Below are 63,428 nucleotides of genomic sequence, written 5' to 3'. Positions count from 1 at the left end.
ATCGAGATCCAGCATGATCTCTGCAGACTCCTTCATGTATTTCTCGAATGACAGTTTCCGCCTATGTGGGTGTAAGGCATCTTAGGTATGGTAGGTTAAAACCCCGCTTGTAGAGTTGGTCATTAATGATCAAGTAACAGGTAGCCTTATATCGAATCTGCTTAGCTTGGACTTTGTCATTTGGAAGGGTGCCATGAGCAATGAATCTATAAATTGGGGTAATCCAACTATCCCCTTATTGTAAGTTGCACACTTCCGCAGCCATGGTGCTTGGTGCTGCCAACAATTCGACCTGAATTTTTTTCCCAATCTTGTCTTCCACCGTGAGGCGAGGCGAGCCAAAGCATCTGCATGACTGTTTGCCGCTTGAGGAATTTGGGTGATCTGGTAGTGGAAGTGCTTGAGCAACAATTGTGTTTGTGCCAAATATGCTGCCATGGAGCTATCCTTAGCCTTAAAGTTGTTGGTGACCTGGTTAACCACCAATTGGGAGTCACTGAAGATATCAATTGGGAGTCACTAAAGTTGTTGGTGACCAAGGTGTTTGGCCAAACGTAAGCCTGCTAGGAGGGCTTCATATTCTGCCTCATTGTTCGACGCCTTGAATTTGAAACGAAGAGCATACTCCATCGCCACTTTGTCAGGGGTTGTAAAGACTAGTCCTGCTCCACAACCCTGTTGGTTGGACGAGCCATCAACATATAGACTTCATGCTGGGGCTGTTGGTTCTATTTTCTGAGCTTCCGAGGGTAATGAAACCACTTCTTTAGGCGTATAAACAATGTCAACAGGATATGTGAAGTCGGCGATGAAGTCTGCCACTGCTTGGCCCTTCTTAGTTGGCTTGGGTTGGTAGGAGATGTCAAACTCACCCAATGCTATCGCCCATTTGATCATTCGCCCGAAAGTGTCAGGACTTTAGAGTATCTGTAAAAAAGGATGATTGGTAAGCACGATGATGGAGTGTGCTTAGAAGTAAGGGCGAAGTTTTCGAGTAGACATAATCAATGCTAGAGCCAATTTCTCAATGTTGGAGTATCGTGTCTCCGCATCTTGTAAGGCTTTGCTAGCGTAGTAGACAGGCCGTTCGACATTACCATCCTTTCGAATGAGAACGAAACTTACTACTGAAGCCGATACCGACAGATAGATAATGAGAGTGTCACCAACCTTAGGTTTGGAGAGCGGAGATCTTTGAGGTTCTTGAATGCCTCAGCATATTCATCAATCCATGTAATGTACTTCTTACTTCCCTTAAGTGCTTTGAAGAAATGAGCACATATGTCTGTAGCCTTAGAGATGAACCTAGTTAAGGCTGCCACCTTGCCAGTAAGGCTTTGGATATCTTTTGAAGTTACCGATTCCTTCATGTTGATGATTGCTTTGATCTTCTCGAGATTAGCCTCAATGCTTCGTTGGCTTATCATGAAGCCTAAGAATTTGCCAGAGCCTACGCTGAAGGCACATTTGTTGGGGTTCAACCTTATTCGATACCTCTTCAGAATGGTGAAAGTTTCAGATAGGTTGGTGATGTGTTGGTCAGCATGTTTGCTTTTGACTAGCATATCATCAACGTAAACTTCCATGCTCTTCCCAATCTGTTCGGCGAATATTAAATTGACCAGTCTCTGATAAGTCGCTCCTGGATTCTTTAGGCCGAAGGGCATGACTTTATAGCAATATAGTCATCTGTCAGTAGTGAAGGCTGTGTGTTCTTGGTCCGGAGGGTTCATGAGGATTTGGATGTATCCTGAGTAATCATCCATGAAGCTCAGAAGTTCACACCCTACCGTAGAGTCTATAAGTCTGTCTATGAGAGGAATAGGAAAGCTATCTTTCGGGCATCCTTTGTTTAGGTCGGTGTAATCGACACACACTCTCCACAAGACCTTTTGGAGCAGGAGACTTTCCTTAGTTGGATTCTTCTTAACAAGGACAACATTTGCTACCCAAGTTGGATAATTGACTTCGCGGACGATGCCTATGCCTTTGAGTTTTTCAACTTCTGCCTTCATTGCCTCGTACCGTTCAGCGTCATAGGATCTTCGTTTGTCTTACTGGCTTGGTCTTGGGGTCAATACTTAAGCGATGACAGATGATATCGGGAGAGATGCCTGGCATGTCCTCGTATGACAAAGCAAAGACCTCAGTGTTCTCTTGCAAAAAAGAGATCAATGTCAATTGAATGTGTGGTGACAATGTGGTGCCAATCTTCACCATGCGATCTGGATAATCTTTTGAGATAGAGACCTTCTCCAACTCTTCAGCAGGTTGTGCTTACTGGGTGAAAGAGTCATCTAGAGGATCGTCAGGTTGACTGTTGCCACCATGAAGATCCAAGTTGGCCTCGTCTAGGCTGGTCTTTATGACTTGATTATGTATAGAAAGGGTTTCCTTGGGCACATGCAGGTGCTGTTGCTTGACCGAAGTGTTGTAACATGATCGTGCACTAAGTTGATCTCTTCTGATGTAACCATTGCCATAAGGGGTTGGAATTTTCATCAACAACATACGTGTGGATACCATGGCCTTGAGATCATTGATGCATGTCCGTCCCAAGATGACATTGTATGTCGTTAGGCAATTAACCACCAGGAAGTTAGTGGTAATGATAGTTGTGTAAGGGCATGTACCAATGGTGAACGGTAAGTGTATGCTCCCTAAAGGTTGCACGATATCACCGGATAGGATTATCAAAGGAGAAATAGAGCGATCGAGCAAGTGTTCAGCTACATTAAGTGTCATGAAAGCTTCAGTAAACATGATATTAACCGAAGCCCCCGTGTCTACCAGGATTCGTCGTACTTCAAAGTTGGCAATGTGAGCTTCCACGATCAATAGATCGTTGTGAGGGTAGATGATACCTCTTTCTTCCTCAGGGTTGAAACATATTGGATCCCAGTTAGGCTTTTAATACTTACCTCCCCTGATGTCTTCCATGTGAAACACTTGGTGGCTAGACCTTAAAGCTCGTTCACTATTTTTCATGGCCCTATTGGAATATTTAGATATGGGTGTGCCATCACTTATGGAATATATCACATTCACCTAGTGTTGGTTACGGTTACCCCTTAGAGGGTGAATGAGGAATTGATCAATTTTTCCTTCACGTGCCAAAGCTTCAATATGATCATGAAGGTTGATACACTTCTCGTCGTCATGGTCGTTATGCTCGTGGTAGCAGCAAAACGTGCCCGTGTTTCTCGACTTTGGCTTCGGTATCAGGTGTGCTATACTGGGGTAAATGGCCACGCATATGGCGTTCAAAGGTGTGTATGCCTCATACCTCGGGGTATGGGCTGTCCTGACACTTGCTTGACCCACTGTGTTGATTACCTGGGGTCGGGGATTATCATGGCGATACCCTTGGTTATTGCGGTAGTGTTCATTACTCCTTTTACTAAAATGAGACTGATGAGGATGGAAATCTTTCCTTTTGCCCTGAGATTGATATGTCTGTTGACTTGGCAAAGTATTAAGTAAGGCAGGGGGAGGTACCGCTACCGTTTGGAAGATCGAGGTCTTCTCATTTGGTTGGATCTAGCTTCCACTCCCTACTTGCTGATAAGGGGTAGCTGTAGGGGGTTTGTCTTGATATGTCTTTGCCTCGGCGGAGGCATGGTTGTAAGCATGTGCCATCACCTCAGAGTAAGTATTCCAAGTGTTGGCATTGATCATGTACTTGAAGAAACAATCACGTAGGCCTGCCGTGAAGGCCTTGAGGGCGGTCTTGTCATCTGCCTCAGCGCAGCAAGAATACTCATAGCTGAAACAACTGACATACTCTCGTAGTGACTCGTCCGGCTTCTGGCGAATAGTGTACAAGTCATCTGCAGAATGCAAGCGATCGGTCTGGAGATGTGTCGAGAGACAAACAGTTTCCTCAGTTCCTCAAATGAGTCTACTGTCTCAGGTGGAAGACAGCAATACTAGTTTAGAGCTCCGCCAGAGAGGGTGGAGGGGAAGAGAAGACATCGTTCTTCGTTGGTGTGCATCCGATATGCCATGGTAGACTTAAAGAGGTTAAGGTGTTCAATTGGGTCCTCCCTTCCAGTATAGAGTTGTAAACCAAGCTTTTGTTTTGTCTTCCCTTGAAGGGGGTGTCGAGGATCCTCCTTGTGAGAGGGTCAGGCCTGGGTTGGTTCCAGTCAGGTATCTCTGCTTGACGATCGGCTTTCAACTTGTTTACTTCCTCAATGAGCTGTAGGACAAGAGGGTCCTGAATTGAGTCATGTACCACTGGGATTTTCTTTCGTAAGTCTCCATCGCCTTTTGGAAGTAGGAAAGTTTGAGCAAGGGCATGTGATTTTTCCTTGGACTCGCCGTACTGACTTCTAGGGCGAGTCTGTCGAAATACCTCAAAGTCTCATGTACGTTCATGTTCCTCTAGGACCTGTCGTTCCTTCCGTAGATTGGCAGCTGGCCTGGGTCGTGGGAGGGGACCGAGTCTTTCAGAAACCCTTGGATCATTGATCTTCGAGCATATATGGAGAGGATTTTCTCGATGTTGCTTTAGAAAGTCTCAACAGTCACGATAAACGGCTTTCGATCCTTCCAACCCTTCTGCAAAGAGGTGTCTTCCTCCACTTCTCCTGCTTCGGGCCGAAGTAGCTGGGTTGAGAGAAGTCTCATGTTGATCAATATTTTGATGATTAGCTCGCTCCTCATCAAGGATACCCATATCGAAGGAAGGCGACCCTCCATGTTGGGGGGCACCCAGATAATGGTTGATGTCTACAGGGGCAACGAGCTCGAGTGTTTGAGTACGCTTAGTTTCGTGGAGCGTTTCAAAGAGCTTCTCATACTGCTCCTGGAGGACCTCATTCTTCATTGCTATCTTGTTGTTCTAAAATTCTAGCTCATCCACTTTAGCTTGAAGAGCAGCCTTATTTCCTTCATTCTTTTGTTGCTTCACACTAGGTGCAAGAGGGATGTCATTTTGTGTGATGTGGTTTCATTTGCTCCCCATGTTGGAGAGGGATGCCTGGTCAAAAGAGAGTGTACGAATGGTGGAAACCAGCTTGACAAAGCTGAAGAAAGTGGGAATAAGTGTCGTTCCCACAGACGGCGCCAAATGTTGATGCACAAAATCAATGAGGACTTTGGTACAATAGAAAGTGTTAAGTTTGTGACCTTCGCTAGATTGCTTCGGTCACTAGTCTGGATAAGTATGTAAATGGATAGAGACAGGGAAGCAAACACAAGATGTACGTGGTTCACCCAGATTGGCTATGTCCATGGAGTAGAGGAGTTCTCATTAATTGTGAAGGGTTTACACAAGTACATAGATTCAAGCTCTCCTTTAGTGAGTACTAGTGAATGATTTAGTACAAATGACATTAGGAAATATTGTGAGAGAATGATCTCTATTTATAGAAGAGAGTTTATAGTTTCATTCTGACATTGACACGTGTCGCACTATGATTGGTTTCTGATGTCGACACGTGTCGCGCTGTGATTAGCCTCCTGGTTTAAGGGAAACTCTTTTGGGTCCTTGACGATATAACGTTCACCGGTGCTCAGTAGTTTCGGGATTGGTCAAGTATGGTACAAACAAAATTAATATTAAAACTCAAATTTATCAATAAACCCAAACACTATAATTAAACCATAAGATCACTCTTTGTTTATCCTACGTTCATTCTGGCTAAAACCCTAATAGCTCTCATAGAGAAAAACAAGTTTTTTTTTATTGATGGATGGTGATTTTGAAGTTTTGAATCCTCCAATTTATCCTATGTTTATCAAAATACCAATGCACCAATATTAGTTCCAGCTTTACTAGCTAAAGAACAGCCAATGGCATCGAACGGTCGAAGCTCCCACGAAGAGCCCTAACTCAACTCAATTTCTTCTTTTTCATTCCTCCTTTGATGATCTCCTCCTCTAGTCCCATAGATTTTTTCCCAAATGAAACTGAGGCTTGGGTCAAGATATGTGCCATATTACTATTGTCTTTTGTTGCACCTCTATGAATAAATATCCTAGTAATCCCAACGTAGTGCAAAGACTCAACAATCTGCACTGCAGTCACACCTTTGTTAGTTGGAGCTTCAACATCACCTCCTTTCTTTACCAACATCTTAATCACATCCGCATGTCCCGACTCCGCTGCACAGTGCAACATGGTGTATCCATCCTCATCTTTAACATCCATATCCACACCATTTTCAAGCAGTGTTCGAATGACTTCTATCTTCCCTTTGAAACATGCTTTATGGAGAACAGTCCACCCAAGTAGGTCTCTTCCATTGATTGCCGCATCTGACATTGAAGAAGTCACCAGTTTTTCTCCAGATACTTGTGCAAACCACGTGTTCAAAGAGCCATAAGGTTTATTTTATTAAAGCTATTCATATCTCATGTATGCATACACGATTGAAGACTAGTGACATATGCATACATGGTCTGCAAGAAATCGTCTAAGATGCATGTGGGAATGGTTTATGACAGACATTGATGTTGAAGTTTGGTTTTTATGGCAGGTATGAGTCACCTTACTGGAGAGGCCTTGCAGAAAGATGCATTCAAGTAAGCATGGAGATACAGGAAAAAACGCCTACAGCAAGCTGACACCTCTCAGTCTCAATCTCATTCTCAACCACAATCTTGATCCCAATCCAATCATACATTGTTATAAGCTAATTAGCATATGGGTGTAAAGATAATTTTACATTTTGAATTGGGTTTGAGATGGTAGTTTAGGTAACAAATTTGGGTTTAAAGAGATATTAATTCTTTAATAAAAAACAATATGGGTGAATAGAGTAAGTTGGGTGTAGAAAGAGGTTAGATGGGTTCAAATAAAATTTCCCTATTTTTTATATCAGATGTGTTTAACCCTGTACCACTACTATTTATATTAAGAAACAAAATATTATTTTACCGTATTTTTTATACTAAATATGTACCATCTTGCTAATAAATATGTGACCCATATGTTTATTGTCCTACTTCTATTAAAAAGTGGTCCAATATCGTATAAAAAATATTGTAAAGATATCATTACTCATTTCCTGTTTCAAAAAGTAACGAATAATTAATAATTATTGTCTCTATGAAAAACTTTTCTACCTCAAAGTACCGAGTCATGTGTTAGATCTTAACTTCCACAAAAGCAAACAAAAACTTTGGTCCAAAAGACGCAGCACATCAATTTGCCTATTTCAGTAAAAAACACTGAGCTGGCTTCTCTGCCCTCCCACTTTCCATACAATCTCGTCTCCTCTTATTTGTGCGGTCACGGTTAAGCCACGTTAACATTTTATATCATATTATTTTTTTGTCTTATTATCTCTATAAAAAAATCAATATAAAATATTGACGTGGTTTAACCGTGACCGCACAAAATATGAGGGGATAGAAGTGTATGGGAAGGGGGAGAGCAGAAAAGCTGGGTCCAAAAAACACACCAACACCCATACGCGTCCATTTAAGTTTTCGAGGCAATGACCATAACACCCTTTGTTTTTTGTTTATTTTTTTTCATAAGATCTCAAACAGCAATTATAAAAGAAGATGAATCCCACTCTAAGATAGTCCTATCGCATTTTCTCTAAAATCGCTTTCAATTATTTTGAAAACATTTCCAAACGACCCTTAGTTAAGCTTTAGAGGAAGAGTATCCAAACTTACCGATTACAAGGTGAATGAGAATGACCCTAACACCCTTTTATTTATTGCAAACAAAACAATCTCATTTTTTTAGGACTTACAAAGCTAGGTGGAGCAACGTATTCTTGCTCTGTTACTTTGCACTCAAGTCCAAAAGTCCTTCTTTTTCATTCTAGCTTCTTGTTGACGTGACCATTGATGAGGTTTATTTTTGTGAGTGAGGATCCTTGCCGGATCCTCTTTGTGAAGATTTCGAAGATTCTCAAATCACATATGTTCATCGTATATTGTGTGAACAATTTTTGTCAAGTACTGTTTATATTTAATTTTAAATAAAAGAATTTACAATGATTTTTTACCGTACGATATACGATAAATAGATGTGATTTGAAAATATCTAAGAATCCGGCTTTGGATTGATGTCACATGTGCCCTTTTTCATCAATTGATATATCTATATATAGGAATTTCCTATTTAGTGTCTCGACTCTCGAGGGCATTCATGTGTCCACATGACACCAATGTAGTGTTCATACGAAATGAGTTCACCATTTGCCACATCTGAAATAATAGTTAACTATCAACTCAGGGTGGATATTTTGCTAATTTTCAAAAGACAGAAGCCAAACTCTTAATGATCCCAAACCACATAGTGCAAAATGCAATTAAGGGTTTTAACCCCAAGAAAAAATGTAAGCACTTTTTGGTCAAATTCAAAGAAAAAAACAATTTTTTTTTCAAAAGAAAGAAATTTTATTATATTCAAATGAAAATGTTTATATTCGAAGCTAAAATATTAAATAGTCATTTTGACTCAAGACCATCCCAATTATGAAAGTTCCCTTCTCAAGTAACAAAAAAAACCACTAGATGCGTTGCCTTGTTGCAAACATGAGGAGCGGAGATAAATTCTATTGACCTCAAATGTACCTCAACTACTGTTTCAACTACTGAACATCAAAAAGGATGCTTTCTATCACATCCGGCCCGGGCCCCACCACATCCTAGGCTCCGCTCCGCCGTAGCACAATATTGTCCGCTTTGGGCCCCAATCACGCCCTCACGGTTTTGTTTCTGGGAACTCACACGAGAACTTCTCAATGGATCATTCATCATGAGATTGTTCTTGCGCGAACTTGCTTAACTTCGGAGTTCCTATGGAACCCGAAGCCAGTGAGCTCCCAAAAGGCCTATTGTTAGGAAGAGATGAGAATATACATATAAGTAGGGGTGGGCAAATGGGTCTTGGACCCAGGGGTAGGGGCGGGTACTAGCAGTTCGGGGCGGGTTCGGGACGGGTTCATATTTTTTATATACAGAACGAGGCGGGGCGGGTCGGTTCCAAGTAAATAGCGGGGCGGGGCGGGTTCAAAGTTCTAAAGACACGGGCCCCCGGCCCGGACCGTATCCATTGAGCTGTATGCTGAAATCACGCAAACACACGGGTCTCACCAAGCATAACCTAACCTCAATCAGTTTACTTTCTCAAATACTCCCAAACTCAAACCGAATCTTCTCTCATCCCTCTTGATTCTTAATATCTCTCTCTGTCGAACTCGAAGGCTGTGTCAAACTCGAAGGGATGAACGATGAAGTCGAACAACGAATCAATCATCTTCTCCGTCTGAGAAGACGAAGATTGTGAGGGGCCGTCCTTTTTTATTTCTTCGATTTTGAATCGTTGTCCAATATGAGAATACCCATATCCAAATTAAACTTATCCTTGCTTATTCTTTCACCTATTCATTCTTGTTAAGTTCTCCCTCAGAATCTCAGCCATCAGGTATTTTTAATTTTTTATATTGTCTCTTTGATTGCTGAGAAAAAACAGAGGAAAATTTTCCAGGTCCCATCACCTTTGCCCAACGGAATTGTGGTGCTTTACCACCGCCTTGCAAACTTGCCGCTCGCGATACAGCTTGCATAACTGCTCCGGTGAAATCTCGTCAGGCGACGAAGTTTTTGTCGCAGCACCGGAACCGCTTCTCTTGCTGCTTCAACCTCAGTACGCCCAAAACCGAAAAAGGAAAAAAAAATGTAATTGGATTCGTGGACCCGTCCTGAATCGGCCCGTTTCAAACGGGTCGGGTTAGGTCCAGTTCTCAAACACAAAATCCCTCTACCCGATCCGGCCCGCCCCGTTAAATATTAAAACGGGTAGGGCCAGGTTCCTTCAAATTTGGGCCCGGCCCGGCCCGTGCCCAGCTTTACATATAAGGCTTACATGATCCACTCCCCTGTGCGATGTGAGATCTTACACCTTCAATCACCACATCAAGTTGAGTTTTCCCGTTAAACATTAGACATTTGGAGTCCGACTCTATCCAAACCACCTCAAAGCCCTTATCATTACAAAAACTTCGTAAAAATTTTATGGTGCTCTAGAGTACACAATATTTTAAAATTTTAAACTGTTAAACCTTAATTTTGTATTTATAACTTAAAATCTAGCGGTTGAAAAACACCAAGTATCAAATACTTTGAGTGGCGTAGAAAATCCCTTGACACTTGATGGGCATTTTGGTAAACAAAGTGCAAGGTAATTATCATAAAAAGATGGGTTGTGCTATCTGCACATCATTTTTTTTTCTTTCACACAACTCTTTAAATTTTCTACCGCTGGATCGAATAAATTAAAAAAGATTAATGCATAAAAATGAATAAAAATGTGTAAGAAGTAAAAAGAATGTATAAATACCATTAACATAAAAAGATGAAATGATTATTACCCCTTGTGGAAAAATAAACCATTTTACTCACTCCAAAACAAAGCTCAGGAGACAAAGCCTTTCTCCTTCAGAGAATCTCTGCAATCAGTGAGCGCGATTACCTCCCCACAATCTCTCTCTCTCTGTCTCTCTACAAAATCGAACTCAAAACTTCAATCCCCTCTCAAAACTCAACTCATGGAGATCCCAGAAAAGCTTGTCAAGTTCAAGTTCCACTTCCTCTTTGCCCTCCTTTTCTGCCTTGCCCTCTACTCCCTAACCCTAATAGCTCCCAGATTTCTGACCCTTTTGGCCTACTTCTGGCCCCTCTTTCTCTCCACCGCGCTCTTCCTCTTCGCCGTCGTCGTCTTCGGGAAGACCACGTTGCCGGGTTCCGAAGCTTCCGGTGACAAACCCGGTGAAGGGCTCCTGGATTATGTAGCCGGGCAACCGGACCATATCGTAGAAAGTTACAAATCCGAGACGCAGCAGAGCAGTAAAGTAGTCGAGGAAAAAGAACCAGAACTGTAATTTTTTTTGGTATTTTGTATTTTGTATTTTGTTATCTCTGTAATTTCTAACTCTTCCCCTTGGTTTGTGGATGACAAAACTGTCAACTGTAAAATTCTGGGAAGAATAATGCCATCAATGACGTATGTGTCCCTTTTAATTTTGTTTTCTTTTGATATTGTTAGCTTGATTTATTTTTTAGATCCAACTATTAATCTTATGAGTTCATGATTTTTCACTAGGAATTGGGTTTAATGTTGATAATATCGGATCAAGCAATTTCAAAGGGTTTAATCTTTCAATATTGGGTATAGTTGACAAGAAGATATTCTAAAATAGTTTAATTTGTTGTAAGAATGATTCGAATTTAGGTACAACAATGTCCAAGCCGATTGGTTTAAGAACACTGAGAAAATAATTTTTGTACACTCATTTATTTCTTAAGCACATTTCTTATTATTTTATAGCCTTTTGATTAAATAAATTAAAGAATAATCACTTAATATAAATAAATTGAAAAGTGCGGAATGAGGAAAAAGCAGTGATCAATAGTTGGAGATGAATTCTAGTTTCGTATTTCACATGGCACGTTTTTCGAATTATGGCGCTTGTGAATTACACAATGATGGTTAGGGAAGGTTAACATGTCTCTGTGAGTTTTTTCGATTCTCAAAGGTGTGGACTGCTGGAGTAAAGTCACCATCTCTTTTTTAAACTAAAAATAAAAATAAAAATAAATAAATTTACCCATTATCTGCCATTGTTATTCAAAATGAGAAGAGGCTTGGAATGTTTGGTCTGGTGGCAGTGTGGCATTGGTGAAGATTGAATTGGATCTGATGAGTGCGGGGCTACTCCAAAGTCACCCACGAGTCCACGACCGTGATCTACGTGAAAAGGCTTTAGTGGAAAAACAATTTATATGTCGACATATATCGCTAAATTTCTAAAATATTTGTTAAATATTAGAGAAATTTTATATTTCGTCCAAAATTTCATTATTTTTATCGAAAGCAATTGATACCGATATCAATATTTGGTATATCTGTGAATATTTTCACAAATTTGCATACCAATATTTCTTCCGATACCGATATTTTAATGATCACGGATACACAACTATATTTGCATATCGATATTTCCTCCAACACCGATATTTTAATAGTCACGGGTACACAACTATATTTACGTTTTTTTGCCAATAAATAAGAATCGTGAAATGAAAAAAAAAAACATTAATATACTATTGACGTAGTACGTCACTATAGTGTTCCACTTTTGCCATACAAGATTGTTTTCTTCTAGTGAACTTAATGCCATTTCATTTTTTTATAGTTTTTTTAATTTTATTTTATTTTTTTTATCTGGTGTGAGCATAATTTGAACTTTTATTTTGCAGTTACAGATAAGGCCTAAAGTGTACTATGCATAGATTCCTGAATACTCCAAACACATAAGCACCGACAACACGGTTTTGTTGCATTAATCTATTAGTGAGTGGTGACAATGTAGTACCATAGAGTTTCAATTCCAAGTTACAATATATTCATGTATAAGATTTCGAGTTTTTGAAACTCGGAAGTTGTATTAAGCACAACGACTTCACTCTTTTCTATGGTGCTACTTCACTCTAGTCTAAACTCTCGAGTATCAGTATCATTTGTTAGAATCAGTTGTTTACGTGTTATGACAAATATATAAAATAAAAAAATTAGGTGTAAATGCAAAATTATTTAAGGTCACATGCCATTTTTTCTGAGTTCATTCCTTGTCGTGCATCGGCCTCTTTAAGGTATTTTATCGGACATCTTGCTCCCGTGATAACGATGCTTGAGAAGAATACCAATGAAGATTAAACATTTCATGTGTAACAAATATTGGGGTTTGGACAATCGGATACACTAGCTCAAGGAACTATTCTTACAACAGTCATTACGTGAACAATTGTCACATTACTCAGTTGTAAATAAGTTTCGCTTATCGACGCGGATCTCTTTGGTAACTTTCACATCATTAGTTCGTGAAAATTCCACACCAAGCAATGGCTTATAGCATAGGACGACCGAAAGGAGAAAAAGGAATGGTTGACAGAACAACTTTCATACTAATCAATCACATACGTTAATTTCATACCAGAAAACAAAAATATGTGCTCACATTTTTCTCTTTCTATAGACTTTTTTTTTTAATCTTTTCAATTTTTTCACTTTATTTTATTCAGGGTCAAAAAAAAAGAAACAACCGTGTAAGGAAAAAAAAAAGTGCCTAAAGATCATTTTCCTTATGAACTCTATATTCTATCAAGTGTAATGTAGGGACATGTCAAACATTTTTAAGTGGGCATTAGATGCCTATGATGTGATGCTATCTAATTGTGGATCCATCCCTTGAATTATCTCCCCATCTGGCTGAACTGCAAGATTTCAAGAAAGAGTAGTGATATTCATATGCCTTATTTTTATTTTTTATACTCTTATTAATTTTTTTAATTTATTTGATTCGACGGTCAAAAGTTAACAAATATGTGAGGAATAAAAATAAATGGGCAGATAATATCATCCTTCAACAAATTGAATGATCATTCAAAAGGTGTAGGGATTACATGGTGGTGGCCCCACAATCATTTCAGTTTTTGACATTAGAAGCACTGCTTTTGCTGGGCTCAGATCTAATCCACAGAATCACAATGCAAACCTGGATTGCTTTCTTTCTAGGCCATGCTCAATCAATGACTTGAAAGGTCAGATCACAGAAAGGCTACCACCTGGCACAACTCAAAGAACCCTAAAAATGGAGGACGGACTTACACCCCCGGTACACCACCACCGTAATATTCTAAACGAATAACGGGATATCATACGTTTATTTGTTTGAGATTCCACACTGGCGTATGATTAAGTCTCTCTCCAAATAGTGTACACAAAAGAAGCGTCTTACTAAAGCAAAACAGAAGATAAATATGTCTACATGCTAACACACAAATGTACACATTCCCACTATGATCATTATACACTGCCTCAGTACATCAAACCTTGTGTGCTTTCACTGGCCCTCACCACACTGCACCCTCGTCGCATATGCACAACCTTCAAATCTGTCGTAATACAAAACAGACTGAACCACATCTGGCGAAATTCTTGAAGGAACTAAGCAGTCGCATTTGTCAATCTAACGAAGGACCAAAATTTGTTTGTACGCTATATCTCCATTTGAGTAAAGATTTTAGGAGTCATGAATCGTGACTTTCTTCCAAAATTCTTTTTGTCAGTGACTGTCATCGTGCAATTTAATTACACAAACTGTATTAGCCCAGTAAATGAGACAGACATCGGAGGTAGAACGGTACTGAACAATGATCTCTAAAATACATAGAAGCAATCCAAGCGTTTTAACCAAGTCTTTATAGGAAAAGATATACGGGGGTGTTTGTGATATGGCCTAGTAAAGAAATTTATACCACAGCAAGAATAAGTAATCATACATATCACGAACTTACAAAGCCACCAGCATAGTGCCAGAGTTACTTCTTGATTTGAGGTTGTTGCGCAAGCATTATATCTGATGTTGACAACGTTCCTGACTGATCAACATCAAGATCTTCAAACTCCTCCATTACAAGTCTAACATCTTCCTGGCTAATCTTCCCCATCTCTTTGAGCTTGTATATGACAAATTCAGCAGCCCTATGTAAAGAAAGGAGGAAGAGTGGAGAAATTTGTTAGTTAACCATCAGCAGATAAGAATTCAGAAATAATAAGCTCATACTACAGTAGCAATTGTGAAGAAAAGTTTAACATACCCAACAATGCCATCGTCATCCAGATCAGCTGCCTCTAAATCTACATTGGTCACCCTACGAGTGAGAACCAACTTTACTAACGCCCGTTGTCTGCTCTGGGCGTTTAGCTCGGCAACGTAGAGGAAAAACTGAGCTAAACAAATGGTACCTGTCAATATCCAGAATACTGCAAAAGCACGCCCTGCTTGAGACGAAAAGCTCTTATCTCCATAACCCAGGGTTGTGATGGTACAACAAACGCAATAGAATGAATCCACAAGGCTCAATTTCTCAACAGTAGCTAGGAAGATTGTGCCACCAATTATGAGTAGCAAAAGAAGGATAAAGACCACAATACATTTGTACCTCGGACTGTTTGTCTCAATATCTTTAAGAATTTCAATATGCCCAACTTTTTTACTCGTATGTAGGGCTTTAACGAGCAATAATTCCTGCTTCTCTACCAAATAGTCAGCTGCTTTGCCCAAGATCATTACGACGAGAGCCATTCCTGAGAAGACGAAAGCACAAGCCACTAGTTTTGAAAGAACGCTGTTTGGCACAAGGTCTCCATATCCGACAGTGGTCATTGTCACAATACAGAAATAAACAGCATCAAGAACTCCATTTGTCTTCTCTCCCTTTAGCTGGTTCCTGACTAGGTAGAAACATACAGTTCCTAAGCCTAGGTAGACAGTCAAGAATGCAGCTACAATGCGAAAACTCGGGTGTATATTTCTGAAAAAGGACTGATCGGTTTGTGGACCTGAGGGTAAGCCTGTCTCTAAGGCTACATAATCTGAAACAGGAGCACTTCTACAACGACGAATTCTCCTGCCCTTTGGAGCATTGTTTTTATTTGTTTGAGACAAAGGATCTGTTAGTCCTGAAAGTAAGGATCCCCTCTCATTCGATCCCATGAGGATGCTTCAGCAAACTAGATGACCTGCATAGGCATAAGCAGCTAGACACTTCAGCCAATTTGTTACAGATGTACCTCAATTCAACAACATTTTTTTGAGCTTCTAAGTTTCAATCTTCAATCAATTAGCTTACAAAATTATTTACCAAAGATTGGAATCATCAAGTGCCAGTAAACTTCATTTCTCATCTTCATAAAAGTTCTATAAATACCCAAATATAGATTCATCAAGTTATCAAAATAATCCTTTTCCAAACTCCATGGAAAGATCAAATCAAGAAATTTTGACAGAGTAACTTGATTGATTTCAATAACTAAATTTTAAATAACTACCAAGAAAAAGAAAAATGAAACCGATAAACCCAAATTCACCTTTAATTTTCTTTGATTATATTATTCAAATTAGATTTGAATGCACAATGAAGGATCAAGCTTTCAAACGGAGTGTACTACTCCGCTGATATAAAGTTATAAACAAACATACAAACAAACAAATTCAGACATTAAAGTGCAGTAAAATGAAAATAACCTTCATCAAAGCTAAGGATTGCTTCCAATTAACTGAAATAACTAACTTTACAGAAAGATCTCTCTCCAGATTCAGAACATGGAAATAAAACAACCAACTTAACAGAAAACTCACCAGTCACCAACATAATATGTCAGTTGTGTGAGTTCGGAGTTCTTGGAAAAGTCTGGAATATCTCAGTCGCTGGACTCCCATTGATAATTTTGTCATTGGCCGCCTAATCTTTCAAACAGCATAATTCTGGTTTGGTCGAAGTAGATGGATCATGCAAGATCCAAACGTCCAAAGTCAAAAAACCTTCCTATGTTTGATGACCTTATTTTTTATTATTATTTTTGTTTTGTTCAGAATGAGTAATGACCTCCTCACAAGGACTCTATGGAACAATATACGGCAAGCAGTGTTCGGCTCTAATAATATCATGTTATGTAGAAAACACTAGCAAAGAAGCCCACGCTCCGCTGCGGGTTTGAAACCGTAACCAAAATTTAACACTCATTTTTAAATTATTCAAAAAAAAATGAAAGCAACTGAATCTACATGATATTTATTATTCATCTATAATGTTGAATAAATCACTTATGGAGTCAATGAGTTTATTATATTCAGCATTTAAATTATCATCTGATTTTTTTTTTTTATATTTGTAGTTCTTGGTAATTAAACTTTATGTGTATTGGTTATAATTAGTGTTCAAATGTAAAATTGCTGGTCCGAATTATTTTACATTTTACAGAAAATATGAATCATATCTCAAAAAAGAGACAAAGTTGAATAACGGCACCTAATAATAATTGAGCAGCGTTTCACCTCTTTTTGACGGGACTCTTTCAATCAAACTTTTTCACAACCAAAAACAATCCTTAATACTCGGACCTAAATTTCTTGTTCAGATTTTTTCAGAATTTTTTATACCGTATATATTGCCAATTTCCTTTGTGTTTGAGAAGATAAACTGCTTTTGTAAAGAACTTTTGAATTCTAAATTAGGATATATTGCTTACCTTTAGCAAAATGGGTTCTACTGCTGTTCTTCCCAGGTGACGGTGAATGTTTGGGTGCCGCTGCTGGTTGGGATTGTGCTAGTTGTTGCGCACGCGGCGTTGAGGTGGACCGATGAGTTGCCGTGGACGAAGAGAGCTCTGCGTTGTTGACTGGTTATGTGGTGCGATTCTGCGAAATCATGGATTTGGAGGAATCAGTGGTGGCGGTGTTCAGGGTGAAGCGGTGGAAAAGCTAGGCGGTGAGCTGGGTGAAGTGTTAAGAGTCCCTTCAATGACTAGTTGAAACTCGAAAGAGTTGAAAAAAGCAAGTAAAGAGCCAAGGCCTTTTTCGTCATTTAACTGTACAAATGAGGAAAATAAGATGGGAAGTGTACAGTAAATTAAGGATATTTCGCCAATTCACTGTGCTTATGAACAGTGTTTTTTGTCGCAGGGCATTAGTGTATGTAATTTCCACATAGCATGACATTATCGAAGCAGAACGTAACGTGATTATAAATTTGTTTCATTCAAGTTGACCTGCTACACAAAAAACAAGGAAACTTTAATGAAAAGCATCCGGTACTGTTCACTTTAACGAAAAATCATATTTTTACACTAAAAAGTCAATCATGTATTATTCACTTTACCCTTTATTTTGTCGTTATCATTAAAACTCAAAGTTTTCAAGCCCTTTTCATTAGTTTTCCTAAAAAACAAGGGACTCTTCTTTCGTTGAGAGGAAACAAACTTCTTTCCAACTTTCTCATTTTACTTTTTCTAATTTTCTAAGATTTCTTTAGCATTCTTAGGCATATCCAATCCATAGGACAAATCTTAAAATATAAGCTTTAAAACCCCTTCCAAATTATCTCTAACTATTGGGCTAAAATAAGCCACATGGAGAAAATACATATTTGGGCTAGATTTCCTAAGGATTTAAGTCTGGCTAAATTGTTATATTTCAAACATTTTTTTTTACTTATAATCTAACAGTTGTGATCAAATGAGATCAAATCTAATGGTAAAAAAAAAGATTTGAAAATCCAAAATTAAATTTAACGTCTAAAATTATTTAAATCAAATTTTACTTAAAACTTTATAAACACTTATGTATCTGTATGATTTTTAATTACTTATCGGAATTTAAATTTTTTGGATTAAAATGTTCATAAAATAACTTCAGATAATCTACATAAATTTTATATTCAAAAAGTTACCAAAAAAAATTAGGCTAAAATAATTATTTAATAATCTCGGACTAAAAGTTTAAGACATAAGAATTTGAGAAAAAAAAAACAATTTCGGAGTTATGGACAACAAAAACAAGTTGTGGGCAGAGAAACAAGTGAACGAAAAACTAAACCAAATCGAGTGCCATAAAACCGGAAAAAGAAAAAAAAAATTAAAAAAAAAACTGTTGGCCAAAACCTGTCAAACCCAAACGAAAATTGGACTGTACAAATCTCAACTGATTTGGTTCTTGGTTTTCATTTTTAAAATCCGGTCCAAACTGAATTGGACAGAGTGCATTAATTTTTTTTTTAAATATTTTTTGTTATATTTTAGTAAAGCTTTTTAGCCAAAATGATTTATGATATTTGCATAACTCCTCACTTTGATTCATGATATTTGAAATCAATAAAAGCGGTCCCTGACATTGTCCATGATCAATCATTTTAGTCATTTAGTGAAAAATTATGTTAAATAAGGATTAAAATAACAAAAATGCCCTTACTTTAATAAACAATAGGCCAAAACGATTTGACAAAAATTAAGGGTATCTTTGTCATTTTATCCTGATTTAACAGATATTTTTCACAGAATGACCAAAATGATTGATGGTGGACAAACTAAGGAACCAATTATATCGATTTCAAATCTCAGGGACCAAATTGAAGAGTTATGCAAATCTCATAGACCATTTTAGCTAAAAAAACCTTTTAGTATTGCTGTGCTTTGGTATTGCTGTGCTTTGCAAAAAAATTGTTTCTGCTGTGCTGTGAGAATAAGTGGTTGTAAAATAAAGCAGCAAAGTGTTTGGTAAATTTTTTTGTAAAAGTGCTTTTGGAAAAAAATAAAAACAGTATGATAGTGTTTGGTAAACTTTTATGTAAAACAGATGTGACTATATGAAATGACCAAAAATGGTATAATACTAGTTGTGCTATGATTTAATTTTCTTAACAAATAAAGGTGAATTATTAAATATACTTTATTTTTAAAAGAAAAATATTTATAAACTTTATCTTAAATATTAATTAGTATGACAAACTACTTCAATTGAAATATTTTAGACTAAATAGCTAGGATTCATTTGTACAATATTGTTAATGTACTTGAAGGTAGTCTAATTAGATGCATTCATCAAACTTACCGCTATTCTATTTCTTAATGTCTCTATCTCATGTGATCCTTCAACTTGATAATTTTGGTATTCTTCATCATCATCATCACCAAGGTATAAAATATCGATGATATCGGAAATATCGGTAGTCTAAAAACACGGAAATTTCAATGAAAATATTGGGATATTATCGATGTAGATAAAAATTGAATAAAAACCACGGAAATTGTAAGAAAAACTTGGAAATTTTTATTGAAACTTTGCAGGATGTTTATTTAGTCAATTATCCATTAGTTTATCACAAAACATTGGAAGGAAATGCATTGCATGATAGATATAACTGATTTAAGTTGATTATATAGCGAGTTGGCAAACATTGTGAGTGTAGAAAATATGTAGTAATTAATGAAAGAAGTTTAAACACACCATAATCATTTATATATAATGAATTAGAACAATATTTTACACTTTATACATTGCATGGTAAGATACATGAGTGATTTAGCAAGGTCTAAAATATCGATGATATCGGAAATATCGGTAGTCCAAAAACACGGAAATTTTGATGGAAATATCGGGATATTATGGATATTTTAGATTAATATCGCTCTCTTCACAAAAGTCCCTGGGGTCATCAAAATGACGATCAAGTTCAAAATACCTCCGTATGTAGTTATGAAGAGTCATTATAGCAATGACAATCTTCACTTGCTTATTGAACGGGTAATTATACACTTCAAAAAAAGGGCCTTTTGCGACGGTCCAACATCATATTGAGGTTATTAATATGGATGAGACATATGTAGCTCATGGGAGGTCGCACCGTAATACCCACAAAAAGACCAACTATCATCATTACAAAGTGGAGCTATTTTTTGTTGTCATTGATTCCTAGCTTACAGAGTTAAATGATTGCTTCAATGAAACAAGTACTGAATTGCTCATTTGTTTGGCTAGTTTGAGTCCAAATGATTCTTTTGCAGCTTTTGACAAAGAAAAGCTACTTCGCCTTACTCAATTGTACCCTCAAGATTTTACGAAGAAAGACCTATTGGCACTTGAAGATCAACTTGATATTTATATTCATTCTATGCGTTTGAGAAGTGACTTTTCTCAGTTGCAAAGCATTAGTGATCTTGCTAAGAAAATGGTTACTTATTGAATTGGCTTTGGTTTTACCTGTTGCAACTGCTTCAATGGAGAGAGCATTTTCCGCCATGAATATCATAAAGTGTCCACTCCGCAACAGAATGAGGGATCAATGGTTAAATGATAGCTTAGTTGTTTACATTGAGAAATATGTTTTTTCTTGTATTGACAAAGAAACTATCATGGCATGTTTTCAATGTATGAGATCCCGTCGTGGACAAATTTAGTATTTCTAGCTTGTTTAGCACAAAGATTATGAATGAAAATTATAGTTTGCCATTTATTTGTTCAATGATATTTTCGTCTTGTTTTTATTTTTGGAGCTTTTATATTGGGACCACCCTAAGTTAAAATCCTAGATCCGCCACTGTGTACGGTGATACCTTTTGCATACCCTCATGGCCGGCCCTGCTTCCTATGCATTCGGTTCAGTGGATAAACTCTGTTATAATTGAGTCTTAATTCATGTTAAGTAAAAATCAATGCAGAAGCAGATCCATTTGTATAAGTAGTTAAGTACCCAATAATTTAACCAGTAGCTTTCATAATCTATATTTAATAAACTATTTAACAAGTAGATTTCTTAGGCAGTGTGTAATATGATCATTATACAGTGCCTCAGTACATCACACCTTCAGTGCTCTCACCACACTGCATCCTCGTCGCGTATGCACAACCTCCAAATCTTTAATCTGTCGTAACACAAAACAGATTGAACCACATCAGGCGAAATTCTTGAATTCAGGAACCAAGCAGTCCCATTTGTCAATCTAAAGAAGGACCAAAATTTGTTTGTACGCTATATTCCATTTAAGTAAAGATTTTAGGAGTCATAAACCGTGATTTTCTTCCAAAATTCTTTTTGTCAGTGACTGTCATCGAGGTAGGACGATACTGAACAATGATCTCCAAAATACACAGAAGCAATCCAAGCGTTTTAACCAAGTCTTTATAGGAAGAGATATATGGGAGTGTTTGTGAAATGGCCTAGTTAAGAAATTCATACCACAGCAAGAATAAGTAATCATACATATCACGAACTTACAAAGCCACCAGCATAGTGCCAGAGTTACTTCTCGATTTGAGGTTGTTGCGCAAGCATTATATCTGACGTTGACAACGTTCCTGACTGATCGACATCAAGATCTTCAAACTCCTCCATTACAAGTCTAACATCTTCCTGGCTAATCTTCCCCATCTCTTTGAGCTTGTATATGACAAATTCAGCAGCCCTATGTAAAGGATGGAGGCAGAGTGTCAAAATTTGTTGGTTAACCATCAGGAGATAAGAATTCAGAAATAATAAGCTCATACTACAGAAGCAATTGTGAAGAAAAGTTTAACATACCCAACAACGCCATCGCCATCCAGATCAGCTGCCTCTAAATCTACATTGGTCATCCTACGAGTGAGAATCAACTTTACTAACGCCCGTTGTCTGCTCTGGGCGTTTAGCTCGGCTACGTAGAGGAAAAACTGAGCTAAACAAATGGTACCTGTCAATATCCAGAATACTGCAAAAGCACGCCCTGCTTGAGTCGAAAAGCTCTTATCTCCATAACCCAGGGTTGTGATTGTACAACAAACGCAATAGAATGAATCCACAAGGCTCAATTTCTCAACAGTAGCTAGGAAGACTGTGCCACCAATTATGAGTAGCAAAAGAAGGATAAAGACCACAATACATTTGTACCTCAGATTGTTGGTCTCGATATCTTTAAGAATTTCAATAGGCCCAGCTTTTTGATTCATATGTAAGGCTTTAACGAGCAATAATTCCTGCTTCTCTATCAAATAGTCAGCTGCTTTGCTCAAGGTCATCCCGACGAGAGCCATTCCTGAGAAGACGAAAGCACAAGCCAGTAGTTTTGAAAAAACACTGTTTGGCACAAGGTCTCCATATCCTACGGTGGTCATTGTAACAACACAGAAATAAACAGCATCAAGAACTCCATTTGTCTTCTCTCCCTTGAGCTGGTGCCCAACGAGGTAGAAACATACAGTTCCTAAGCCTAAGTAGACAGTCAAGAATGCAGCTACAATACGAAAACTCGGGTGTATCTTTCTGAAAAAGGATTTGGTACTTGGACCTGAGGCAAAGCCTGTCTCGAAGCCTACATAATTTGAAAGAGGAGCACTTTTACAAAGGCGAATTCTTCTACCCTTTGGAGCATTGTTTATATTTTTTTGAGACAAAGGATCTTTTAGGTCTGAAACCAAGGATCCACTCTCTTTCGAGCCCATTACGATGCTTCAGCAAACTAGACAACCTGCATAAGCATAAGCAGCTGGACACTTGAGCCAATTTGTTACACATGTACCTCGATATAAGTTTCGATCTTCAATCAATTAGCTTACACAACTGTTTACCAACACAGTTAAGGTTGGAATCATCAATTGCCAGTAAACTTCATTCCTCATCTTCATAAAAGTTGTATAAATACCGAAATGTGGATTCATCAAGATAACGAAAACTCCATGGAAGATCAAACCAAGAAACAAACAAGCAACAGAAAAGAAAAATGGAACCCATAAACCAAAATTCACCATTAGTTTCCTTTGATTATATATTGTTCATATCAGATTTGAATGCACAATCAAGGATCAAGCTTTTTAAGTGAGTGTACTACTCTACTGATATAAACAAACATACATACATACAAATCCAGACATTGCAGTGCAGTAATGAAAATAACCTTAATCAAAGCTAAGGATTGCTTCCAGATGAACTGAAATAACTAACTTAACAGAAAGATCTCTCTCTCTCTCTCTCTCTCTCTTATAGAATCAGAACTTGGAAATAAAACAACCAACCAACTTAACAGAAAACTCACCCGTCACCAGAATTGCGTGTCGGGATTTTGCTTTCCTGACTAACTCAGTTGAATGAGTTCAGAGTTCTTGGAAAAGTCTGGAATATCTCAGTCGCTGCCTCTCATTAATAAGTTTGGAGGTAGATTGTCTATCCTCATGTTACGGTGCCCTTTACATCATCTTTTATTTGTACGGTCACGATTAAGTTACGTTAATATTTTATATTTTTATTACCTTTTGTTTTATTATGTTTATAAAAAAATTAATATAAAATATTGACGTAATTTAACCGTCATCGCACAAATAAAAGAGAATAGAAATGACACCATAACAGAAGGATGCCTTCAATAAGTTTATCATTGGCCGCGCAATCTGTTATTCTTTTCCTTATTTTCATTTTAATTTATTATTCTTCTTCTTTTGTTTGTTCTCTGCGCGTTCTCTTTTTGGCAAACGGGAGGTTCATCATATATGCCTTCTCACATACCATAAATTTTTTATTGTAACCGAAACATGAGTAGTACATTATATGTTTTTATATAAATAATAAAATATTTTATTTTTTATGTTATTAATTTTTTAACACATATATCTATTATATAAATAATAACATGTAGTGTACTACCGTCTATTTTGGTCACATTCAAAAATCTTTCTTTACAGACAGCATAATATAATTCTGATTTGGTCGGAGTTTGGTCGAAGTAGATGGCTTGGATCATGCAAGATCCAAAAGTCCAAAGTCAAAATCCCTTGCTGTGTTTGATCCGTGTGCCACGTGTACGATGCTGCGACACAAGTGTGTGGTGGGGCACATAATTTTTGTGTGGTTTTCCTCCTTCAAACCCGATTTCACCACCATTGCGTAATCGGAAAATAAAAGCTCAAAGTTTGAGCAATTACTACCACTGTCGGCAAGGCAGTTAGCACCATGTAGGTAATTTGATTCTTTTTTGTTAACTTTTAATTAATTTTTTTCCATGTTTATTCCGATAATAATTGGGTACTTACTACTCAATTTCGGATTTTGTTCAATAATAAAGTAACATATGTTTTATTGTTTTTAATATTGTAACATTTTATGTTGATACGGACTTGTTAGGTTGCAATAATAGAACATTTTATGTCTATAAGTCCTTGGACACTAAGATTGAAACACAATTGTAATTTTTTGAACACTGAATTATAACCAAAAATGTTTTTCTTACCATCTATTTATGATACCATTTGTATATTTCTCTAATAGAGATGAGACCTATGCGGATCTTACCTCAATTAAAAAAAAGGTACAAGTAAGGGTATAAATAGATGGTAATTATAGTACTACTGCCAGACTTAGAGTTCTGACAGAGGAGAGTTTTGAACAAAACTTTATTCAGAAAACTATTTCGATTTGTTTTGATATGAAACTTGTTTTGATCGAGGCATCGATGTCGGTACTTGGTAGAGAAGAGGCTGTCCTTCAAAGAGAGGAGGAGACGATGAGGAAAGGAACCTTGTCTTCGATCTGGCCAAGACCAAGTGCCAATGCGATACAGGTGAGAGACAACTCGTAGGGACTTGTAACCCGTGTGTAATGATCAGTTATGTATGTCCTCCTCTATATTATACTTGGATCCAAAGTCCATGTCCAGTCCATAATGGAACTAAATCGCATCAAACATCGGATTGGACTTGTATCCATTTTAATTTACTATAACCTATTCTACATGGCCACCAAAACGGGCCGGGGGATGAAGGCTGTGAGGTAATGGTCCTAACTCCAGATCAAATGATGACCTTACATGCCCTAATAGAACCATCTCTGAACCGTGATCATCAAACAATCAAACATCGAATTAAACTTATAGGAACTGGTAACATTTACCAGTCCCAACTAATTGAGGGTTTTTTAGAAGACTTCTTTCACATGATGCACAAAAGATGGGAGTTGCTGTCACTCAAACTGTCTAGATTTGATATGTAGGTCATGAATGGCCGATCTAAATTCGCAACTCAACGGAACTCCGAAGAGCGTTGTAACTGCGATAGCCATTTTTCAGATTCAATTTTATCTCAAACACATGCATTCATACCACTCCAGGTTCCAGCATCCCAGTTTGGTGATGAATGGTTGAATCTTTGAATATGATCACTGCTAGAATTGCAAGACAACAACAACAACAACAACAACAACAACAACAAAGCCTTTTCCTATTAAGTGGGGTTGGCTATGTGAATCCTAGAATGCCATTGCGCTCGGTTTTGTGTCATGTCCTCTGTTAGATCCAAGTACTCTAAGTCTTTTCTTAGGGTCTCTTCCAAAGTTTTCCTAGGTCTTCCTCTACCCCTTCGGCCATGAACCTCTGTCTCGTAGTCACATCTTCGAACTGGAGCGTCAGTAGGCCTTTTTTGCACATGTCCAACCCACTCATTCCTAATCTTATCCTTTCTCATGAGCACACACCTCCAATGAAGCATCCTCATCCCCGCTACACCCATTTTGTGTACGTGTTGATGCTTCACCGCCCAACATTCTGTGCCATACAGCATCGCCGACCTTATTGCCGTCCTATAAAATTTTCCCTTGAGCTTCAGTGATATACGACGGTCACACAACACGCCGGATGCACTCTTCCACTTCATCCATCCCGTTTGTATTCCATATATTCTGTCTTTGATCGGCTTAGGCGAAGACCTTTAGATTCCAACATTTCTCTCCAAAGGTTAAGCTTCGCATTTACCCCTTCCTGAGTTTCATCTATTAACCTTATATCGTCTGCGAAAAGCATACACCAAGGAATAACATCTTGAATATGTCCTGTTAACTCATCAATTACCAATACAAAAAGGTAAGGACTTAAGGATTGTTGATGCACAAAATTAGTGAGGACTTTGGTACAAAAAAAAGTATTAAGTTTGTGACCTTCGCTAGATTGCTCCGGTCATTAGTGTGGATAAGTATGTAAAAGGATAGAGACAGGAGAGAAAACACAAGATGTACGTGGTTCACCCAGATTGGCTACGTCCACGGAGTAGAGGAGTTCTCATTTATTGTGAAGGGTTTACACAAGTACATAGGTTCAAGCTTTCCTTTAGTGGGTACAAGTGAATGATTTAGTACAAATGACATTAGGAAATATTTTGGGAGAATGATCTCCTTTTATAGAAGAGAGTTTCTAGCCTTGTTCTGACATTGACACGTGTCGTGTTGTGATTGGCTTCCGATGTTGACATGTGTCACGCTATGATTAGCTTCTGATGTCGACATATGTCGCTCTGTGATTGGCCTCTTGGTTGGAGGGGAAGCTTCTCGGTTGGGGACTTGCAAGATCCAAGCCGCTGAGTAATCACGAAACTTCTAAGTACCGAAGTGTGGAATCGTCTTCACTTGCCTTATCTGTCTTATAGGTAGATGTAGCATCTTCTCTGGAAGTACTCTTCCTCCGTCCAGGGGTGGTATCTTTAACTGGTGGAGATGCACAAGGTAATGTATCAATTTCACTTAAAGCTTACTTGTAGTTTCAGGCTTAGTCAAGCGCGATACAAACCATGTAGTAGAAGTCCCTTAAGTCGCCGAGCTAGGGGATTTGCTGAAAGAGGTGATAGACAAGGTAAGCAATCAGAGCTCTAAGCAATCAGTCCCAGATCAGAAGTTTAATTTCGAGTTCTGGCTGATTGTTCTCATTCTCCTTATCTTGCAGGCAGCATGAAGGATAAAGAGAAGAAAAGGAGAAGAGATGATATGAGATACTTTTGCTTTTGAAGAAGTAACTTTCCACATACTTATTCTTGAACTGGGCTGGAGGGTTTTTTGGTTACCTACAGAGTATAAGGCCGACTGAAGAATTTGAAGGTCAAAATAAGTCCATCAAATCTAGAGTACGTTCGACCCTGTTGATATGAGATACTTTTGCTGTTGACAAAGTAGTGGAAGTATCGGTACGTGTTCTGTTACACTTGTCTCCACATGCTTCCTTGTATCCTTCGCACTTGCCCTATCTATTCCTCAGGCAGATGTGGTATCTTCTCTGGAAGCATAAGATGTTGAAGATGAGTACTTGAGAGCAATGCCAGGTAAGTAATCAGGTAAGGGTACCAGGCAGTCAGTTCCTGACTGGAAGCTTGATTCCAAATGCTGATTGATTGCTCTCTTTCTCCTTGTCTTGCAGGTAAGAATAAGGCCAAAGGAAAAGACAAGGAAAAAACATGATATGGGATACTCTTGCTTTTAACCCTGATGATATGAGATATTCTTGCTTTGGTGTAGCTTTTTTGCAGAGGTATTATCGGGGGGAAAGAAAGCTGAGTATTTCGAGAGGCTTCGTTGGAAGTGCCCTCTCAGATATGAGGAAGGGTTGAGCATTTTTACAGGTCTGCCTATCTGTTGAGGATGGAGGTCGTCATATATAGGAGTCTCCCTAACAACAAGTAGTAATGCTATTCCTTTACCCTTCTTGGTCATAGCACTGTAGTGGGAGCTTCCAGCTTCATGTGTTTTAACTCTGTCAGAGCACTTTGGAAAAGTGGTATGTGGTATCTGGAAAGCTGATGTTGCGTGTGAAGATTACATACAAGCTTTATCCAAGGAGATCTAGCTCTCGAAGTTGAGAAAGCGATGCTTCTTCGGTTTTCGAATAAGCGATCCTGTCGGGGATCTGGCTCTCGAGATTCGGAGAACGGTGCCTCTTCGATTTTTGAGAAAGCAATCCTGCTGGGAGTCTGGCTCTTGAAATTCGGAGAGCGGTGTCTCTTTGATTTTTGAGAAAGTAATTCGGTTGGGAGTCTGGCTCTCGAGGTTTGGAGGGCGGTGCCTCTTCTATTTTGGAGCAAGCAATCTTGTTGGGAGTGTTTTCTCGAATGTGAGTAAAGGTTGGGCATTTTTGCTAGTCTACCTTGCCACGGAGCACAGAGGTTGACACACAGGGACTTTCCAATTATCCAGCAGTGGTGCTGTTCCTTTACCCTTGTGGGTAATAATATGGTAGCTAAACCTTCAAAATTTATGTGTCTAAACTTTGTTAGTGCTGTTTCTTTGCTATTCTTTTACCCTTCTTGGTCATAGCGATGTAGTGGGAGCTGCAAGCTTCACATGTCTAAACTTTGTCAGAGATCTTTGGCAAAGTTATCTGTGGTACCCATAAGCTGATGTTGCGTGTGGAAAGTGGATGATTGAACAGTAAGATTCACGTGCTTTCTACTTTACCAGAAATCTTCGACAGATTGCCCGTAATTTCTGCAAAGCTGAGTGTGCATGTGACAGGTGTTGACAAGGCTGAGAAAGCAGGTGCCTCTTCGATTTCTGAGATCGGCCCTCGTGGTCTCTGAGCAGCCCAGCTTTTGAGAAAGCAAGCTCCTCTTCGATTTTTTAGATCGGTGATAGGAGCATATTTATGTAACTTAGTTAGCTTGTTTCTTGGCATTTACTTAGTTTAATTCTAGTTATTTTAGTACTTTAAGCTATTTTCGTGTATTTGTAGGTTCAAATAACAAAGTTAGCAACAAAGTGCTATTTGGAACATTTTAGAGCATTTTTTTGGCAAGATTGGATAGTGCAAGCATGGAGACATGAGGATGGACGTTTTTGAAGATTTGAAGGCTAGAAATCAGCATGTATGTGTGCAAGTGTATTGACCTACAACTACAAACATCCATCTACTACACCCATTACATCAACTCATTACCACAACACTCACCCACTACACCCATTACATCCACTCATTACCAAACATCCATCCACTACACCCATTACATCCACTCATTACCAAACACTCACCCACTACACCTATTACATCCACTCATTACCAAACATTCACCCACTACACCCATTACATCCACTCATTACCACAACATACACCACTACCACCTTAATTAGATGGTGATCCTCTCCCTAGCCTATAAATACATCCACCCTTCACCATAACAAGGGAAAAAAAATATCAATCCAAACACATCCATTCATCTTCACATCCATTCCTCCATACAAACAAACCTTCAAACACTTACCAACACCTTGTGTTGTAGCAAAGGAAGGGAAGGAAAGTGCTTGGACGTGCTTGTTGTCCAACTTGGATCATTGGAGCGTTTAGGTGTTTTCTTTCTTTTGTTTCTAATGTTTAAATTCATTTTCTTTCATTTGTTGTAAATATGAGTGGCTAAACCCCTCTTGGCTATGGGTGATTTCAAAGCCATGATTATGTGTGTAATATGATTTGATAAATTCCAGTTATGAACTCTTGAATCGTAAATGCAATTGGCTTAACTATTTGATTGATAACTTATTTGTATTAGTTAATTAAGGGTCGACACTTAATTGGCATGCATAAATCCGTTGCTAGAATATAAGGAAGTTTCACATAATCGTTACAAACTTATATTCACATGTAGTGAAGGTCGCTTATAAACGATCGCGTTAAGTTTAATTCTAGCATGAGTAACATGATGTCATAGTTGCAAGTGCTTTGTGAATGCTTATGATTTTCATTAAACGTAATGATCTTTGATTGTATCTCTATTATGATGTCATGTAGGGAACTTTAGAAGAATGTTTTGGGTTGTTGAATGATGTCATCCAATCCAATAAAACAAGGAAAATCTGAGAGTTAACTAGTGATGTCACGGTTAATTTAGAGCATTGTCGTTCATAATTCAATGAAGTAGTAACTGGAAATCGAGTTATTTGCATACATGTCATGTGTGGAGAAAAAACCTCTAGCTATCTCATCCATCATCTTATTTCTCACATTTGTTTTACAATCTGTCTAATTTTTCATATTTGTTTGTTTGTTTCAACTTTATCCAAATCAAAACCCCCTTTTAGTTTTTTGTTTCAAAGTGTTTCAAATCTGTTTTAATTGCGTTCTTAAGTGTTTTGATTCAAGTAAAAGTCAATTTTCGTCCAAAGTCATTCCTAGTGTCTAGTTTAAGTTTATTTGGTTGTTTTAAGCTGTTTTGAGTATTTTAAGTTTGCTTTGAGTCTTGTGAGTCTTGTTAAGTGTTTTTAAATTTAGTTTTATGTTTTTGAATCAGTTTAGAGGTTATTAGCAAGCCCTCCTAATCCCCGGTCCAGAACGATCCCTACTTATACTTGTACTACAATTGTCAAAAGAGGGTTAAATTTGTGTGTTAAGATAATTTTTGCATCAATCGGCCCTTGTGGTCTTTGAGCAGCCCAGCTTTTGAGAAAGCAAATGCCTCTTCGATCTCTGAGATCGGCCCTCGTGGTTTCTGAGCAGCCCAGCTTTTGAGAAAGTAAACGCCTCTTCGATTTCTGAGCAGGCGTCTCTTCGATTTCTGAAGCTCCGTCGAGTGCAGATTTTTATAGAGGTTGGCATTAAGTTCCAAAGCACACTTGAATCTCCACCAGTAAATGCTCCCTTCTTGCACTTCTAAGATCTTGATTTGTCCGACCTCTTCTTTTTTCAACACCTTTGAAAATGTCTGGCCCTTCCGACCGTCGTTTTGACTTGAACCTTGGTGAAGAGGCAGCCGCGCCTTCTCCAGACAACATATGGCGCCCATCATTCTTATCCCCTACTGGTCCTCTTACCGTTGGGGATTCCGTGATGAAGAATGATATGACCGCTACGGTGGTGGCCAGGAACATTCTCACTTTCAAAGATAACATACTTCTTTCCAAACGGTCTGATGAGTTGGTTGTTAAGGATTCTCTGGCTCTCAGTGTTCAGTGTGTAGGTTCTGTGTCGAATATGGCCCAACGCCTATTTGCTTAAACCCGCCAAGTTGAATCATTGGCGGCTGAAGTGATGAGTCTCAAGCAGAAGATTAGAGGGCTCAAGTATGAGAATAAACAGTTGCATAGGCTCGCACATGACTATGCTACAAACATGAAGAGGAAGCTTGACCAGATGAAGGAATCTGATGGTCAGATTTTACTTGATCATCAGAGGTTTGTGGGTTTGTTCCAAAGGCATTTATTGCCTTCGTCTTCTGGTGCTATACCGCGTAATGAAGCTCTAAATGATCAGCCTTCGATGCCTCTTCCTTCTAGGGTTCTGTCCAGTACTGAGGCTCCGAGTGATCACCCTCCGGTGCCTTCTCTTTCTGAGGCTTTACCGACTGCTGAGACTTCTCCTAAGCAACCTTTGTGAAGGCCCCCTCTTGTTTGTTTATTTTGACTCATGTATATGTACATATTCGTAACTTATCGGAGATATCAATAAATAAGCTTTGCTTCATTTCAACGTATTGTGTTAAATACACCAAAGCATTCTTCACTAAGTTCTTTGAATTTTTCTTTCGTTGAAGCTTGTATGTTGAAGCTTTGTGAGTGAAGCATGTAGGTTGAGGTAGTGTTCCCTTAATTTCTCGAGTGAGGAAAACTTCTCGGTTTGAGACTTGAAAAATCCAAGTCACTGAGTGGGGTCGGCTATATGAATCTTAGAACGCCATTGTGCTCGGTCCTGTGTCATGTCATCCGTTAGATCCAAGTACTCTAAGTCTTTTCTTAGAGTCTCTTCCAAAGTTTTCCTAGGTCTTCCTCTACTCCTTCGGCCCTGAACCTCTATCTCGTAGTCGCATCTTCTAACTAGAGCGTCAGTAGGCCTTCTTTGCACATGTCCAAACCACCGTAACCGATTTTCTCTCAGCTTTCCTACAATTTCGGCTACTCCTACTTTACTTCGGATATCCTCATTCCTAATCTTATCCTTTCTCGTGTGCCCACACATCCAACGAAGCATCCTCATCTCCGCTACACCCATTTTGTGTACGTGTTGATGCTTCACCGCTTAACATTCTGTGCCATACAGAATCACCGGCCTTATTGCCATCCTATAAAAATTTTCCTTGAGCTTCAGTGGCATACGACGGTCACGCAACACGCCGGATGCACTCTTCCACTTCATCCATCCAGCTTGTATTTTATGGTTGAGATCTCCATCTAATTCTCCGTTCTTTTGCAAGATAGATCCTAGGTAGCGAAAGTAGTCGCTCTTTGGTATTTGCTGATCTCCGATCCTCACCCCTAACTCATTTTGGCCTCCATTTGCACTGAACTTGCACTCCATATATTCTGTCTTTGATTGGCTTGAGCGAAGACCTTTAGATTCCAACACTTCTCTTCAAAGGTTAAGCTTCACATTTATCTCTTCCTGAGTTTCATCTATCAACACTATATCGTCTGCGAAAAACATACACCAAGGAATATCATCTTGAATATGTCCTGTTAACTTATCCATTACCAACGCAAAAAGGTAAGAACTTAAGGATGAGCCTTGATGTAATCTTACAGTTATGGGGAAGTTTTCGGTTTATCCTTCATGAGTTTTTACGGCAATCTTTGCTCCTTCATACATATCCTTTATAGCTTGGATATATGCTACTCGTATTCCTTTCTTCTCCAAAATCCTCCAGAGAATGTCTCTTGGGACCCTATCATACGCTTTTTCCAAATCTATAAAGACCATGTGTAAATCATTTTTCCCCTTTCTATATCTTTCCATCAATCTTCGTAAGAGATAGATTGCCTCCATGGTTGAGCGCCCTGGCATGAACCCAAATTGGTTGTCCGAAACCTGTGTCTCTTGCCTCAATCTATGCTCAATGACTCTCTCCTAGAGCTTCATTGTATGACTCATTAGCTTAATACCCCTATAGTTCATGCAATTTTGTACGTCGCCTTTATTCTTGTAGATAGGCACCAAAGTGCTATTTCGCCACTCATTTGGCATTTTCTTCGTTTTCAAAATCCTATTGAAAAGGTCAGTGAGCCATGCTATACTTGTCTCTCCCAAGACTTTCCACACTTCGATCGGTATATCATTTGGGCCCACTGCTTTTCTATGCTTCATCTTCTTCAGAGCTACAACCACTTCTTCATTCCTGATTCGACGATAAAAGGAGTAGTTTCTACACTCTTCTGAGTTACTCAACTCCCCTAAAGTACTCCTTTCATGTCCTTCATTGAAAAGATTATGAAAATAACCTCTCCATCTATCTTTGACCGCGTTCTCTGTAGCAAGAACCTTTCCATCCTCATCCTTGATGAACCTTACTTGGTTTAGGTTCTTTGTCTTCTTTTCCCTTGCTCTAGCTAGTTTATAGATATCAAACTCTCCTTTTTTGGTATCTAGTCGCTTATACATATCGTCATAAGCCACTAACTTAGCTTCTCTCATAGCTTTCTTCGCCTCTTGCTTCGCTCTTCTATACCTTTCACCATGTTCATCGGTCCTATCCTTGTATAAGGCTTTACAACATTCCTTCTTAGCCTTCATCTTTGTTTGTACCTCCTCATTCCACCACCAAGATTCCTTTTGGTGTGGAGCAAAGCCCTTAGGCTCTCCTAATACCTCTTTTGCTACTTTTCGGATACAACTAGCCATGGAATCCCACATTTGGCTAGCTTTCCCCTCTCTATCCCACACATACTAGGTGATTACTTTCTCTTTGAAAATGGCTTGTTTTTCTCCTTTTAGATTCCACCATCTAGTCCTTGGACACTTCCAAGTCTTGTTCTTTTTTCTCACTCTTTTGATATGTACATCCATCACCAACAAGCGATGTTGATTAGTCAAGCTCTCTCCCGGTATAACTTTGCAATCCTTACAAGTTATACGATCCCCTTTCCTCATTAGAAGAAAATCTATTTGTGTTTTTGACGACCCATTCTTGTAGGTGATCACATGTTCTTCTCTCTTCTTAAAGAATGTGTTGGCTAAGAAGAGATCATATGCCATTGCAAAATCCAAGATAGCTTCCCCATCCTCGTTTCTCTCCCCAAAACCATGGCCACCATCAAAACCTCCATAGTTGCCTGTCTCCTTGAAGGATGATTTTGTGAAAACATGTTCATTTGAATAACATCTATAGCATGCAATTAACAATTAAAAGGCAGAATCATGCTTGCATGCATTCAAAAACAAAACATTACCCATGAAATTCAAAGCCTAGTAGATTGGTGAACCATGAATCAACTCAAAACAAAGTGAGTTGAAATTTATACCTTTGTAGATTCCTCTTTGCATAAGCAAAGGCTAATCACCCAAAGAGAGGGCCTTCATTCCTTGCATCTAAAATCTATGGATTTGGATGGATGAAAAGGTTTCTCCAAGTTCTCAAAATTGAGAACCTCTAAGTCTCCACACCAAGGAGAGATTGGAGAAGAAATTAGTGACCTTGGAGTAGTAGTATGGCTAGATACACCCTCCAAGGGGGCCTTCCTCCTAGAGAGAAAAAGGAGAGACATGTTCTCACCAATTTTCTCTAAAAGAAACCCCTTAATGAATTTTAGGCTATAAAGTTCTTTATATAGTCACTTCTATAAATGACCTAAAGAACCAAAAACCCTAATTCAACACATATGGCCGGCCACATTAGGGATTTAGGCTTTTGGGCCTTTGTGAATCTTTATTCATTAAATTGTCATACAACTTAAGTCAATGGGCTTGACGTTCGAAGCCCATTGGGCCTTAAGGTCCAAAATTATCCCGAGGTCTTTAACGAACTTATTCGTTTGATTAATTAACATATTAATTAATCCTTGCCATAAATAATTAAACCTTTTAATTATTCTTACTCATCTCCATTGTTTCTTTAATCTCCACCTTACACGGTGTACGATCCATTAGGTTCCTTTTAGCGAGGCAGTGGGCGATTAAAACTCTTTCAAATCGATTGTGAATTGAAACTTACTTTCAATTCTCCCTTTAGTGATTATACACGTTTAGGGCTTCCACAAACCATGAGTGACACCTAGCAGCATATCATGGTTACCCAAGCTAATCAGAAGAAGTGGAGAACCTATTCAGTTTAGGATTACAAATGCAATACGGTCTTTCTCTAATACAATACTCTTGACCACATTGTTTGGTTTGATAGTTTATTCATGTCTACTATCCAATGTGATTCGTGTGCTTGTATGATTACCTTGAATGTGATTTGGAACGCCTTCCTAAATCTCATTCATACTTTGGCTAAAGATTCTTAATCATATCATAGAGTATTCTCCCTCAAACGGTTTGAAGGTTAGAGATCCCTTGTTGCGCATTCACTTGCCTCAATGGCTAAGTAGCTTAACCCCAACGATGCCGTGGACACCCGCGGATGGGGTGACTTTGACATAATCAAAGATCAAGGACTTAACCACAAGACAGCTGTGATGCCTCAGGTCAAATGACTACTTTGCATTATCCCAACCATGAGTTCTCATGTGACATGAATATGAGAACTCTTCGTTGATCGTGTTCAGTGAACTCATTCTCTATTGAGCACCTACGTACTTGTCTTGATGTCACACACACCAATGACTCGAGACTAGTCACTCTCCCTGAGAGAAGACACAGCACGTACTGATCTTAACGGACTGTCAATGCCCAATTGGCAATCCTATGATCAGGAACGTTTAGGATGTGTCTACGAAAGAATGGTCTCATGAATCTAACTTCTTTAGATCGTATTCTCCCAATCACATATTCCTTGGACTTATCGTTTAAGCATATAACATTTATATGAGACGGCTTAAAACAATAATCTATGCCCTTGATATTAAACTAGATTAGTTTAACATGTGAAATGTCCGTAAAGTATCATCATATGATTGGTTTTAGGGCACATTTCCAACACTCCTTGCCCACGTGTCCATTTAAATCTCATCCTATAAATAACTTCTCCGTCTGAGCAATTCCTTGCACCAAGTCTCCAAGGTCTTCCCAAAATTTCTCATTCGAACTCGTATCCAACCCTACTTGAGGTGCGTATGCACTAATCACATTGATGAGTTCTTGTCCTATTACAATCTTGATTGCCATGATTCTATCTCCTACCCTCTTGACATCTACAACATCTTGTGTCAAGGTCTTGTCCACGATGATGCTAACACCGTTTCTCATTCTATTTGTGCTCGAATACCAGAGTTTAAACCCTGAGTTTTCTAGATCCCTTAAGACCAACCCACTTAGTTTCTTGTAGGCACATAATATTTATCCTTTTCCTCACCATAACTTCCACTACTTCCATAGATTTTCCGGTTAGGGTTCCTATATTCCACGTTCCTAAACGCATTCTACTCTCTTGAACTCTACCCTTCTGTCCTAACTTCTTCAACCTCCCCCGTCTAATAGGATCAAAGTACTTCTTTTGTGTGTCCTGTGTAAAGTTGATAAGAGCATATGCTTCCAAACAACTTTGAGTGGAGTCGTTCGAAAAGAAGTTTCTATGGTCCCCTTGCTCATTTAACATTGCATCCGGGTGCCGATGGAGATACAGCGACCCTTGCTCACTTGTCACTGTGCTCGGGCCACACAGCGTGCCACTTACGGGCGACGCCCTAGCTTTAGCACGATTTCGTTCTGGATTCATTTTCATAAGGATTCGATGTAAACTAGGAGTGCTGTGAAACACCCCAACCCCTCTTTTATATTTTAAAATTGTTTTAAAGTCTTAATTGGTGAGCCCGTGGGGCCCACCTTGTTTATTTTTTTTATGTTTTCTGATCTCTCTCTTCTTCTTCTTCGTCTCACTCTCCCTTAGCTCTCTCCCTCTCAACTCTCCCGTACCTCTCTCCTTCAACCTCTCACATCTCTTTCTTCCCCTGGACTCACTAGGACCGAGTCACCATCGAAGAGAGGCTCGCAACGAACCCCGGACCCTGCCCTGCGAGTTCGACGGCACGGAGTAAGCTCCGGCGAGCACCGCCCCTTTCGAGGCCATTTACGGACAAACCACGGCGAGTTGGCCGGCGTGTAAGGTATCAATCTCTTCGTCTCCTTGAGTACTACAACTTTCCTTTTTGTTTCACTCAATTTTGTTGAGTATTGAAGAAGTTATACTCATTTGAATCTTACCCAGTTTCCGGCGAGTCCGACGGCTTTCGAGGTATTTTCCGGCCAAACCACGGCGAGTTAGACATTGTGTGAGGTATCATTCTCTTCGTCTCTTCAAGGGATACAACTTTCGTTTTTGTCTCGCTTGATTTCGTTGGGTAGTGACAAAGTTATGGCCGTTTAAAGTGGGTTGGTTTTCCGGCCGATTTCCGGCTTTCTCTCCCATTGGGTCCGGCGACCCACCAAAACCCAAGGCTTTGGGCCTTCCCTGCCGAGCCCAGCCCTTTTGTGAGGCCTTAGGGCCAGGCTTTATGTGTGTGTATTAGGTGTGTGTGTGTGTTAGTTGTTTGGGTTTGGGCTTAAGCCCAAACCACCCATTTTCACCCTAAACCCTTTTAACCTTAGAACCCTAAAATCAAAACCAAATAAATCCTAATCCTATTTAACCTAAACCCTAATCCCGATTTCAAGCCTAAAACCCGTTAGACCTAATTTGACCGTTGACCCCCGGTCAACGTTGACTTTAGGGTTAACTTTTCGGGTTTTCGTCCGGGACCCTTCTTAGGGTAATTCGACGTTCTGAATCCGTTTCCAATGTCCGTTTTCCCAAATTCAATTTCTATTATATAGTTTTATTAATTGTACCATTTAATGTACTTAGGGGCAATTATTGTGACGTTTTCATCTTCGCTAGTGGCGCAACTTTTGGCAACTAAGTACGGTGAGTGGACCCCTTCTAAAATTACATGATTTTATAGTAATTGCATAAATGATTAGCATGCCTACGAATTTTGTGAATTGATTTATATCAATCCTGTTTACTGAATTTATTGATTATCGTCTCGTGTTTTGGTGAGGAATTAATTGTTAGCCTATTTTGAGCTATATTTTAATATATAATATTTTCTATAAAAACCATGAACTGGTCGACTATCTGATAGATGACGATAGGATGCTAGAACATGTTTTTGAACCCCTCTTTATAGTGTAGACGATGATCGGTAACCTATGCTATGAAGTGGTTATTTAAGAGAGACGTAAATATTTGTACGTACCTAGTAGACACTATGCCGCCTGGGGCGAGGATCTGGTGTTGGCATTTAGGCCGGGAGAAATAATCCCTAGCTACGGGCTAAGGGACATGAAGAGGCATTGGGCCGGGTGGTAGTTATCTCTGGCTACGGGCGCAGAGACTTAGGTGCAGGCATTGGGTCGGGAGTTATATTTATTTGGTGATCCTACTAGCAGCACACCGCGTTTACGAGACGATTTACGAGATGTTTTACGCGATGATTTATATGATGTTTTTCGCGTTATGGCTTTTGAGATATTTTTGGCATGTTAGGATTTTGTTAAATCCATCACTTATTATGCTAGTAGTTTTCATTATATAACTTTGGGGGTTAGTATGTTTATAACTGTTTTATTATTATTATATATATAAACTTGGTCCACTCACCTTTGTTTTGCGCCCCCATTCAGGACTTAGAATCAAGGCACATAATCCCGGCGTCAAGACACTTCCGCAGCAGCATCTTCGGATCCTCTCGAATGTAGGACTCACTCCTTTATTCATTAAATTTTATCTCAATTCTTTTTAGTGATTAGGTTTAGTTGTATGCTCTGAGCACGTTCCTTAAATTATTAATTCATTGTTTTTAAATTTCTAACCCTTATTTATTTCTTATTCTTAGCTTTTGTATCAATTAATGGCTTTCGTCACCCTCGGGTGTCGGGCAGCACGTGTCTATCCTGGTATTCGGGGAATATCAGGGTTGGGGCGTGTCATGCCGGCTGTTGACTACCTGACGCCCTCCCCCTCCTCCTTTATCCGAGCTTGGGCCCGGCAATGTAAGATAAACTTACACAGACGGAGTTACAATTATTTATGTAAAAGAGATAAAAATCATCGAATGCCAATACGCGGTAGGAAGAAAAAAACCGAAAGAGACTTCGTAAGTGTTCATATCTTTCAGCCCCCATATCTAGCTCAAAACCTGATCAGTAGTCAGTACTCTGTTTCCCAAAGTAATAGAATTTGAGTGTTTCTTTGAACTCAGAACTATCAACTATCTTCGACGTTACTTTTTACAAACTGTTTCATATGTTTTCTCCCCTCTCTCAGTCGACTTGATTCACCCCCACCTTCTCGCTGACTGCCATAGGTAGGTAGGTCGGTAGGTACGGAATCTAATCTTCCGTGATGACTATAACATCGAGCTCCTGTATCTGTTCCATATCCGGCTGCTAAATTCAGCTCTATATATTCATCACCACCCCACCACTGGTAGAATGTAATATTGCATTGATTTGGAGTGTCGTACCCAGCAACTGCACCGTCCTCTATGAGAACATCATACACTCTCTCAATAAGCCGTTGTTCAGTTGCATACTTCCATGGATTCGCATATCCAATTTTGTGATCAACCCCATCATACGTCCTCCTATACATCCACACAACCAAATCCATATCATCCTCCTCTTCTTTTTGGTCGAAAATGAGGTTGTCCTCTGCGACAATTTTTCCTAGATTCTCAAGAACCTCATCATAACTCACCTCAAATATCTTGATTTCTTCATTCGTCCCCTTCGCATAGTATTTGATTATGTACTCACACAGCCCGGGCGTGTATATGTTTTCGATCTCACCCTTGCCCACAAGTAGTAGCCTGACCCCATTGTCTAGTTGCCATGCTGCATTGTAGCCAGATAAGTCAAGACTTCCTACATCAAAAAAATCATGAGTATTCCATGGTCTTCGAATGACATCTACCATTTTATAGTCAGGGTCATCATCACTGTCGTCATCCCCTTCTTGCAGATGATCTCTGCCATCTCCTCCTGCACCATTACTGTCATTAGGATTAGGTTCATGAACAAACTCCTCAAGTGCAGCATCACCATCGTCATCCACTTCTTGCAGATGATCTCCGTCATCTCCTTTGGCACCATTACCGTCATTGCGATTAGGTTCATGAGCAAACTCCTCAAGTGCAGCATCACCTGAGAACAAGTAGTAAAAAGTGTAATTAAAAATGATGGTGAGGTTGTTCAAACTAGTCTGCTTGTGATGAATGTTCTACAATGACAAAAACGCATGCTAAACCTTTATCTCTTATCATCTTAAAGACCAATGCATTATCTTATGTAATTTGAAACGGAGTACAAGTCTCTTATATATTATTGTACAGACTACACCCTCTACAGTTGATGAATCAATGGAAGTATCAGAGCATCATATTCACACAACAAACTAAAAAAGTTTAGAACGGCTCAACAGACTTCAGTTCTGACTGTGTGTGGTATGGATCTCTCTCTCAATGGATGGAATTGAAGTTACCATCTAGGTCAATGGAGCCTGCATTCACAAGTAACATAGTTTGGTTCACAGTCACCTAAACCAATAACCACTACTCCACCTGAAAAGAAGAAAAAGCAGCTAAGAGAACGAATCTGTATACAAAATCTCACAAGTCATAACAGCAACAACAACAACAACAACAAGAAAATAATCAAATTAAAGCGAATCGATCTGGTTTTCGTAAAACTAAGTGGGATTTGCTTACCCATGGGAGTAGTAGAGTGTTTTGAGGACCATGTGTACTCGTGGGTTCAGAATCTGCTCCCTTCAATGCAATACATGAAAGTAATAATCAAATAATTAAACCAAACTGAAACTCTAGTATGTATGTATTGTATTGTATTGTATTTAACACCCATACATACATACATACATACATACATACATACAATCAATAATATATAGCATTACCATGCATATGGAAAAATGAAATCAGCAAACACTAAGCCGAAAGGAGCAAGGAATACCTGTTCTGCAGCTTCCTCTGATATTGGTCATGCTTTCCTTCTCTCCTGCAGCATAAATTCAGATGAAAAATCAATGAGCACCAATATCTGAAGAAAAGAAAGACAAGTTTTTGGTAAAAACAGCAATGTATGATACGTAGTGTTAGGCTTGCCCATTGGGGCTTTGCGAATGAGAAGCCGATCCCATGCTTTTTGCCTCTTTGGACCAGCCAGCATTAATCCAACACTGGAGATTGTGCCACATCATCTTCCCATGAAAATGGGCCTGCGTGCCATCCAAGTCTCTTAACACTAAGAGCAAGTCCACCGGAGGGCTTTTTGCCCAGCACCCAGTGAATTCCCTCCAGCCGACCCAATTGACTGGCACCCAGCCCATGCCAGTCTCTAGCCCAGTCCAAAATTGACTGAGGCGTGGCCAGGTCCATCTGACACCATGCTGACGCCAGCGTGGCGTCAGACGGCATTTTAAATTTTTTTTTGCGCCAGGCATGTGCAGTTGACATGCGCGTGGGCGCGAGTGGCCTACAGGTTGGGCCCGCGTGCAGGCGCACTCACTTCTCACCGAGGAGGCGACATGGCGCGCTATGTGCCGTTGGATTTCCAAAGGTAAAAAAAAATTAAATTTTACTTTTAAAATAGACCGTCCGATCACAGATCAACGGTCCACGTTTTTTCACAAAAAAGTAAAAAAAAAAAAAAGGCCCAACGGTCAGAAATATGACCGTTGGCCACGTGGCAACTCCCTGGCTCTTGGATTTGAATATTTTTCAAATCCAACGGTCCAGATTAATTAACTCTATTAAAATTTATAAAAATTATAAAAAATACATAAAAATTATTAAAAAATACAGAAAATTTAAAAAAAAATACAGAAATTTTTTTTAAAATATTATTATTTTTTCTATAAATACCCAACCCTCATCTTCATCCTTTACACCACATTTCAATATTTTCTACACTTTCTATACTATCTACATTTCAATATTTTCTACAATTTGAGAGAAAAAAATGTCTTCGTGGAAGCTCATTGAAGATGTTACGTTGTGTGAATGTTGGGTTCACACTACTCATGACCCGATTACGGGTAATGAGATGGATAAGCGAGAAATGTGGAGTAAAATTACGAAAGCGTTTTGTGATGTACATGGAAAAGACGCCAGAACTAGTCAAGGTCTTCAAGGTCGTTGGAAAAAACTCAACACATCCTTTACTTGTTGGAAAAACGCCATCTCTCATGCTTCCGGTAACCTCCGTAGTGGGACAAATTTAGCGGATCAGGTGACAATATTTTTATTTATTTATACGCATTCCACCCACATCAATATTTTGATTTAGTTAATTTCGTATGTAATTTTTATGTTATTTCTTATGTAATTTTTATATGCATTCCACCCGCATTTAATTTCTTCTGTAATTTTTATTTAATTTCTTATGTCATTTTTATGTAATTTATATGCATTCCACCCGTATCAATATTTTGAATTTATTTATTTGTGTTACACCCGCATTTTTTAACACTATCTTATCCCACATTTTTATAGACACTACAAGCTCAAGCATTCTACAATTCAAAGAACCAGAACAAATCATTCACTAGATGGGAATGTTGGCAAATTGTCAAAGATTGCCCTAAATACAAAATTGTGGCAACCGGTCCAGAAGTTGTCATGCACGGTATGGGTCTACATAGTTCTCCAGAACCAGATATGGCCGAACAAGAAGCCAACACATTTCAAGACACGGAAGGGACGCCTAAACAAGTGCCTGAGACCCAACCGACTCGTCAGTCCCTCAGGCCTCAAAGTAAAAAGGCATCAAAGAAAAAAGGTAGTTCTTCCAAAAATGACTACACTAAATATATGGAGGAACTTACTCGCCAAGGTGAACTGAACATGGCACGGGAAAAGGCTAGAGATGAGGAAAAAGTTGCTGCTTTGGCAGCAATAATAGCAGCTACTGAGGCCCGTGATGCGGCGGCTGAGAGATAAAGAGAAGTAGTTAATCGAGAGAACGAGCTGGTTAGAGAAGCACTTCATCGAGAAAATGAAATGCTTAGGGAAGTAAGGATGGCTTAAGCAGATCGTGACATTATGAGCAAGTCTCTAGTAGGACTGTCTCCGAATTCTAAATATTTTTGGGCATCGGAAAAAAGAGATGTTATACGAAGGAGGCGTGCAAAAGATGCGGAAACAAGTCAAGAGGGTTCTAGCTACACAAATCATGGCAACCAAGATCCTAGCACCACATATCCTAACTCGAGAGACTTTGTATAATTTTTATGTAATTTCTTATTTTTTTAGAATTTTATTTAATTTCTTATGTAATTTTTATGTTTTTTCTATTTTTTTTCTTTTGAACTTTATTTAATTTCTTATATAATTTTTATGTTATTTCTTTTTTTCTTTTGAACTTTATTTAATTTCTTATGTAATTTTTATGTTATTTCTTGTTACATAAACTCACCAAATAAGATTACATAAACTCACCAAATAAACTTAAAAACAAAACACACAACATAGAATTACATAAACTCACCAAATAAGATTACATAAACTCACCAATTAAACTTAAAAACAAAACACACTACATAGAATTACATAAACTCACCAAATAAACTTAAAAATAAAACACACTACATAGAATTACATAAACTTAAAAAAAATACAATTTATTCTTCAACCACAAGCCTCATTTTAATTATCTTCGCCTTCATGCAATCCTCACTGGTGCTCAATCAAGTCATTCTGGCGAGTTACGTGCCAGTATGGCTCTTGCACATCAGAATACCGCTGAACGATCAATTCATTGTAACGTCCATCGCGTTCTAACGACTCGTGTTGCACTGGATCTTCGGTCCGGTCGTGAGCACAGTAGATACGTGTTCTTGAGTTGTTCATCGGATTCGGCTCATATTTATCAACGGCATCAAAATCATACTCATCTTCAACAATCATGTTGTGGAGAATAATACACGTCATCATGATGGATCGAAGAGCCTCGACATTAAACATTCTAGCTGCAGCCCTAACAATCGCCCAACGAGCTTGCAGGATACCAAAACAACGCTCGACATCCTTCCTACACCCTTCTTGACATTTTGCGAAGTGTTTTTCCTTTTCAGTATGTGGATGTGGCACTGTTTTGACAAATGTTGACCACCTTGGGTAAATGCCATCTGCAAGGTAGTATGATCCATCGTATTGGGTACCATTAACCCAAGATGTGCATCTCGACGATTTTCCTTACAGCAGTTCGTCGAACACTGAGGATTGGCCAAGGACATTTATGTCATTCTGAGCTCCTGAAACACCAAAAAAAGCATGCCAAATCCATGTATCAAATGAAGCCACCACTTCCAAAATGATGCTTTTGGCTCATTTTCTGTCACCATATGCTCCTTGCCACGCACTTGGACAGTTTTCCAAGTCTAGTGCATGCAGTCGATGCTTCCAATCATGCGAGGGAAGCCTCGCATCTTACCCTTCCTCAGAAGCCTTCTCATGTCCCTTGGCGTGGGTGTTTGAAGGTACTCTTTGGTGTAGAGGGCTTCAATTGCAGAGCAAAACCGCATCAGGGACTCCAGAACAGTTGTTTTTCCCATCCTCGCGATCTCATCCACTTGATCTGCAGATACTCCATATGCAAGCATTCGCAAGGATGCCGTAATTTTTTGTTCGGGAATAAGACCTAGAACATGAAAAGCATCCTCTTTTTGCACAAAGTATGGATCATGGTTGCAAATATCACTCATGATTTTGTCGAACAAATTTCGTTGCATTCTAAAACGACGTCTAAAAATATGATCAGGGAATATGCTATTGGGAATAAAATAATCTTCCAATAGATCTTTACCTTGTTTTTCCTTTTTTTCTATCGAGGTTTGCAGCACGTCTTGGTTTGGCTATCTGACCCACGGCTTCTATGACATGACGAGAATGTGAGGCCTTCTGCCTTCTATAGTGATCATCCTCATCCTCCTCCATGAAGAAAGCCTCATCTCCACCTCCACCTTCCTCGAGATTGGCCAATTCTGCCTGTTGTGCCAACAACCTTTTCTGTTGCTCCTGCAACTGTTTATACACTTTTCTTGAAGAAGACATTGTAATAAGAACTCAAGATTTGAAAACGATGAACAAGGATTCTGAGCTAAAAAGAAGGATTGAGCTTGGTGTGAGGATGGATGTAGGGATGTAGGGTTTATATGGACAAAAAAGAAAGGATGAGGTTCTGGATAATGCCACGTGGCACTACATGATTGGTTGAAAATCTTATCGAAATCTTGGTTAAATTATTGTAACCCGGAAGTGACACGTGGCATGTCGGGATTGGTCGAAAATCCTATCGGAAATCTATCCACAAAATAGTACGTTCGGATAATGACACGTGGCATGACGTGATTGGTTGAAAATCTTATCGAAATCTTGGCTAAATTATTGTAAAACGGAAGTGACATGTGGCGTGTCGGGATTGGTTGAAAATCTTAGCGGAAATCTATTCACAAAATAATACGTTCAGATAATGACACGTGGCGTTACGAGATTGGTTAAAAATCCTCTTCGAAATTAAAACTATTTTATTTTTTTATTCTTTTAGAAAAATTTTAAAAATATTTTAAATGGGCTGGGTGCCAGCGCATTTTGTAGGGGTGGAGATCGTTTGTGCCAGCGCATTTTTTCACTAGGTGCCAGCGCATTTTTTTAGGGGTGGAAATTAGGGGTGGGTTAGGTTTAAATCGGTTCGGTTTTTTGCCAAAACCGAAACCAAACCGAAATTTCGGTTCGGTTCGGTTTCGGTTTTTTGTTTTTTATTTTTTCAAAAAATGAAAAACATTGAAATTTTAAATTTTAACATATCCAACACAATCATAACATAAGCATTCTAACTAGAATAAAAGACAATGAAAATAAACATTTAAAGTTGAACTAAAATCATCAATCAAGTCTTCCAAAATCCAAACTAACAACCTCACAACACAAAAATCGTACAAATGACTTAGAAAAGTTTAATTGTATGATGTTGTTCAAAGATCAGGGTTGTTTGCTTGTAAATGCATGTTGACAACTTGATTAGTAAAAGTAATGTGTGGGTGGATTTATTTAGTGTGTGTTGGATTCTTTTCCATCACAAATTACCCAAGTAATCTACCCAAAATAAATGTTTATGGATTCTGTTACATGTTACATGTTACATGTAGGTACTTCAGGAGGAGGTTTGATTCCGGAACCTTATATGGGGGAGAAATAATAGGTTAGGGTTTAGAGTTTTTATAGGCATTTTTTTAATATTTTGAGCTTAAAGTTTGGCAACACATTGAGTTTAGCATATTTTAACTTACAAATTGGGTTTAGAAAATAATACCCAAAACAAATAATTAAATAAAAAAAATTAATTTAATTAATTCGGTTCGGTTCGGTTTAGTTCGGTTTCTAGATCACTAAAACCGAACCGAACCAAAAGAATTCGGTTCGGTTCGGTTTTTTCAATTCGGTTCGGTTTTTTCGTTCGGTTCGGTTTTTTCGGTTTGGTTTTCGGTTTTTTTCGGTTTTCGGTTTTTTGAACCCACCCCTAGTGGAAATGCATTGGCCTATTACTGTTCATTGGAGTGGATAAATGGGCTGGGTGCTGGCACAAAGTCCATAGGGGGTGGACTTGCTCTAAGGACTTTGTGTCAGCACCCAACTCATTTATCCACTCCAGTGAACAGTAATAGACTCTAATGAACAGTAATAGGCCAATGCATCTCCACCCCTAACAAAAAATAGCCTAGTCAATTTTATTAAAATATTATTATTATTTATTATAAAATAATAAAAATAATTATTATAAAGTTGGGCACCAACTTGGACCGGAAAGAAAAAAGAGGGGAGGTGCGCTCGAAGTCGAGGACCAAGGACGAGGACGAGTCGCTGTGGCTCGAGCCTGATGTGGGGGCGGGGGGGTCGAACCTGCAAGTTTTGCGGGCGTGCTAGAGGGTGGCGGGGCTGTCGGCCCGTGTGAAGGCGTCGAAGAAGATCACGGGACAGGAAGCGGGAAGCGAGCGGAAGCCGCTCATAGTGGTCAAGTAGCCACCGCCAGTGGACAAGAGGAGGTTTTGAGAGTGAGGTCGAGTGGGCGCAGAGACAGCGGGGAAGAGGACTCCACGGTGCTGCTGTGGCTATTGGGGCTGTTGCTGATGTTCGTCGTCGCAGCTAATTTGACGGCGTTGTTCATGTTGGTGATGTTGACGGCTCCGTGGCTCCTTCCCTTCGTGGCTCCTTGCCCTCCGACACCACGCTGGTGTCAGCTAGGCATCACTTGAGCCGGTCCTAAGGTCTGCCGATTTTAGGTTGGCCTGTGGACTGGCTTGGGCTGGGTGCCAGTCGATTCCACGGGCTGGAGTGGATTGGCTGAGTGTCAGCCTGTTTTTTCCACTGGGTGCAGGCCTATCCCACCCTCGGTGGACTTGCTCTAAGGGACTCGCTGCTAACTTGCACCGACGAGCTTATACGCCCGGGACTACACTCCCCGTCATCATTTTTAGTTACTTTTTGATATAATTAACTACATTATTTACACTAATCAAGTGTGGCAATTAATTGGTAACAAACTCGATTCAATTCAAATGTCACTCACACTAGGAAGAAGAATATTAAAGGCCTGTTTGGTATTTTCAATTTTACACAAAAAACTATTTCACTTCAAAGTTAAGAAATAAAGTCTGTTAAAAAAAATTAATTAAAAAGTGTTTAGTCAAAATAAAATATGCTTATTTTTGAAGTAATGTAATCCATATATCAACTTTTAAAAGTAATAAGCATGTTACTTTTAAAAGCTGCTTTTATAAAAAGCAAAGTTTAACCTTTAATAAAAATTAATTAATTCATGTAATACCCTCATTAATATTTAAAAATGACCTTATTATCTTTCTACATACATTTTACCCTTTGAAAACAAAGTGACCGACCACCACCACCTACCACTGCAACATTAACCTTACATTACCGCCGCCATATACCACTCACCTCTTTAGACCATCTCCAATCCTGACCTAAAACCTAAAAATATTTAGCCCAAAAAATTTAGGTTTTAGCCCAGAAACAGATTTTCTACTCCAACCCTTTTGGCCTAAAATTTTAGCCCCAGATTATCAAAAAATGAATTAAGGCTATTTTTTTTAAATTAAATTTAAAAAAAAAATTATGTAGACTATCCTAAATTAATTTTATGAACATTTTAACCTAAAAATATTTAAATTCCGATAAATTTTGAAAATTCACTAAATCAATACATGAAAATCATGATAAACCACTTAAACTTAAAAATAAAAAGACAATTAATAAACCACATAAACTTAATACGATCGAAAACTCATAAACTACATAAACCTAATAATGATATCCATCATCTTGACTTGGTGGTGGACTTGGGTGATAATCTTGAGATGAATCATCATCTTCAAATATACTCCTTCATTGACATCATTTGGCGGTTCCCCACCTCGGACAATCCTTGAGGATGTTCCAAGCATGATGCAACTTAAAAGCTTGATTTTTTGGTGTAGTTCTTGTCTTGTAAATTGCCATTGCTTTGTCACCCTATGCAACAAATACATAAAAATAATTAGTTGCAAAATACTATTATGTACATGACAAGTAAAATATCAACAAAGAAACTCACAATTTCTGAGGTGCCCCTTCTACTAGGCATGTCAATCATGGCTCTCTCCAAGCTTCCCTTCCATAAAGTGCACGCTTTGTTGATAATCTTCCACCGATCATAAACACCACCAACTTCCCTTCGACCGACGTTGGAGTTTTCATAGAACTTATCAACCATTTTACCCCACAAATCCTTTCTATTTTGATTGGTGCCGAAGACACCATCTTCACTAACAGAAATCCATGCCAAACATAAAGCAATATCTTCATCAAAGGTCCAATTACGACCTCTAATATGCTCTTTTGCCATCTTGAAAATTTTGGAAATGAGAATAAATGGTAGAAAAAAAAATTGAAAGAATTGTAGGAGAAAAGTGAGTTTTGTGTGGATGTTTGAACAAATATATAGGTATTTATAGAGTTTTTGGTTGAATTTTAAGTTAAATAATTTTTTAAAATTATTTTAGCCGTTGGATTTAAATTTGGACCGTTAGATCTTTTTTTACCGTTAGATTTGATTATATTCGATCTAAGCCGTTAGATTTAATAAATATATAAATATAAAAAAATATTTTGAACGTGGACCGTTGGATTAACCAACGGTCCAATTAAATTGGCCTTTGGATGAACACAAGTAGCCGTTAGGCTACAATAATGCTGACAGCCCACTTTCCCAACCCACGTGGGTGGGCCTTCAACAATAAACAAAAGGGTGCGTGAGGCGTGTGGGGCAAGTTGGGTTTTGGGGTGTGGGCTTCACAGCCCCTGTTTCAGTCTCATTTGGTGGAGCCCAGTTTGCTTTGTGACCTAAAATGGGGCTGGTATTTGGCCTCAGAATAAGTTTTAGGTTTTAGGTTAGTTTTAGGTCATGGGTTGGAGTGGGTTTTGGGGGGGGGGGGAGGGGGGGAAGGGGAATTTTAGGTTATAAGCCATGGTTGGAGTTGGTCTTAGGGTTAGGGTTCCTAAAGGGTTCTCAATTCAACGATTTTGGCCCCAATTGAGATAATTAGTAGGTTAATTAGTTGGATAATCGGGTTCAGGATAATGAGCATTTGCGCTTTAAAAACTCACTTCCAAAACACAACTAATTTCTGAAAGATTGAAGCAGTGGGCTTGTGAGGTTCGATTTGTGGGCTTCAAGGTCTAGGTTTCGTTTTATAATTTCAAAAGCTCGATTTCGTGGAGCTCCGTTGGATGTATTTTTGCTTTGGAAAAAGAATGGGCAGGGATTGACAGATGCTAAGCTCGGTTTCTAAGTAAGAAGTGTTAAATTGGCATCTGCAACATAGAAATAAAATAGAAAGTGGTCCTAGTTCGCCACACCACAAACTGTCCTCACTCCCCACGAGTCCTCCATGGTTTTATCATTCAGATAGAAAGCAATTTCGTGAATACTGTTTGGGAATTTGGCAGGTTAGCTGTGGACTGCAGGGAAGGTTTTTTTTCTTTGCTTTGCAGTGGAAGGAGCAGAGGGATATTTGAGAATCAGATGAGTGAAGCTCTAGGGATTTTGAAATCCTAAATGGCAGGGCCGTTGTAGAAAACTGGTTTGTTAGGGTTGTTTGCAGGAAGCTGGTGGGTGCCTTGGGTTGCAGCTTCAGAGGTCCAACGCTCCATTTTTTTTAGGTGTCAAAGTACTTGGGATTTGATTGTTTCATTGTGCTTTTGTTTATGGCTAAAGCTATACACAAATGATTATATAATATGCAATAGGGACCTTATGAATGGAGAGAGGATAATAAAATTTATGTTTAAAGTTTTTGTTCATATGATTGTTGTTGCACAAATTGCCAAAAATCTTGGGTTTTGTAAATTTAAAAAAAAAAAATTTGTGGCAAAGGTTTGTGTTTGAAAAATAGTTTAATAGGTAAAGGTTTATGATTGTGGTTTAATGGGTGTAGGTTTATTGTAGATTTTTGGTTCTAGGTTTTTTGTTTGGGCACATAGCTTGAATAGTTGAAGTAATTCTTAGGACACCATAAATTGATTTTGCTTCACATTATCTTGATCAAGAGTGTGTGAAGCTTTCTACATGTTGTAGTGTTGAAGTTTTTTGGTTCAAGTTTTGTAGGTGAAGCTTTTTAGTTGAAGTTTTATAGGTAAAGCTTTTATATTGAAACTTTGCAGGCGGATCTTTAAGGTTGAAGTTTATAGGTAAAGCTTTTATATTGAAACTTTGCTGGCGGATCTTTGAGGTTGAAGCTTTGTAGGTGAAGTTTGTATGTTGAAGCTTTGTAGGTGATGCTTTTAGGTTGAAGCTCTGTAGGTGAAATTTTTAGGTTGAAGCTTTTGTAGGTGAAGCTTTTAGGTTGAAGCTTTATAGGTGAAGCTTTTTAGTTGAAGCTTTGTAGGTGAAGCTTTTATGTTGAAGCTTTGTAGATGAATCTTTTTAGTTGAAGTTTTGTTGGTGAAGCTTTTATGTTGAAGTTTTGTAGATGAAGCTTTTAGATTGAAGTTTTGTAGGTAAAGCTTGTATGTTGAAGCTTTGTAGGTTGAAACTTTGTCGGTAAGGATTTTAAGTTTAAGCTTTGTAGGTGAAGCTTTTAGGTTGAAGCTTTGTAGGTGAAGCTTTTAGGTTGAAGCTTTGTTGGTGAAGCTTGTATGTTGAAGCTTTGTAGGTGAAGCTTGTATGTTGAAGCTTTTAGGTTGAAGCTTTGTATGTGAAGTTTTTAGGTAAAGCTTTCTAGGTGAAGCTTTTATGTGGAAACCTTACAGGTGAAGCTTTTTGGTTAGGCACATAGCTTGAATAGTTGAAGCTAATCGTTGGGCACCATAAATTAATTTTGCTTCGCACTATCTTGATCAAGAGTGTGTGAAACTTTTACATGTTGTAGTTGCATTGTATGTGTTGAAGCTTTTGTTGGGCACTATAAATTGATTTTGCTTCACACTATCTTGATCAAGAGTGTATGAAGCTTTTACATGGTTGTAGTTGCATTCTATGTGTGAAATTAATGATTATTAATCAATTAATTAGTTGACTAATACCTAATTAATTACTAATTAATTGATTAATAATTATCAAAATAATTATTAATTAGTGAACTAATTGGTAATTAATAATAATGAATTGATTAATTAATTTTCGGTTTTTTTTTTTGAATTTTTCTAGCTTGTGTGGAAGTCTCAAGGCTTGACATGTCACGTCCCGATCCCGACATACGTCCAAGATCGACAAGTGATGTCACGCTCCGATCCCGACATACGTCCAAGATCGACACGTGACGTCCCTAAATGCCCGTCACTCAACATACCCCGCCTTTTGGATATGTATAAAATATAATTCAAGATCCAGATGCATAATAATTATATGTATACTTTATGGCTGCATCTAACCTCTTCCTTAGACTGCCTATGTACCCTCAATAGGGATCAAGCCATTCGTAGTTCAACGTCTCTATAACTCGACATATAACACAATTCGTTCAAGTCAAAAGGCATAACATTCCTCAATCAAACATTTGGATTTGACAAGCATGAATTATTCAATTCAAGCTACATAACAACCCACATGATAATCAAGCTTACTATTTTATCCATCAAATACATCATTATGTTTCAACATAATCGTGCAGGCGGTGATCACCCAACACGGATATACCAGGCATGATCATCCCTGAATACGTAGGGTCCCCCTCATCGCGGATATACCAAGTAGGACCAGCCATATACCTCTGCTACAAGGTGCAATAACTTCAATACATAACTTATCCACACCTCAACCCCTATGAGTTTCAACGTAGTCATCTTGACACGTCCCGACCCCAATATTCCCTAAATACCCGGATAGGCACGTGCTGGCCAACACCCGAGGGTGACGAAAGCCATTTATTGACTACAAGAGTAATGATTAGGAGGAAATATTCATGAATAATCATTAGAATCTAAAGGAAATAAACAAAGTTTAAGGAAATGCCTAGAGAGCACATAATATGTTCTAATTCAAGATCACAAAAGGAAAGATCATTACAAGATATCACCCAAGTGAGTGATAGACTGCTACTGGTAAGGGAATGCCTCGTACGTTGTGTTGTAGTCCTCATTTCTAAGACCTGAATGGGGGCGCAAAACAAAGGTGAATGGACCAAGTTCATATATACAATAATAATAAAACAGTTATCAAGATACTAACCCCTATAGTTTATATAAAGAAAACTACTAGCATAATAAGTGATAGTTCTACTGAAAACCCTAGCATGCCAAAAACATCTCAAAAGACATATCGTGGAAAACAAAATATCAAACGCCTCACAAATCGTCTCGTAGCACGATGTACTGCTAATAAGATCACTGAATAAATATAACTCTCGGCCCTATGCCAGCACCGTAGTCTCTATGCCCGTAGCTAGAGATTACCAACTCCCGGCCCAATGCCTGCTCCGTGTCCCTCAGCCCGTAGCTAGGGATTATTTCTCCCGGCCTATCTGCCAACACCAGATCCTCGCCTCAGACGGCATAGTGTCCACTAGGTACGCACAAATAGTTATGCCTTTCATAAATAACCACTTCATAGTATAAAGTCATCCATCGTCTATACTATAAAGAGGGGTTTCTAAAACATGTTCTAGCATCCTATCGTCATCCATCAGATAGTCTACATGTTCATGGTTTTTATAGAAAATACGATATATAATAAAATATAGCTCAATATAGGCCAACAATTAATTTCTTACAAAATAACGAGACGATAATCACATTTCTGCAAACATGCTTAACATAAAAGCAGTTCATAAACTCGTAAGGCATGCATGCAAATAAACTATAAAATTATGCAAATTTTAGAAAGGGGTCCAGTCACAGATACTCCGTAATAGCATAGTTGTGCGGAAAAGGATTAAGGAAATCCCCACTAGCAACTTTACCTAAGCACAAAAATGTACAATTTATCAAACTACCCAACTAAAGAATTTCAAGAAATGGAAATGGGCCTTGGGTTTGGATCCGGATTAGGGTTTAGGTTTAGGTTAAATAGGGTTATGACTTATTGGGTTTTGGGTTTGAATAGTTTAGGAACAAAAATGGGGGGTGGCTTGGGCTTGAGCCCAAACCTACACAACACACATACACCAACACACACAAACATGCACACACATGCACAAACAGTACACTCACACACCCACACACACGCACGGCACAACACACACACACACATGTGCACCACACACACTCACACATGTGCACCACACACACTCATAGACACGTGCACCACACACACTCACACACGCACAACACACATACACACACGTACAACACACACACACACATACACGGCACAACACACACCCACACTCACAGCATAACACACACCCACAAACACTGCACAACACATACCCATGAACTCGCCGGAGTTCATCGTTGGAACTGGACATGCATGCACATATTCAAAACAGGGTTTAAACCCTTAGATTTTTTAGATAAACACGCATCACAGACCAGATTATAACCCACACTAATCAAGAGAGGGATTAAACCATACCTAAGATGGAGTTCGAGAGAGCTCAAGCTCTCTGTGTTAATGGCATAACACATTGAGGTGCTTTGATGACACATGCAAGGCTACAGGTGGATTCACCATGTCCCAAAGGTTTGAGGTTCAGATTTTTGGGTTTTGGTTTGGTTGAAAATGGAGTGAGTGATGGTGGTTTCCTTCTCAGCGCCGAAGAGATAAAAGAGAGTGTTTAGGGTGAGAGAGCATGGGGAAAAGGAAGAAAGAGAGGACTGAGAGGAAAGAGATAAAAGAGACTCGGAGGGAAACAAAAAAAAAAAAAAAAATCAAGGGTGGGCCCCTTGGGCTCACCAATTAAAAACTAAAAACCATTTTTAAATAGAATGGGGGTGGGGTGTAACACATCTACACCATTAACTTCTCAAGGCCATCACTAATATGTCACACAAGCATATAAGTGCTACAACATACTTCTAGTAGGATTCTAGGATAACCTTATCATATAAATAATCAAACACATCATTCACAGTACTAAAAGATAATTAAACTTAAATATATCCCCATCGTCATCAGTACACAAGCCAATCATGTTTAATAACATAAGTCTATGGCTAATATATAAAATCACATTTCAATACAGATACCATTTATAAGACCAAGACATATTCACATACGATATTAATAAAAGAAAATAAGTTAATAACCATATCACATATATTCAAGTCATTCTCTAACCAATGTAGGCCACTAGATTTTACTTAGCCTTCCATGGTACTAATTTTATTATTTAGAATTGTTGATGCACAAAATCGGTGAGGACTTTGGTACAACAGAAAATGTTAAGTTTGTAACCTTCGCTAGATTGCTCCAGAAAATGTTAAGTTTGTAACCTTCGCTAGATTGCTCCAGTCACTAGTGTGGATAAGTATGTAAATGGATAGAGACAGGGAAGCAAACACAAGATGTACGTGGTTCACCCAGATTGGCTACGTCTAAGGAGTAGAGGAGTTCTCATTAATTGTGAAGGGTTTACACAAGTACATAGGTTCAAGCTCTCCTTTAGTGAGTACAAGTGAATGATTTAGTACAAATGACATTAGGAAATATTATGAAAGAATGATCTATATTTATAGAAGAGAGTTTCTAGTTTCATTCTGACATTGACACGTGTCATGTTGTGATTGGCTTCTGATGTTGACACGTGTCGCGCTATGATTGGCTTCTGATGTCGACATGTGTCGCGCTGTGATTGGCCTCTTGGTTGGAGGGAAACTCTTCTGGGTCCTTAACGGTATAACGTTGATCGGTGCTCAGTAGTTTCGGGATTGGTCAAATATGCTACAAATAGTGCTCCCCTAAGTTTCTGAGTGAGGGAAGCTCCTTGGTTGGGGACTTGGAAGATCCAAGCCATTGAGTAATCATGAAACTTCTAAGTACCGAAGTGTGGTATCATTTTCACTTGCCTTATCTGTCTCATACGTAGATGTGGCATCTTCTCTGGAAGTACTTTTCCTCCATCCAGGGGTGGTATCTTTAACCAATGAAGATGTACAAGGTAATGTATCAATTTCACTTGAAGCTTACTTGTAGTTTCGGGCTTGGTCAAGTGCGATACAAAATCCTATATTAGGAGTCCCCCAAGTCGCCAAGCTAGGAAATTTGCCGAAAAAGGTAACAGACAAGGTAAGCAATCAGACTTCCAAGCAAGCAACCTGGATTGGAAGTTTGACTTCGGCTTCTGGTTGATTGTTCTCCTTTTCCTTGTGTCGTAAACAGCAACAAGGATAAGGAGAACCAAATGGAGAAGAGATGATATGAGATACTTTTGCTTTTGAAGAAGTAACTTTCCACAGGCTTATTCTTGAACTGGGCTGGAGAGTTTTTTGGTTTCCTCCAGAGTATAAGGTCGACTCAAGAATTTGAGGGTTAAAACAAGTCCATCAAATCAAGAGTGTGTTCGACCTTGATGATATGAGATACTTTTGCTGTTGACGAAGTAATAGATGAATCGGCACGTGTTCCGTTGCGCTTGTCTCCACATGTTTCCTTGTATCCTTCTCACTTGCCATATCTGTTCCTCAGGCAAATGTGGTATCTTTTCTGGAACCATAAGATGTTGAAGATGAGTACTCGAGAGAAATGCTAGGTAAGTAATCAGGAAAGGGGTTCCAGGCAGTCAGTTTTTGACTGGAAACTTGATTCCAAGTGCTGACTGATTGCTCTCTTTCTCCTTGTCTTGCAGGTAAGAACAAGGGCAAAGGAAAAGATAAGGAAAAAGCATGATATGGGATACTCTTGCTTTTGACCCTGATGATATGAGATACTCTTGCTCTGGTGTGGCTGGTTTGCATAGGTATTATTGGGGAGGGGGGAAGAAAGCTGAGTATTTCGAGATGCTTCTTTGGGAGTGCCCTATTAGATATGAAGAAGGGTTGAGCATTTTTGCAGGTCTGCTTGTCCTTGGAGGATGGAGGTTGACATATATGGGAGTCTCCCTAACAACAAGTAGTAATGATATTCCTTTACCCTTCTTGGTCGTAGCAATGTAGTGGGAGCTGCAAACTTCACATGTTTTAACTTTGTCAGAGCACTTTGAAAAAGTGGTATGTGGTATCTGGAAAGCAGATGTTGCGTGTGAAGATTGCAGACAAGCTTTATCCAAGGAAATCTGGCTCTCGAAGTTTGGAGAGCGATGCCTCTTCGGTTTTCGAACAAGCAATCCTGTCGGGGATCTGGCTTTCGAGATTCGGAGAACGGTGCCTCTTCGATTTTTAGAAAGCAATCTTATTGGGAGTTTGGCTCTTGAGATTCAGAGAGCTGTGCATCTTCGATTTTTGAGAAAGTAATCCTGTTGGGAGTCTGGCCCTCGAGATTCGGAGGGCAGTGCCTCTTCGATTTTTGAGAAAGTAATAATGCTATTCCTTTACCCTTCTTGGTCATAGCAATGTAATGGGAGCTGCAAGCTTCACATGTTTTAACTTTGTCAGAACGCTTTGAAAAAAGTGGTCTGTGGTATTTGGAAAGCTGATGTTGCGTGTGAAGATTGTAGACAAGTTTTATCCAAGAAAATCTGGCTCTTGAAGTTCGGAGAGCGGTGCCTTTTCGGTTTTCAAACAAGCAATCCTATCGGGGATCTGGCTCTCGAGATTCAGAGAACGGTGCCTTTTCGATTTTTGAGAAAGCGATTCTGTTGGGAGTCTGACTCTTGGGATTCGGAGATCAGTGTCTCTTCGATTTTTGAGAAAGTTATCCTGTTGGGAGTCTGGCTCTTAAGATTCGGAGAGTAATGCCTCTTCGATTTTTGAGCAAGCAATCTTGATGGGAGTGTTTTCTCGAATGTGTGTAAAGGTTGGGCATTTTTGCCAGTCTGCCTTGCCACGGAGCACGGAGGTTGACACATATTGGGACTTTCTAGTTATCAAGCAGTGGTGCTGTTCCTTTACCCTTGTGGATAATAGTAGGGTAGTTGGACCTTTAAAATTTATATGTCTAACCTTTGTCAGAGATCTTTGGCAAAGTTATTTGTGGTACTCGAATAGCTGATGTTGCATGTGGAAAGTGGTGCCTCTTCGAAATCCGGAGAGTGGTACCTCTTCCATTTTTAAACCAATGGCCATGTTGCCCTTTCTTTTATGAGGGCACCAATTGTGTGCAAGAAGTACATTCAGAGAGTTATTGCTTGTAGGAATTTTCCCCTTACTTCAGAGATTTATTGCACCTCATTTCTCCTTCATCATTTCTGAGAATGTCTGGCCCATCCGACCGTCGTTTTGACTTGAACTTTGGTGAAGAGGCAGCCATGCCTTCTCAAGACAACATATGGCGCCCATCATTCTTATCCCCTACTTGTCATCTTACCGTTGGGGACTCTGTGATGAAGAATGATATGACCGTTGTGGTGGTGGCCAAGAACCTTCTCACTCCCAAAGATAACAGACTACTTTCCAAATGGTCTGATGAGTTGGCTGTTAAGGATTTTCTGGCTCTCAGTGTTCAGTGTCCAGGTTCTGTGTCTAATATGGCCCAAGGCCTATTTGCTCGAACCCGCCAAGTTGAATCATTGGCGGCTGAAGTGATAAGTCTCAAACAGGAGATCAGAGGGCTCAAGCATGAGAATAAACAGTTGCATAAGCTCGCACATGACTATGCTACAAACATGAAGAGGAAGCTCGACCAGCTGCAGGAATCTGATGGTCAGATTTTACTTGATCATAAAAGGTTTGTGGGTTTGTTCCAAAGGCATTTATTGCCTTCGTTTTCTAGGGCTGTACTGCGTAATGAAGCTCCAAATGATCAACCTTCTGATAGGAGCATATTTATGCGACTTAGTTAGCTTGTTTCTTGGCATTTATGTTGTTAGTTCGTAGTTATTTTAGTATTTTAAGCTATTTTTGTGTGTTTGTAGGTCCAAAGGGTTAATGTGGCAAAGAAGTGCATTTTGGAGCATTTTAGAGCATTTTTGGGCATGAAATGGATAGCATATGCTTAGAGCAAAAGGAATGGACGAAATTTGAAGTTTGTGCATCATCCTCTCCCTATAAATAACTATTTTAGCACACTGATTTCACCCAACACATCCACTCATTACAACCACCCAACATATTCACCTACCACTACATCCACTCATTTCACCCAACACATCCATTCACCTACCACTACATCCACTCATTTCACCCAACACATCCACTAATTACAACCACCCAACACGTTCACCTACCACTACATCCATTCATTTCACCAAACACATCCATTCACCTACCACTACATCCACTCATTTCACCAAACACATCCATTCACCTACCACTACATCCACTCATTTCACCCAACACATCCACTAATTACCACCACCCACTACATCCTCTCCCTAGCCTATAAATATATCCATCCAAAGGCACAAAAGAGGGGGGACAGTTTAGGGAAAAGGGAGGAAGGCACATTCTTCCGCAAGGCAGAGTCTTTTCTTCTTAACCATTCTACACATTCCCACAACAAAAACACAATTCCATGCACCTTCATTTCCCTTTCCTTGCCGTGACCTCCATCCAACCTAAACACATTCAGCCATTCCCTTCCATATATTCGTAAGCATCCATCAAACCACACCTTGTGCCGCAACAAAGAGAAGAAAGAGGACCCTTGGACGTGCTTGCCATTCAAGTTGGATTGTTGGAGCGTTTTTAGGTGTTTTCATTCTTTTGTTTTCAATGTCTAAATTTGTTTATCTTTGCTTTGTGAGTATGAGGAATTAAACCCCCCTTAGCTAGGGGGGAATTCAAAGCCATGAACATACTTGCAATATGAATTGATTACCTTCAGTTGTGATTTCATAAGTTGTGAATTCAATTTGTTTAACTGTTTTGGCCAAAGACTTACGAATCATATCTTAGAGTATTCTCCTTCCACCATGGAAGGTTAGAGATCCCTTGTTGTGCATTCATATGCCTACATGACTAGATAGCTTGACCTCAACAATGCCGTGGACACTCCGATGGAATGCCGTTGACATGATCAAAGATCAAGGACCTAACCTTTAGACATCTATGATGCCTCAGGTCAAAGGACTACTTTGCATATTGCAACTTTCGAGTTCTTACATGATCTGTACGTTCGAACTCTTTTTCGATCGTTGTTTAGTGTACTCGATTACTCTTTCGAGCACCTATGTGTTTGTCTTAGTGTCCAACACCAAATGACTTGAGACTAGTCATAATCACGCTTGAGTCAACATAACACATACTAACCTTAGCAGATTGTCAATGCCCAATTGGCAATCCTATGGCTAGGAACGTTTTAGGAATGAACATAAGAGAATGGTCTTGATAATCTAACTTACTTAGATCACTTGTCTCTTAGATCAAATACATCCCTAGGATTCCCTTATTGCTTAAACACATGATACAATAAATAGTGATTAACAATAAGCTCTGCCCTTCATTAAACATATAAAAGTTTAATACATTAAGTATTCCAAAAAGCTATTACATCAAATGAGTGGCTTTGTGGGCATACTTCCAACAATGAGTGGCAAGTTGCCAAATGATATTAGAGTACGGGTTGTACATTTCATCACCTGGTTGGTGGCATGAAGGAGAGTACGGGTTGTACATTTCATCACCTGCTTGGTGGCATGAAGATGAGTTTCTTCTTCACCTGGTTGGTGGCATGAGTGGCAAGTTGCCAAATGATATTAGAGTACGGGTTGTAGATTTCATCACCTGGTTGGTGGCATGAAAATGAGTTCCTTCTTCACCTGGTTGGTGAGAATAAGGGCAAGGTGTCTAGGTACATTATAGCAAGTGTCGAATGACAAAAAATATGTTGAACCCTTTCAAAGCACAGTTGGCTTATGTATGAATGTGTTGGAATGTATGATTGAACGAATATACTGTGAAGCTGTTCGTTTATTTGTATAGTCTTGTTGACATATACTTAGACTTTGTTTCATGTTGGAAGCATTCATGTTGAAGCTTTGAACCCGAGTGTTTCATTGCTAGGAATGTAAGAGGATTAGGATCGAGTTGTCTAAATCACCTCTTTATTGAATTCATGCCAAATAGTCTTCGTTACATAGGATGCCGAATGGCTGAAGCTTAACACTTGTACAATGTGAGTTTACTTGTAATAGTACTTCAAGTGATCAGCGTTCCATGGATGGCCAAGGGTCTTGCCATCGAAGCTTCTAAGCTTGTAGGAGCCAGGGCAACTGATGCCAACAACTTCAAACGGTCCATCCCAGTTTGGACTAAGTGTTCCTTCACTCGGGACTCTGTCGCAGAGTAATCTTTTCTTCAATACCCAGTTCCCCACTTTGAAAGAATGAGGTTTGACCCTTGAGTCATAGTAGTTGGAGATGCGCTGCTTATAGGCGACATTCCTTAAGTGAGCCTGGTTTCTATGTTCCACGACTAGATCTAAGTTGAGGGTAAGTTGTTTGTCATTTTCGCTTTGCACGTAGTTCTGGACTCGGAACGTTGCTTGCTCAAGCTCAACTGGGACAACTGCTTTTGTACCAATGGCAAGTGAGAATGGGGTTTCTCCTGTTGATGTCCGATACGAAATGTGGTATAAGCAAAGAACTTGGGGTACAAATTATGGCCAACAACCTTTAGCCTTGTCCAAGTTGGTTTTCAAAGTTCGCTTGATTATTTTGTTGATGGCTTCAACTTGTCCATTAGATTGGGGATGAGCTGGGGAGGAAAAACATAAGTTGATGAACTTAGAGCAGAACCTCCTGAACTTATTGTTGTCGAACTTGATAGGAGCATATTTATGCGACTTAGTTAGCTTGTTTTCTTGCATTTTCATAGTTTGTTTATGTTTATTATAGTATTTTATGCTATTTTCGTGTGTTTGTAGGTTCATATGACAAAGTTGGCAAGAAAGTGCAATTTGGAGCATTTTGAGGCAGTTTTGGGCACCAAATGGATAGCTTATGAATGGAGCAAGATGGATGGATGAATTTGAAGTTCAAGAGGCTAGGAATGAGTTGAAAAGAGTGAAGAAATACATCCAAGTCAAGGAAGATAAGAAATCAGCAAAATAGAATGAACATTATCCAAAACCTTATCCAACCTTATCTTATCTTATCCTATCTTATCCAAATCAATGTGTGCCTTGATTCCAGCTATTTCTAAGGGATAATTATGTATTTAAACTATATATTTCAGATTCTACAACCCTTATCCTTCTAGAACCCCTAAATCGGTGCTAAAACATCTTTTCTAGAAGCACCTAAAAACGTGGCGTTTTTTCCCTTTTCTAGAAGCTTTAGAAACTGAAATCTCAATCCTTTTCCCTCTTGAATTAGGCCAAATGTATCCCTTTCCTTGCAGGAATTAGTGCCGCACCTTATTAGCCTAATCCCCTTTGGTTTTTTATTGTTTTAACCCATTCCACTTGGGTTTTGGTTTCACAATCCTTATCCCATTTTAATTTCAGAAACCTATCCAAATCCTTAGGGATTTTGGCATGAATTCCAGCCTATAAATACCAACCCTTGCCCCATAAATCATTCACCACCCTCTACCATATTTTTCTACACCATTCACCATAAACACCTCATTGTGCCGTGGGTATTGCAAGGAAGGAAGGAGAAGGAGCTACCTGGAGCCGTGCTTGCCATTCAAGACGTTGGATCTTTGGAGCGTTTCTAGGTGTATTCTATCTTTGTTTTCAATGTTTAAATTAAGTTATCTTTGTTTAATTGCGAACATGAGGAACTAATTTCTTTATAGTTAGAGGTGAATTCGAAGCCATGATTATATGTTTTATATGAATTGATTTCATCCAATTATTGTTTCATGAATTGTGGATGTGGTTTACTTATCGGTTTTATTAAGAACTTGTTCTTGTGTGTTAATTAAGGATGCATACTTAGTTTGCATGCATGAATTTGATGCTAGAGTATAAGGGAATTTCACCTAATCGTTATGAACTTATATTCATGAATAGTAAAAGTCGTTAGTCACGATTGTGTTAAGTAAATCCTAGGCAAGAGTAACATGCTTTTCATAGTTATGAATGCCTCGTCAATGCTTATGGTTTCCATTGAACTTAATGCTCTTTGTTAAGTGTTTCTATCATGCGTATTCCATAGTTAGGGAACTTGATAAAGAATAACTTGGTTGTGATGCGTTATCCATTCAATTCAATGAATCTAGGGAAATCTGAGAATTAATTAGTTCAATACAATTAATTTGGGGCATTGTCATTCATGGTTTGTCGAAAGAATAATTGGAAATCGTTTTGTATGCATATGTCATGTGTGGAGAAGGAACCCTCTAACTAGCCTTTCACCATTCTTTTTTATCCAAAATCGTTTTTGTTAAGTTTGTTTTCAAAGTTTCTGTTTTAACTTTCAATTTCCTCAAAACAAAATCCCCATTCATTAAGTCTTGTTTTTAGAGTCAAAACCTGTTTTCTTTTGGTCTTTTAAGTCTTTTAAGTTCTATTTTCGTCCAAATCACTTATTAGGTTTAGAATTGAGTCTTTTTTATTGTTTCTTGATGTTTTGAGTGTTTTGAGTTAGTTTTGAGTCTATAGAGTCTAGTTTAGTGTTTTTGAGTCTTATTTGTGTTGATTAGCATCCCTAGTTAATCCCCGGTCTAGAACGATCCCTACTTGCTTGAATACTACAATTGTCATCAATAGGGTTTAATTTGTGTGGCAACATAATTTTCACATCAAATTTTGGCGCCGTTGCCGGGGATTAGCAAAATTGCTAATCTCCCTTTGTTTCTGTTCGTGTCTTTTACTTTTGATATTTGATTTAGTTTTCTTTCTTTGATTTTAGGTACTAGAGAAGCAAGATATGTCAATTGCTAACATTCAAGCTCAAATAGCGAATCTTACTTCTCAATTGTCGCAGTATGCCGAAAGGACCACAAGGCAAAGTGTCTCT

General features: G+C 38.9%; 3 protein-coding genes across 6 annotated transcripts; all 3 read right to left on the bottom strand.

Annotated features, from left to right (window-relative positions):
• Positions 1-13,665: 13,665 nt before the first annotated feature.
• On the bottom strand, positions 13,666-18,461 carry LOC103427530 (two-pore potassium channel 1-like). 3 transcript variants are annotated; one of them, XM_008365590.4, is made up of 4 exons: positions 17,066-17,398; positions 16,176-16,301; positions 14,632-15,556; positions 13,666-14,515 (listed from the first exon to the last, which is right to left on the bottom strand). In XM_008365590.4, exons 3-4 carry the CDS (start codon positions 15,528-15,530, stop codon positions 14,353-14,355), a joined length of 1,062 nt encoding a protein of 353 aa, XP_008363812.3. In that variant the 5' UTR covers positions 15,531-15,556; positions 16,176-16,301; positions 17,066-17,398; the 3' UTR covers positions 13,666-14,352. The 3 variants fall into 3 exon arrangements, with proteins under 3 accessions (XP_008363812.3, XP_070675285.1, XP_017184378.3); XM_070819184.1 differs by having other exon boundaries at positions 16,176-16,522; positions 17,066-17,338; XM_017328889.3 differs by lacking the exon at positions 16,176-16,301 and having other exon boundaries at positions 17,066-18,461.
• A 2,562-nt stretch (positions 18,462-21,023) lies between these two features.
• Positions 21,024-23,757, bottom strand: LOC103407916 (two-pore potassium channel 1-like). Of its 2 annotated transcripts, none has more exons than XM_008346792.3 (5): positions 23,681-23,757; positions 23,375-23,534; positions 21,889-22,810; positions 21,571-21,772; positions 21,024-21,232 (listed from the first exon to the last, which is right to left on the bottom strand). In XM_008346792.3, the coding sequence occupies exons 3-4, from the start codon at positions 22,782-22,784 to the stop codon at positions 21,610-21,612; spliced, it is 1,059 nt and encodes a 352-aa protein (XP_008345014.2). In that variant the 5' UTR covers positions 22,785-22,810; positions 23,375-23,534; positions 23,681-23,757; the 3' UTR covers positions 21,024-21,232; positions 21,571-21,609. The 2 variants fall into 2 exon arrangements, with proteins under 2 accessions (XP_008345014.2, XP_008345013.2); XM_008346791.3 differs by having other exon boundaries at positions 21,586-21,772.
• Positions 23,758-43,665: 19,908 nt separating this feature from the next.
• On the bottom strand, positions 43,666-44,696 carry LOC139194758 (uncharacterized). Its single transcript, XM_070819664.1, has 3 exons — positions 44,426-44,696; positions 44,192-44,246; positions 43,666-43,969 (listed from the first exon to the last, which is right to left on the bottom strand). Exons 1-3 carry the CDS (start codon positions 44,694-44,696, stop codon positions 43,666-43,668), a joined length of 630 nt encoding a protein of 209 aa, XP_070675765.1.
• Between the last annotated feature and the right edge of the window lie 18,732 nt (positions 44,697-63,428).

The sequence above is a fragment of the Malus domestica genome, chromosome 03 (assembly GCF_042453785.1).
Source record: "Malus domestica chromosome 03, GDT2T_hap1".
Lineage (NCBI taxonomy): Eukaryota > Viridiplantae > Streptophyta > Magnoliopsida > Rosales > Rosaceae > Malus > Malus domestica.
The sequence above is the reverse complement of the archived record's forward strand: the minus strand, read 5'-3'. Positions and strand labels throughout refer to the sequence as shown.

Bases quoted from the DNA above. Each gene is read 5' to 3' on its own strand.
- LOC103427530 (XM_017328889.3), bottom strand. From the start codon at position 15,530: ATGGGATCGAATGAGAGGGGATCCTTACTTTCAGGACTAACAGATCCT. The intron at 14,516-14,631 runs GTATGTTAAACT...TTCTTTACATAG, and splicing joins GATGACGATGGCATTGTTGG to GGCTGCTGAATTTGTCATAT.
- LOC103407916 (XM_008346792.3), bottom strand. From the start codon at position 22,784: ATGGGCTCGAAAGAGAGTGGATCCTTGGTTTCAGACCTAAAAGATCCT. The intron at 21,773-21,888 runs GTATGTTAAACT...TCCTTTACATAG, and splicing joins GATGGCGATGGCGTTGTTGG to GGCTGCTGAATTTGTCATAT.
- LOC139194758 (XM_070819664.1), bottom strand. From the start codon at position 44,696: ATGAGTGATATTTGCAACCATGATCCATACTTTGTGCAAAAAGAGGAT. The intron at 44,247-44,425 runs GTAAGATGCGAG...TTGGTGTTTCAG, and splicing joins GAGAAGGCTTCTGAGGAAGG to GAGCTCAGAATGACATAAAT. The intron at 43,970-44,191 runs GTAAGGAAAATC...GGCGATTGTTAG, and splicing joins TCAGTGTTCGACGAACTGCT to GGCTGCAGCTAGAATGTTTA.